The 72,089-nt window shown below is 41.8% G+C and overlaps 1 protein-coding gene across 1 annotated transcript; it reads right to left on the bottom strand.

The window, feature by feature from the left end:
• Nucleotides 1-41,378: 41,378 nt before the first annotated feature.
• Nucleotides 41,379-68,696, bottom strand: DPT (dermatopontin). The gene is made up of 4 exons (XM_065648439.1): nucleotides 68,385-68,696; nucleotides 58,958-59,083; nucleotides 48,075-48,182; nucleotides 41,379-42,782 (listed from the first exon to the last, which is right to left on the bottom strand). Exons 1-4 carry the CDS (start codon nucleotides 68,681-68,683, stop codon nucleotides 42,716-42,718), a joined length of 600 nt encoding a protein of 199 aa, XP_065504511.1. The 5' UTR covers nucleotides 68,684-68,696; the 3' UTR covers nucleotides 41,379-42,715.
• Between the last annotated feature and the right edge of the window lie 3,393 nt (nucleotides 68,697-72,089).

Here is a 72,089-nt window from a genome sequence, read left to right as displayed (position 1 = left end):
TTTCCCTCATGTTGAAACTAATTTAAGAGGTTTATTTATCGCCTGCCTGTACTTTAAACTACCAGAAGGTATTTAAATTCTATGCAGGAGATGGGCGTTTAACCGGTGTTGGATATACGCTTGTTCTGGCTGGGGACTTCACGTGGCAGCAGGTTCTCTCCTTCCTCGTGTGGCCTCGAGCGATGGGGCAGAGCCAGTGGCACCAGTGCCACCGTGGCTGGTGGCAAACCCACCTCTCCTTACCTTCTTGCAAGCAGCAAGTCCTATGAAGTTCAAAGTTATGCTTCGTGGATGTCGAGTCAGTTAGATATGTAAACATCCTAAAAACCGGAGAGCTGCAAGTCATAACTCTGATTTTTTTTTTTTTTTTAAAAAACCCTGTATTTAATAAGTTAGTCTATATTCTGCTACATTTTTGACACTGGAAGGTTGAACTGTCAAGCAGAAGTCTCGGGATATTGCTTTGTTTGCTTGATTTTATTCTTTCCCCTGCTGTTCCTAACACTGTCACTCTTTGCAGCTTTGATCAAAGCAAGCTTTGAAACCTTTCTTCATCTTCAGCTCTTAAGAAACTAAAACTTTAGATGAACTGACTTCATAAACGTAGAGCCCAACTCATCCTATTTAAAGAAAGTCAGCCCTTTTAAGTGTGGAAACATGTACCTCTTCAATGAGAAATCCAAACCAGAGAATTAAGAGGTCTAGTTCATCCAAAAGAATTCTGCAAAGTAACTTTGTAAAATTATGTAAACAAACGCATGTTTTTTAAAAAAAAATTTAATGTATGCTTAACAGAAATTAAACGAGACTTTCTTTGCCTGCTGTTATTAATGTAGACTTAGTGGAAATGTGAAGTTACATTGTGAAAGACAGGAGATAAATAGGAGGATAAAACTGGAAATATCTGCATTGACTGGGCCCATCTCAGACTGACTGAAGTGCAGAAAGTAGGCAAACAGATTCACTGATGGATCCATTTTACTGCCTTAGCTCTAGTAATTTATTCTCAATCAGGCTCTGCTATTTTACCAGTCGCCTTCATTTTATCCCTTGCAAGCAAAATCATGTACATCTAATACCTATGACAGTGATACGATCCAAACATGTTTGTTACAAGATGGTTGCATTTGTACTTTCTTTGCTTTCTTCTTTCCTTTTCCACATTATGGAATTTCTACTGTTTTCTTGTACTGTTGATGCTTAAGGTTGGAGTGATATGACAAACTGGACAAAACCATAGTTTCTATATGATGAAAAGAAAACTTGAATGTATGTGTGGAGTATTTGGTGGTATATCTTTTGCCTTTATTATTGTAATCATAACCTGTTTTAATAGAACTAGAATTGCATAGCGTACTCTGATCATTGACATGCTATACGAATTCACAATTTTACCTCAATCTTGGGCTCAACAAGATCATTGGGTCAGGATGCTGTCAGATTAAGTAAATTACCTTTAAAGGAAACAACTGAATACTGGCAGAAATCCTCAGGCTAGGTCATGTATTAAGTTCCTTCTTTTCCAGGTTGTTTCTAATGTTGGGAAGAATTTATTTTTGAAGATCGTTTACAATTGTTTTTTTAAATCTAGCAATTAATCACCTCATAGACAAGGAGTTACAGGGCATTTTATTAAGTATTTCTGAAGGTTTGATTTGCTAGCTGCTATCCAAGTAAAGTCAACTGATCACTTCTGATTTCAAAGGAGATGGTATTTGCTGCATAAACTTGAAGATGTATTGCAATTTTCTTTAAAATCAGTTTACGTCAACATAGGTGATCCTTTAATTGCATCACACATATTATGCCTGTCTGTGGTTTCATCAATTATTCGGAGTTATTGGCCTCATGTAAGCGCAACAATCACTTCAGCTGATAGCTTTGGGGATGATACTTTTGGCCTAAGGAAGAATTTTCTTTGTCATCACAATAAGATCCAGGAATTTCAGTCTTGCACCAAGAAGCAAGTTTGGCAGGTAATAAACAAACAAACATGTAACAGAAAAAGACTCTGTGAAGGACAAGCCTACAACCTAAGTAAATAAGTTGAAAGGTCTGTACCAAACAGGCACCCAAATCCATGTTTGAAGGAAGAGCCCTCAGTATGACAAGGAAGTTGCTGAATGATTTCATGATATGCTGTAGGTCTACCTAACCACATAAACTTTTATTTATATTTGTTACAGACATTATATATGTTTCACATCATATTTTTAGATAGGTATAGTAAGTCCTCTGTGTGTCTGTTTAGATATACAATATTAATAGCTCATTGTAATAGCACAAACTACATTGTTTATAGGCTGGAAGGCCTCCTAGTCCGTTTCTCCTTCACTCTGCCTGTCAGGTGCATAGGCAGGTGGTGAAATGTTTTCAGGGAATTTCTGTTACAGAAGCTTCTGTGGTCAATGCTGACCGAGTCAGAATTCACTGGACTTCCCCTGTGTTTCTTTCTGTGTGTCTTTACTTGCTTGCACGCACAGAGAAGGGAATAGGGAAATAGGAAAGTAACTCTGACTCCAGTAATACGGAATTAAAATTGAGAAGAACTCAAAATATGTCTCTTGGAAAAGGTAAAGCTCAGCTAAACAATCTGTTTTGCACAATAAAAGAACTGGAGGTTCTCAGTTACATTCATAAAACTTGTCTCCCAGCTGACATTGATGTAAAGATTAAATTAGTACTTTCATCTGCATGACAGGATAAAAGAGAGTACATAATCAAGTTGATAATGATGGAAAGTGTTAAACCAAAAAGAAGTGTTGTTATTAAGAAATAAATCCAGTAAGGTGAAAATTTAGAACAATTACCAGGAGTATGATTAATAATCAAATGTCTAAAAATGCATAGTAGCATAGAGTGCAAGGGCAATATTAGATTTTTTTTTTTTTTTTTTTTTTTTTTTACAGCTGCAATGCCAACAGATAAAACCCACTTGAAGGTTACCTACAGAATGTCTTGCAGGGCTGGGGGATGTGTTGTAGGTACTCCCAGCAGGCAGGTCAGGCCCACCCAGCCGCTCACCCACTCCTTCCCAGTCAGATAGAGGAGAGACTTGGAAGGGCAAAAGTGAGAGAACTTGTGGTTTGACATACAGACAGTGTAACTGGTAAAACAAAAGCTCCATGTGCAAACAAAGCAAATAAGGAATTCATTCACTATTTCCCATCAGCAGGCAGGTGTCCCTTGCTTTCCTCCTCCAGGAAGGCAGGTCTTCATCACGCATAATGTTTCCTTGGGAGGGCAAATGCCATAACTCTGAACATCCCCCCCTTCCTCCTTCTTCCCCCAGCTTTTATTGCTGAGCATGATGTCATATGGTGTGCGATATCTCTTTGATCAGGTGGGGTCAGCTGTCCCACCTGTGTCCCCTCTCAACTTCCACTTGCTGGTGGGGCAGGGTGAGAAATAACAAAGGCCTTGATGCTGTGTAGTCACTGCTCAGCAACAGCTGAAACATCCCTAAACTGTGAACACTGCTTTGGTCACAAATCCAAAACATAGCACCATACAAGCTATTGTATGGGAAATCAATAGCCCGAACCAGTACAGGATAAAATCCCTCACCGTTTGAAAGTACAGAGGACTGAGAATGATGGCCTGTAGTGTTGGGAGTGGCTGGAATTGTTACACAACACTAAAAAAAAAATTATTGATATGAGTCTATGAACAAGGGAACTCTTGGGCACCTGTCTCAACTTATTTAATTTTTATCTTTATTTCTCCTTATCTACATAACCATGTGGTCTCTTTGCTTTTTGGGGGTTTTGTTCATGTCGGTCTATGGTATAAAAAGTCTATATTGCATGCTTCATTAGGCTTATTTCCAGCTGTGCTGTCACTGTCCATGTAGTACAGCTTTGAATAATTAGTATCTGAAGTCTCCATCGGCACATGTGAGAAGCGTGGGAAAAGGATCTCAAAAAGCATGTTTTCTTTTTCAGGCCTTTTTACTCTTTGGGTTTGTACTCCTGCCCCCTTGGTATCAGAGAGGGCAGAAGTTTCGAAGGAAACAGTAACATCTTTTATTAGATGAGTTGAAATATTCAGAATTTAGGAAGAATATCAGGCTCATGAGAGGCTTAACTGAAGGAGGAATGGAGTTAACCTGCCTTCAGCCTCTCAAGGGACAGAAACGAAAACCACAGAAATACTCAAGTTAGAGACGCAGTCCTATATGGAGTCCCTTCCTTTCTACATGCTTTCTAATTTTGTTGCAAGGAATTTATATTTAGAAATGGTTTCTCTTTTCCTATCTGTCAATAGCTACTTCATGAACATGTGGTGATAAGGCATTTTTGTAAGGCCTTCTGAATGTCCAAGACCACCTGTGTGTGAGTCCAAGGGAGCATGGTTTGCACACCAAGAGGCAAAAGAAAGGGTGAACTGATGGGGAGAGGATGAATATCCTGAATTTAAAAATCCTGCCAATTATTGCATTTCTGAAAGGACTCATCTCCTCCAATGCCCCATGTGCCAGGTATGCTATCATTGGCTCCCGGGACCAAAGTTTGGAGTGACGGGGTATGAGTTAATTGCTGGCAAGAGGGCCGGTAGATGTGTGTAGGCTGTGAGTCAGACCAAAGACTGTTTGACATTATTTACTGGATGTATTGAGGGGAAAGACTGACAGTTTTGGTTTCTTCAGTTTAAGCTCAGTGACTATATCTTTGCTAATAAACTAAATGGTGCCAGAGGTTGTTCCTAGATACTGAGCATGACTTTGTTTATAATGCTCAGCTATCGTCACTGACCTGTTTTGGCTCCTGCCAGCTAACCCTCTCCCAGACAATTCACATGCACAGCTTGAAAGTTAGCAAGGACTAAAATGTTTTGGGCTACAAGAGAGCTGGGCTCTAAGAGTAGGTGAAAAAGGGCCCATCTGTAGTACAGAACAACTGTTGGGCACATTTACCTTCTGGTCTAGGTATTATGTAATTTTGTCAGCAGTCCACAGTAAAAAAGTTGTGCCGTTACTTGCCATGAACTAACCAGGGCTGAATTTAATGTGGACTTTGAAAAGGCTATTTTTGGTCGTTATATTTGGTTCTGACAGGAAAGTTTGGCGGATCCCAAAGTTATTTTCTTTTCAGAACAGGTCATCTTCTCTATCATGTAGTTTGCGTATCATCACCATCTGTGTGAAGATGAAATAATTAAGTCAGTGGTGTTTTGATTTGGTTTTCTATTACATAACAGTTCTCTACCTGGAAGGTGATCCTACTAATTACCTTGTTTCATATTGGAGAAGACTGCAGGTACATGAGAATGGTAGTGGAAAAATGGGACTCTGTGTAAAATTTTCAAAAGAACCTAACCATTGCACTTGTGAAACGCCATTGTAATTCCTGAAAAAGTTTTACATCAGCTGCTTCCAGTCCTCTGTTTGGCTGCCTGGTTTTGGGCCACCTCCTTGAACTACATCTTCCACAATGGACCCACAGCCTTGGCTGTCCCCTCTCTGCAGGCATAGGGTGGTGCCTCTGGGCAGGCACTTGCCTTTGCTGAATCAACTCTGATGATACCTGCAAGGAAACCTGTTTTCAAGCAGTCAGACAGTTTTCTGTATAGTGTTTTGGTCAAAATCATGCCTTGCCAATCTTTTCAGTCCTTTAGGTTTCTAAGGCGAAGCCAGGCAGCCCAGGTTAATGGCTTTAACTCTTCTCTTGGCTCTGAAAATGCTCTGCAGCACAGGAGAAATTCTGCTACCTGCAAGCTGATAGGTAGGGAAACGGTGGCACGTTCTCTAATCTGCAGTGAAGAGCACAACTTGGGAACAGAGTCCAGGTCGTGTGCCCCCCTGCCAAGTATGCTAGAATAGGTGACCTAGAGGTGACAGGCTGCAGCTGTGAGATGGCCAGTCCTCCTCCTTTAGCGGTGATTAACATTCCTGAAAAGCCTGCCCAGGCTTATGTCAGGTAGCCATTATTTACAGTGTGTGAGAGTCTTTATATAAGGCTTTACATGCCAGCTGTAGCAAGCTCAGATGCCTCCAACCCTGAATTTTTATTTGTATTATTTTAAGTATCTCCTTGATTTAAATAAGGAATAATCCTCAATGTTTTCACAGAAATAAAATGGGGCTATGTCATTTTGTCTGGAAGAAGTGAACTATTTTAAAACCTCACTAGGGCATTGAACAGATCTGTTTAAAGAGAAAAAAATTGAATTCAGGAATGAACTTTCTTGTTCAGTTCCTTCCCATGCTGACACAATAGAGCAGTGGCTGCTGCTGCATCACCCAAGTTTCCCTGCCTGCAGTAGTTTTGCCTCGCTGCCGCCAGTAACGAGGTACCTCCCCTTCCAACGCAGCAAAGCTAAATTTAGCCCCTGCAGAGTGCACGTTTCCTATATTTAGTGTCGTGAAACTGAGACTTCAGGAAGGAACTGGCTAAATTGTGAGGTGTTCTGCTGTCCGGGAGACAGAAATAGAAACAGAGCCAAGTGGCTCTGTGGGTTTTTCCCCTCTGGCCAGGCAGCAATGACAACGGAGGGGCCTGTGTGGGGCTGAGCTTTTTTTAAAAAAAATATATATCACGGCAGTTATCATGGGATTCCTGAACGTGAGCAGACAGAGAGCCATGGAGCCCAGTGCCGCTGGGGGGACACTGAGCAAAGCTGCTGGCTTGGTGATGGAGGGAGGTTGCGAGCAGCTCAGCCAGACCTGGCAGCCCCATGGGGACACGGCGGTGCGGGGGACACAGGGTGGTGGCTCTGGCAGACTGATGCAGCATCCCCAGGTGCCAGGCACACTGCAGGGGTGGTGTAGGCTGCGTTTTATTCCTCTGCCCTACAGTTGTGTATCTGCATATATATGATACGTGCAGAAATATACATGTGCTCAGATATACAGAAAGGGCTCAATTCTCATTTATGCAAAGCTTGCCTAGTATCAGCTTGGCAAGATTTGTAAGGCAACGTAATACCGGTTGTTAAGCCATGTGATGTAATTTGGAGAGAAATGTGAAATTTGTCGGCACTCTACCTTGCGTCTTGCATCAGAGCAGGTGATGCAGGCCACAGCTATGGCAGTGGGGGTGGAAATGTGTTGTGGTTTTTACTCACGTGGCACCTGCCCAGATGGATGAGTGGGGTGGTCATGGTGGCACCCCTATGGCGGCCGCACTCCCTTTGCGCACCTCGGCACCGGCCCCAGTCCCCAAGCATGGTGGCCACCACTGGAGGGCTCACAGACTGGGACTCAACACATCTGAAAGCAAACTCAATTCAAATTGTAAGATGTGCTGGCATTGAGCCCCTTTTGTGCTACCAGGAGAGGTTAACAGAGTTCATGTAAATGGATATTCAGTGATCACTTCAGACTACTGCTTGGGTACTGCAAACCAAGCAATTTAATTCCTGTGTGAATCAGAAAGCATCTTTTGGACAAACATCAGATTGATTTGGTTGAGAAAATCTCTGTTGTTTTTTCATTCAAGTCTGCGGAGTCTGCACCTTAAACAAGATTGGATTCAAATTCGATCAAAAAGGCTGGTACATTACAGAGACAAGCCTCTGTCAGGGTATTCTAAGAGCCTTGTGGGAGTCTGTTTTCAGAAGAAATGTAAATGCTCTAGAAAAAGAAGTATATAGGGCTAGAAGGGACCCTGAAATGATCCCTTGCTGGCATAGCCATCAGGCCATACAGTGGTAAAACTTTCCTAAGCTTATCTTGTTATTTCCTAAATATAGCCATGTTTCTTTGCTCCTTGTGGTCCTCCTGAGAGCTTCTTCCAGAACAGTACAGGTAAAATAGTTTTCTAATTTCCAGCCTAATTTTATTGTGGCGCATTTATTCCCATTTGTTCTTGTGCCATTTGTTTTTCATTAGCTCTTCTTCCTCCCTGGTGTATCTCCTCTATAAATATACCTGGGATAATCATATTTTGTGCCAGCCTTTGGTTGGCTGAGCTAAACAAGCAGAGCTCTTCAAATGGCAGGTTCTAAAATAGGCTATCAAGCTTCAGGACCGTTGCCACAAGGCATAAATACTTCCTTTTCCCCCCTTTTTTTACCTCTTTGTCTGTTAGAGAAGATTGCACAAGTGGGATTACTATGGCATGGGGAAAATTTGCTGTTATGTCTTATTATGAACTGTGGCATCAGAACAGTTTTCTGAGACAGAGCTTTGCGCTGAGAAAACTCTTTTCTGATGCAATTGCCAGGTACTGGTCCAGATGGGCTATTTGCCTTTTCTAACATCTTGATTTCTAACTTTTTATGCAGAGTAGCTTAGTTGCTATAGAGAAAATCATGCTCCTTGGCTTATAACAGTATGACCTCAGAAAAGGATTGAAAACAGCAGCAAGAGCTGGAGAAAAAAAGAGCAGAGCCTTCAAAAGATCTCATTTTCCTAAATTTTCTGTGAGATGCAGGAGTGTACTAAAAGCATCCAGGACAGCATTCACATCTCGGTTACTTCTCACATATGGGTTGGCCCCTGAAAGGGAGAAAATGTTTCTAGCCTTGTGACGGTATGTCAGACAGGAGTGAGCCCTCTGTTCCTTTTGTCTTCATCTCCTGGCTGAGTTTCCATGCATGTAATAAGTTGCCATTGATGGCTTTTGACCACTCCTTTCAGCTGGGCACCAGCAGTGCGGGGCTGGCAGGCGCTGAAGACTGAGTCTATGTAGGAATGAGAAGAGGGAAGCACCTCTGAAGAGCAAGGCTGAATCCATGCAGCACTGAGTCCCTTCAGCAAAGCAGAGCTGGTGGCTGAGAACAAACAGATAGTCAGTCACCGCCACTGTCTGTGGAATCATGAAACCTGGAGTGTCCTGGAGTGGGAAGTGTTTGCTGCATACTGCAGCCGTGAATGACAGTCATAAAGAAAATCCCACGCTACTCAAGTTCCGATATAACTTGTCTGGTACCCATAAAACACACTCTGAATTGAGCATTCATTCATTAACACAAGCATTAAGTGTATCTGCAAAAGTATATCTATCTTGACATCCTTTGGCCCCATGTTCAGAGCAATGCTTTGATTAAAAAAGGGAGTGAAGGGCCATTATTTTAGCTGGAGGCCAAAAGCTGCTAGAAAGGAATGTAAAGGGAAGGGGATTCCATGCTGAAGGTAATTAGAGAAGATGAAGTACTTGAATGAAGTGAATGCTTCACTGCGCTTAAAGTCAATGCTGAATTTCACCGGTCTGGGGAAAAAAGCTGAAATGTTGCTGCTCAGATTTATGTTAATAATTTTTTAATGTGCTACTAAATGACCCAGCTCACTTTGTCATGGGAACAGAATAGTAATGATCCAACCAGTGTCCTGAAGACTCCAGGAAAAAACTCAGTACAAAGAAAGCCAGCTCTGTGCCTTGTGACAAGACAGCATGTGAATGATTTAATATTATCTCACTGGTAGATCCAAGAGGCAGAGGAAATGGTGACTTTGTTAGGTAAACAGTGCCCAAGAGCTAGAGTCACAGATCCAGTAACATGTACTCTGAACAAAGGTAATGGAGAAACAAGGGAGGACATGGCATTGATCTAAACAGGAGGTGAGAAGTGATAGCAGCGTGGTATGATGTGAGAGCACGTGCTACTCTGGCAAGCACTAATGGTTCACAAGCAACCTTACCCCCTCCTCCCAGTCAATCTGCACTTAAGGAAAGGGGATTGAAATTAAGTGCAATATTGCTGCTTCTGCAGCAGGGAGTCCAGCAGCAGGGTGATTGCAGGCAGCTTCCTATGGCCTGGCTGTGTGGCAGTGGCCAAGGTGATGACTATAAGCTCAGCTCCTGGAGCCTGTATAGCCATGTCAGAGCGTTGCCTTGCCTCAGCTGCAGGGCCCAGGCACAGCCAGGGCTGGAGCCGCTCTGCCCAGTGCTGGGGCACCTTCAGAGCCGTGCCACCTGCCCAGGGCCAGCTGGGAGCTCGCTTTGGCACGGGGCAGAGGTGCTCAGGGAGATCTGACCAGGGTGCACCCACCTAGACAGCAACACAGCTCAGCTTTCGCCTGGGTCTGAAGCCTTTGCTGTATCTCGTGGCACTAAAGCTGTGGTGAAAACCAGCTCTGCTCAGGTCTGTTGCCAAATTCCCAGTGACTCTAATGAGGCCAGGATTTCAGCCTGGCAAGCTATTCAGTAGTGCCATCCTCACAGCCATAGCTCAATTAGCCAAGATGCAAAACCCTTGATGATTTTCCCCTTTATGTTCCTAGCTTACCTGCTAACTAGCTACTGAGTACCAGTTGCCCCTTTTCTGTCTCTCAGGTACTTACTTCTGTTGCCAAAACATCTCCCTTCCTAGCAGGCAACATGAGGGAGGATGGCACCCCTCTCTCCTACCCCAGATGGTCATTGCCATCTCCTCAGTCACCAACTGCTGAATGTGAAAAGATTCATGACATGAATGTTGACATAGCGAGAGGCTAAGAAATTCCCTGGCTTGTAGCACTGTCCTCAGCCCGACCTTCCTCTGCATCTATATTTTCATTTGCCGCTCGGAGGGTGGGGGGAAAGTGCGGCTGTGAGTCATCCTGGGGGCTGATGACTCATATTTGCAGCCAGAGCCTCAGCGTGCTGAGGGTTTCTTGAGTCTCTGCCCGAGCTTTCGCGGCTGGAAGCTCAGCAGAGGGAGGGGACTCTCTCCATCGGGGGCTTGCCTGCGGGTTTTCCTCACTGTGAGTTCTAGCCCCCAGTTGTCTTTTCTCTCTATTTCATTGTTTCCTCCCTTGCCAGCAGCTTTTCCCGCCCCCACCATCCACCTCTGCTTTTCAGTGCCAGACCACACCTGCCTGTTTTCCATATATGCTAAAATTTTCCTCTAACATCCCATACTCTTCTGCTACTCGGAGAGAGCCCACTAGTATTCACCGTCTATATGAGATGCTGCTTCATCCTGGCTTGAACAGTCTGTGTGCTTTACATTTTGCTAAGAAATACCACATTCTTTTGAGTGCTCAGTTGCTAAACTCTACATGCTGCTGTATGTCATTCCTCACAGCTGGCATCACCATGGGTTAAATGGGTGACTTTCCAACTGTGCATCTGTGGTTCTTAAAATACCCATCCAGTCCGCAACCGAAGCTTGCATATCATCCGTGGTGACTGGCTGAAGCAGCTGCTAGGCCCAAGAATTAACTTGTCTCCTTCTCTTGTTTGAGGTTCACCTTCACATCAGACTGCAGTATCAAGAAGCAGCACATGTGGGATCTCGGGGAGCAATGGCAGCTGGGAGGTTCTCCATAGCTGAGGGGGCTCTGCTCTGAAACGAGGTGATGAGAGACAACCTTGAGATGGTTGGTGAGAAGCTGCAGGAAGAATTCTGCTGGGTGTGTAAGCCAGTGGTGACATTGGAAGGGGATCTGAATGAAAAGGGCATATGAGAGGTACAATATGCTGGGGAAACTGGAAAAGAGAACAGCATTGAAAGGTAGCAGAAAAGTCTCTGCTCCTTTGAACTGAGGAACATTCTGACATTCAGAAACACCAAAACATAAACAAGCAAAAAAAAAAAGAACTTATTTTTGTTGTACAGTGTATGACAGATGTGTTGGCAACATTTCCTTGTCACTCTGCATAGCTTTTAATTGAGGTTACCTAGAAACAGTAAGGGACAAAAGTGTTTCACCATGACTGAGTTCTAACCATGGAGGCGTTCATAGGAGAACCAAAAAATATCATGGAGAAGAATGGAAAGCCAAATTATGTTTTCCTCAGTCTTTTCAGTTTCTCCTTCATTTGTAAACTTTTAAAGTAAAACATATAGAAGGAAGTGATGCAAGCAAGTTACAATTTAGTTCCATCATACTTTTGTCTGATTTCTTTCATTTTCCCAAACTGAAAAGAAAAAGAGAGAAAGGAGAGAGGGAAGTGAAAAATAATGCAGTTTGGGGCTCTTAATTGAAACAAAAGTTAAATTTTTAATCTCACTACGATTTTTTTTCGTAACTTTTGTTTTGGAAGAAAGCCAAAGTTTTTGTGTTTGTTGGAGAAGCAAATCAAATCAATATGAATTGAAACTTTATTGATGAGATGAGCAAATGGCTCCTGCTCTCTGCATACATCTTTGCTTTAGCAGATTTCAAGATGCAGTATACATAAAAAAGACAACTACATTTACCAAACTGCAATTCATCTCACATTTGGTGTGATAGGTTAAAAAACTTGTATTTCATCTGAACCAGCTCATGCATGGATAATAAATAAATGAGCTGCTAATAGGCTATCAAGGGTGTGAAGTCGTTCTGCACCTTTTGTCCAATTATGAAGTCTAAAAAAGAATATCAGGCTAGGAAGTGTATATGCATAGAAGTTGTCAGATCAAAGTGTCCCCAGAAAAAAAAAAAAGATTTGCTGGAATAAGGTAGCTTCCAAAATACTCTGGATAGTTGCAGCGCTAGTGGAGCCAAGCCCCCTGGAAGCTGCCAGCCGTGTTGTGTGTCTTTTGGCACCTCTGCAACATACGTAAATAGCTGGAGACCTTTCTGCAGCCAGGAACAAGTGAGATGAGAAAAGTCTCTGTTTCTAAATTGGAAAAGAAAGCTATAAAAAACAGGCATGCTGATTGTAAGTATGCCAGGGGACTTCAGGAGTCTGCCCTTTGGTCCTCTCTGCAGGCAAGGTCAACTTCCCCTCTGGGTTTTTTTGTATACATGGACAGTGCATGAGCACAGTCTGGGACTGCTCTTTCCTGAGGACCAAATCCCAAACCGGGAAGAGGAAACTTACCGTGGCGTGATCAGAAGCCCCACACTCACACCTTTGCTTTAATAAGGCGCTGCTTGCCAATTGTCCAGAATGCCTGCCTCAACAATATGTGGTCCTGCTGTGCTGTTCTTCTACTTAATCTAGCCTTTGAAGAGGTTAGGCAGGATTATTTTCAGGGGAAATCAAAACAATAAACAAAGATCTTAGGCCATGGGACGCAATGCTAAGTTAAGTAAACGGCAACTCACTACAAATATGAGTGTTGAAAGAGTCCACATCCTACACCTGTCCAGGACCATGTATTTGGCATCTGGCCACGTGAATTTGTAGCAGATATTAGATGTCTTTGCTGTTCTCTAGTCCTACTCAAATGCCATCCATATTTCCAGCTTCCATGAGCTCTGCACACTTCACACAGTGGGCCGCAGGTTCTGTTGATGGTACAGTTTTAACCTCTTCTGATCCTGTCAGGAGAGAACAACGTGGTCTACTCAGAGAAGCAAAGCCATAGGTTAAGGTATCTTTCCCTGATTTCCATTACTTATAGAGTTGGGGTCTCATTTTGAAGTGTTTTAGTTTGTTCTTAGCTGAAAATTTTGCTACATTGCTTTGCAGAGGTGTTTGTATAATTTTGTAGAATCATTTAGGTTGGAAAAGACCCTAAGAGCCACATCTAGTGAAGCATAATCCAACAAGATAACTGAGGACTTTTCTGGCCACAGTGTTATGTCAATGGCATTTAAGTTCTTTTAGAAAGAAGGGCTGTATAGTACCCTCAGAGCACAACTGGAGGCCATGGCTATCTAGGTGGTATTTCATGTCAGTGAAAACTGGAGCTGAGCAGGCAGCTGCACGTGGCGTATTTCACACATCACCAGCTCATAACCACTAGAGCAACTTTTCAGTTATTGCTTCCTGCAGGCAAGGTTATGAACTCTAGAGAAAGCATAAACCTGTGCCTAATCCCTCAAACTGCTCAAGGTCCTTCAGTTTATTAAGCCTTTTGGCTACTTTTTGCATGCTTTTCTAGTTCACTGAAGTGACCCTTCAAAGTTTTCAGCACTTTACAGGGGAGATCTGGCTACAGGCTTTTTTTTGTTAGCTTTTTTTTCTGATGTATTTCAAATACTGTTCCTTACAGTCATTGTTTCATCAATTTTCTACTTACATCTTTGTAAAGCTAAATAGCAAATGATCAATTTTTATACTTTTTGTTTGGTTGGTTTTTTTGTTTTGGGATTGGACTTGATGTAAGAGAGAAAGGTTAGTTCTATAGGCCACCAAAATATCTGCGGTGGCATTTTCTGTTCTTCTATTTAAAAGGATGCTCCTTCCTCCATCTGGTCAGTCACATTTACCCAACTGCTTTTTCCAGAATCCACAGCTCATTTATCACAAATAGTTCAGGGGTATTCAACTGTATGTGCAAAGCATGTTTTCCACAGAAATCTCTAGTCTGTTACAGGTTTTGCATTTTCTTACGTTTTCCATGGCATTCTTGGAAATGTCATGACTCCGTTCATTGATTGCACCTGTCGCCACAATAAACTCATCTTCATTAGTAGTATGTAATAATGCTTAATAGTATACACAGCAGAGTCTGGACACTACAAATGAAATCAGTTTCTCTGTTTCACAAGGGAGCACTGTTCTTCCTGTTTTATAGGCAGAGAACAGGACCTTCAAGAGACTAAAAAAGGCAACCATGACAAAACCTGGTTTGTTTTCTGAATACTTTTTTTTTTTTATCCTAGCAGAGGACAATCCTGCCTTGCTGGCATTCCTCTGGTGCTGTGAATTACAATGTGCTTAATTACCAAGTAGCGGTATTCGTCCATGCAAGAATATTTTGTTCCCAAATCTTCATCACTTCAAGACGCAAGAAATAACTGCGTGGATCAAAGAGCTGTTACTTTAGAACAGCTGTTCAAATGCACATAAACACCCTGCTGAAATTACTCTGGCTATTTTGCATATGACTTACATTAGTAAGAGGCCTTAATAACTGTTTCTAGTATGAAATTTCAGCTTGTGCTTATAGCAAATGCTGGTACAAGTTGCAGGAGATTAGAGCAGTGCCAGAATGCTGTTCTGCTGAGTTACCTTCTGAGAGTGGAGGCAGCTGGAAAGCTGCCTCAGGGACAGTTCTTCTCACCTGTTGCCTAATGATTTTTCTTCATTTTATTCCCAAAGTTCCTACTTTTAATAGCTTCCCAACATCCTCTATGCTGGGCATTAGGATGGCTTCAATTACATTCCTGGTGAAGTGTTTCTGTATTAGCATAGCTGATGCCTTTTTTTGTTTTCATTATTATAACAAGGGAAGTACCAAGTCAGTGGGGAGACAAAGCTGTTCCCTGAGTGCAGGGCTGGGCTAAAAGCTCATTGTGTTGTGATGGAAACATATGTGAGGTGTGGAAAAAGAGGGGGCTGTTGTCTCCACGACACTACTGCTCTTCTTAAAGAAGGATACTTTATTTTTTCTTCTCACGTAATGAGTTGCTAAGTGGCTGATATGAAAATACAGAAACATATCAAAATGAGATATAGTTGCACTTTGGACATTCGATACAACTGCAGGGAAAACTGTATGGGATGATGTGTTAGTGGTAGAAGCGTACCCATGTTGATCAGATCTTGAGCAAATATAAATTTGTTCAGTGTGTTGGCTTTTGTGGAGGTACACCAGTTAGCAGTAGGTGATGGTTTTGCAAGAGGTTCTTTAGTTTCTAACATAAAATGCTCAATTAAGTATATATTTGATATCTGCTGTTTGTTCCATGTTATCTTTTGTTTCTAAAGCAATTAAATTTTCTAGGTCTAGTAGTACAGCACAAAGCATTTTTCTATCAGTAGAAATCTAAAAATCTCCTAAGTAGTATTACTGTAGCAGCACAGCCCTGCAACTGTCAACCTGTGTCGCAGGTAGAGAGTGAAAATTTAAAAATGTCTCATTTGCTAATGGTAGGGTTTTTTGGTTGGTTGGTTTGGTTTTGTGTTTTTGTTTGTTTGTTTAGTTTATTTGCTTGTTTGTTTGTTTCTTCAAACGTGAAGGTTTTGGCAATGATTTGTGAAAAAATACTTCAGGCTGAAGACTGACCTCAACACCCAGGGAATATGATGGCGAGCAAAAGTGTAGTGATTTTGCTCCAAACATCCCGAAAGACCAGGATCAAACCATCTCTTGCTTTGCTGAACCAGAGGCTCATTGCCTTGCCTTGTCCCCGTGGGGTTTGAGTGGATGTACCCGTTTGGTGGTGATGAAGGCCAGCAGAGATGCAGCTGGTCGTTTCCCTTCCAATACACCAACTCGATGCTTTTTAGCTCTTGGTCATGGACCAGTTCCCAGTGAAAAGTATGTTACTGTCTGTAACAAGTGTGAGAAACAGCTCTGTGAGCCCTGAGGTGAGGGCGGGAGGAGGGGCAGGAGGAGGCCCAGCGGCCTGCAGGCCTCTGCACCCTGCCCAGCAGCGAGGGCCTTCCGTTGGGCAGGGTTTTCCATGATCCTAAGAGGCTGCGTTTTGAAATGCCATGTTACAGTCTGAAAGTGTAAACTGCCACCAGCCTATGTCTGGGGCTCATTATTCCACCCCAAAACTGCTGTTAGCTGAAATTGAAGAGCCTCCTACTTTAGAAACTTAGAGTTTGTAAGGCTGAAAGGGACATAAATGTAGGGGGTAATGAGTGGGAAACTGTCTTATGTGTTTCTCAGGTAGTGACACAGCTGTGTAAGTGAATACTCCCTTCTGATCGACCCAAAGTAATGAAATGATGGTCTTTTGGCCATCTCTGCAGTTATACTGCTTTTTTCTGCTTACAGACTGATAGGCAAGACTGTCTATTAGACAGAATGAGAAAGATATATTTTCAGTTTATCTTCTGAACGTGTAAATCAGCTTGGCAGCCTTCCCTCGGAGGAAGGACAGTCTAATGCCCTCTTGCTTAAGGACAGTACACCAATGTAAACACATATTTTTCTGTGTTATGGAACTTGCAGCTGTTGCTATACCAGAGGTGCCAAAGTTTTTTTCAGTGATTTGAATGACACTTAGTTTTTCCATGGCTTCTGGCTTTCTGGGAAAATGCAGGTTTCTGAGCAATCTAGATGGCTTCCTTCACAAGTCGCCTTGGAGAGTTAGTCACTAAGAAAACTTCACTTCTCAGGGTGCCGTGCTTTTCAAAGCACTAACAAGATTTGTGATAATGAGAGAAATGCAAGGAAGTGGAGAGTGAGGGGAATTATATTATCACCCTGCGGGGTCAGGCTGTCTGGCTGGGAATGTGTCCAACACAACAGAGGACAAGCAAGACACTGCAGGCCTCTTCCTGATTGCACTCTGAGCATTTTAAGACATGTAAAATCCTTGCTTTTTCAGTGAAGCCATTGCTGATGCTAAGACCCCACCCAGATCCACATAGAGCCCGTGGAGCAATTCTGTGGAGTCCTAAGAATTTTGAACGGGCATCCTACATTTTAGTCAGTCAAAAAAAGAAAACCAGAGTCACACCCAAAGGCAGGCTGAACATCATAAATGACAACATGGCAGAATCGGATAGAGCTTAAGAGAAACAAGCATTTGTGAAGAGAGGAGACAGGATATCATCTGGGTCAATTGGAGAAGGTGATGAGAGGATAAATTTGAAGGATGGATGACAAAGTTTTACCAGATAAAGATTGTCAAAAAAGCATATGCTTGTGCAATTTTGTTTTGATGAGCTCTTACCAGTTGGCACTAAGGTATCTATCTAGTTTACTTTAGCAATCTAGATGAGCTCAACAGTTAATCTTCGTCTAGCAATCAGCCACTGACACCGTGGTACACTACAGAGAGAGCCTGTGTTTTAAAAAAAGAAAGTGATTTATTGAGAGCAAAACATCACAAGTCTGTGTCAAGATAGAAGGGGAACAAAGAGACCGATACATTTGCAACTTCACAATCCCAGCAGCCTGATTACAGAACCTGCCTTTTTTAAGTGAAGGATGTCACATTTTTAAACACGATTAGATCCCTAAGGATGTGCAGAGGTGCCTTATGGTACCCTCAAAAGTCTCTACACATCCTACGTAAGGGCAATAAGTGAAGTAACTTTAATTCCTTACTTGAATTTTGGAAGCTTAAATGTTTTTAAGAAGCTGATGCTGAAAGGTCAAATGTGTCACAGCTTATGTTTATTTCCTGACTGATGTGTACCTGTGGTCAGGAGTATTTTTTAAATATTTTCAGCATATTTATAGCCATTATACAGCATGCACACCACACAATTATTTTAAAATTGACTATATGTTTTTTTAAGAAATGTATAAAGATTATTTTCTCCCTACTTTCCAGTTTTCATATAAAAGGCAAAACCAATATGGGCTAATGTAATAGTGATATATAAGGCGGTAGTTGATCTGAATCTGGAAGTACTTCTCCCATGGGGTCTGATGTTATTTCCTTGCTAAAGAATTATCCTTCTCTTCCAAAGAGATTTGATTTCCCTGTGATTGCTTAATCATGCTTCTTATTATAAATATTGGACTAGACTAGATATGGAAATGAAACTTCACCTTTAACAGAGGTGAGCAATCAAACAAACCAAGCACATGTTGCAGAATGCACAGATTGAAGTATGTATCAAATACAACAAAATTATTAACAGGTTGTTTTTCTTTTCTCATTGGGATTTCCTTTGTTTGTGTTTTTTGGTGTGTTTGGTTTTGTTTTTTCCTTTTTTTTTTTTTCCTTTCTCCTTGCTTCTCCTCCTTTATATTTTCTTTTCTTTCTCTTTGCCTTCTTCCACTCTGCTTTCTTTTCCTTTCTTTAGGCCTGACTGACCACAGATGGAGAACTACATTTTTAGACCTCGATTCAGCACAGAACTTAAACACAAAACTTACACCTATTTCTCCCCTTAAACTTGGAATTTAGTGAAAGAATGTGGGTTACATTGACACTAGGCCACCGTCAGAATTTCAGGATATTTTCTGTACATAAGCACACAATTAAATGCTGACAAAAATCACTGTTGACAATCTGTAGTACTGGATCAAAGAAGTAGGAACTATGAATGGTGCCACAATTGCAGATAGTAGTGTGAAGTTAATGATGAGAAAAATGAGTGGCTTAGGGTGCAGGCTAGTTTGGTTTGTCATGGAAGAAAATCTGTCAGTCTGAGTTTTCAAGCTGTGGTCCCATTTTTTTTTCAGCAAATTTAAACCAAAATATGGTATCATTGTGCTTGTTTAAAGGTTGTTCTTGCATTCCATGTTTTGTTCTGTGATTTGAGGGTTTCTCCTCCTGCCTCCAGCCAAGGTTTCTCATTTTGCCAGTCGGGATCATACTTAGACATGTATATTTAAGTTCTAGTTCTGTTGTAAGGTAAATTTAAATACTAATTGCTGTCCCTCTCTGGCAATGGTGAGATGTCTAATCATGAATGCAAAAATATAAATTCTATTGGCTAGAAGGAATATAATTGGGAAGACAGCCCTTAAGTTTGCTGGTTAGTTGTGGATGTCTTCCCATGATTTATAAGGTCCTCCAATACAAAACCATCTCATATTGAGCTGTGCAACCTCCACCAAGTCTCCAGAATGGATTACTCATGTTATAGTAACAGCTAAGCCATAAAAGCCTAACAGGGAACAAAACAAATGGAAAGGGCAGAATAGGTATATGAAGAGCTGTGGTGGCGGCTAAGTGGTCTGCAGCACTTGGTCACTAACAGCTGTGTACAGCTATCTCTCAAAAAGCAGAAAATAAGTTGCTGCCACAAGAAAATGCCGAGCTCACAAGCAGAAGTTTGATTTTCTCATTGGATGCATTTGGGTGTTAGTTTGAACTGTGTATTAGCCTACAGAATTAGCCCTCTCATCTGATCTTAAAAGCAGTGTTCAGACTTAATAATTTCAAAGAGAAACAAAGGAAAATTTCCAAGAAACCAAGCAGGCCACTTACTTTCCTTGTGGGACACAGGGTGGTAGGTCCTGCAGGTAACTCTGGTTCATCAGCATGCCTGCAGCCGGGAGACAAAACTCTGCAGCCACTTGTGCTGGAGCTGTGCCTGGCCTCACTTCGTCGTCCTCCATCCACAGAGTTGGTTCCAAGAGCACACCAAGGCAGCCAGGTTAGCAGCCATACTGGGAGCTGCATTCCTGCTACAAAACCCTAGAGATTGTCCTTTCTAAGTTGTCAGAGATACTAATAAAACCAATAGTTCTGACATGCCAACAGGCTTGAAAGACTGTCCTGCTGCTGGTATCCCAGTGTCTGTCAGATTACTACACGGCCTTCATGGTGAAGAAGAGTAGGAATTTGTGGTGAAGTGTGAGTCAGGTGCCAGTACAAGCCTGGGAGGAAGCAAATGAGCCTGAGAACAAGATTTGTATTGTTATTAATACTGTTGAATAGTGCTGGATAATACTTGTTCCTTCTGTGAAGTCACTGCGGGTGATGGCTTGAAAATGCAAATGCTGTCTGGCTAGCTGGCAAAAAGATGCAAGTTAAACCAGATGCCTTCCAGATAGGGCACAGCAGTACCTTCGTGTGTTACTGCTGCTTCAGCTCTTGGAGGAGAACCATGGAAAAACCAGGACACAGAAATCTGAGTGAAGGCAGAGAAGGGTAGGCACCCTGTGCTGAGCTCTGTATGGAGGCTATAGGCTTCTCCTTCCTGCCACTGGCATGGTGCTCACTGCTCTGACCAGCTTCCTCTCCAGTGGCACATGCAAATAGATGAGGGGCAACAGCCAACCTAAGAACGTGAGCTTACTGAGAAGTTTGGAAACCTATGATACACAAACAGTGCTCCTATGCTTATTCTATTCAAACTTTCTGAAGGTATGTTTTGATCAGAATTATATAAAATGGATCATAAGGAGGGATATCTGAACTAATGTGGCCAGCAGGACTGGGGAAGTGATCGTTCCCTTGTACTCAGCACTGGTGAGGCTGCACCTTGAATCCTGTGTTCAGTTTTGGGCCCCTCACCATAAGAAAGACATTGAGGTGCTGGAGAGAGTTCAGAGAAGGGCAGTGAAGCTGGTGAGGGGCCTGGAGCACAAGTCTGATGAGGAGCGGCTGAGTGAACTGGGGCTGTTTAGCCTGGAGAAAAGGAGGCTGAGGGGAGACCTGATCGCTGTCTGCAACTACCTGACAGGAGGTTGTAGCATGGAGGGTGTTGGTCTCTTCTCCCAAGTAGCAAGTGATAGGATGAGAGGAAATGGCCTCAAGTTGTACCAGGGGAGGTTTAAATTGCATATTAGGAAAAATTTATTCGCTGAAAGGTTGTCAGGCATTGAAACAGGCTGCCCAGGGAAGTGGTGGAGTCACTGTCCCTGGAGGTGTTTAAAAGACACGTAGATGAGGTTCTTAGGGACATGGTTTAATGGTGAACTTGACAGTGTTAGGTTAGTGGTTGGACTTGATCTTAAAGGTCTTTTCCAACCAAAATGATTCTATATGAAAGGTCCAAGAAGCAAAGAAGGTTGCTGAATGACATGGGGTGGGTTTACTTGCTGTTATTAGCAGGTTGAATTTTTTTACTCTACATTTCTGATGCAAATCAGTTACAGCAACAAGCTTTAAGATTAGTTTTTCAGTAGGAGATTGGTCTGAATGGGGGATGTTGGTGTTAAGTCAACAGGCTATAAGAACATTTGGGGCTTTCTTCCACCCTTGCTGCAAATTTACGCTTGGAAAGGTCTTTACTTTTATGCTGTGCTGCATCTGCTCTTACACTTTTCTTGACTGCTGGTTGTGTAGCTTCACAGTACTATAAGAAGAAAATCCCAGAAACAGGAGTCCACAGTAGTGGCTGTGGTTGACCTGCATCTTGTAGCACATTGTCAGTGCTTTGTTATCAGCTGCTTTTGTACGAATTCTGCTCTAAAATTCCAATATATAATTCTCCTGAATAGATATCTACAAAAGATTTTTTTTGCCATGCTTCCAGATTTCCATGGGCTGAGGTTTTCCTAAGTGATCTAGCATTGTATGCGAAGTATATGTTTCACTTCTTTGCTTCCTTGACACACTGATGTTTGAGGCAGGATGGGTACTAAAGTACAAAGTAAGAGACGTGGTCGCTTTTCATTTCAGTTTCATTGTGCAGGGAGATAAATCTATGAAACTGAACTGGCTGCCTGCACTTTGTTTATTAGTCAAGATGGGATAAATGAGAACATTGTTAAAAGGTCCTAGATGTGATTTTCAGGGCAGGTCATTTTCAAGTGAAGTTACTCACCTTCCTCAGGCCTGACACAACCTTTATTTGCCTACATTTGCTAGGTAGGACGGCTAGTTCTCTGACTGGCTGCTTCAACAGGTTTTGGCTGAGTGGACAAGAGGTGTGAAGGAGCTGTTGTTCTGTGGCAAGTGAATGTGGTGCTATTGTAATTCACAGACTGCTTCATATGATGCATTCTGAGTCCTGTGTGCGTTGTAGTTTTAACAAACATTATAAATATTTACAGATTGTGCTTTCTTCTAACTCTCTAGAAATGGACTTCTTCATGAGAGAGAGTGCTGGATATTATGTGTTTCCTATGCAATCAGCAGGATATGAACTGGTTTTTGACCCTGCGATGATTAAGCCCATCAGATTTAGAGATTTATGGACAGCTGTGACATGACCTTCATCTAAAGAGAGCACTGCAGAGCTATGACTGTGTCACACAATGCAGGACTGCAGACTGCACTGATCGATGCTGGTAGAGAGGCTTAATTTGCTAGTAAATGTGTGCCTGAGTTTGCAAAACCAGCATTTGGGGAATGAAGGGAACATTATTTTTGTTTTTAGAGAGTTGATGTTTCATCTGGAGTTAATGAAAGGCAATAAATGTTGAATGAGAAAATACCATATTTAGTGAATTTCTTCTCAGGGACAGAAAAAATGGCTTCTGAGTTGATTAGAAACATTGTATGTGTATTCTCTGTGGTTGTATTCTTGCTGCCTAACAGAGGGGTTTAGTACAGTTTCAGTATGTAGATATATAAGCAGATGTGACTGTGCAAGGTTCAGTAGTTTGGTCAGACTTCCTCTTAAGCTCAATGATGACCAGAAATGAGCAGGAAAGGTTTTGCTTGAGCAAGTAACCCTTGGTTTTCTGAGTTTCCTGGGCAGCATCCTTACTCTCCTGACTCCTAGCCTTTGAGAGGAGTTCGATTTAAATCATCAGCTGATTTCTACAGCCACCGAGCATCACATCAGCTTGTACCAGCTTCTGACCTCAGTGAAATTGGACCAGATTTAGATTGGGCACGTGGACCTGAAATGTTATCAGTCATATTACAACCACCATGGATTGTTCATTGCGCCAGATAGGTTTACCCAGTTCTCTCCTCATCTTTGCAAGTGCTTTCCCTCAGTTTAATTTTAGTTTGTGTACCAATAGTAGCTGTTAGTAATTTCTGTGTAATTTATTTTTCATGCCATCTTTGTTTTCTTTCTTCAACTCTACTCTAGTTCCCTGTTTGTCATTATAAAATGATGAAGCAGGTTGACATTTTCACAGTCGCAGTCAACTGAGAAGATACAAGGGAGAAAATGAGTGCCCAGGTACAAACAAATTTTTGACCCAAGGGTAATTTTGCTAACAGTTAGAAGTTTCCAATTTTATGAGCTCAGTTGTTAACCTGAAAATCATTCTGACCTAGCATTTTATACAAAGATTTATTATGAATAGGGAATAAACTTGGGTGACTCTTGCCTTGTGTATCCACACTCACCTACACATTTTTACAATTTATTTCTTCCTCCTTTTTTTAAAACCTATGATAATGAGAGAAAAACCCAAGTGAGAATTATGGCTTGGCAGAAATTTAGATTAGTTTATGTTGAAAGGATTTGAAGTTGTTATGATGTAGAAACAGTTCTTTGCTCCTGCGTCAGGAAGTGCCATATAAATCATCATCTTTTACCCAATTACTTCACTAATTTTCTTCCTCGATGAAAGGATGTGACTGATTGTCATAAGCTAGTTAAATTTATTTCCAGTGTGCTGAGAGAATGTAATAGGATGCATGGGCAAGTGACAAGGTTTAGTGCCTAAGCCATTAGCTATTTTTAATGACCTGCTTGGCATGTAATGGTACCTGAGGCAAGCGTAATTGCTTTTCCCCACAGCAGAAGGTGAGGGATGGCCTCCCCTGGCGAGACCCCATAGAACAAGGTGTTTTGAAAGTCCATATGATTTTGAGAGGCCATGTGATTGCGATGCAACTTTTCTAGACAGTGATTTTCCCAGTGCGATTAGGCTGAAGCCCGCCCTCCTCAGCAAGCCTTATGGGAAGGTGTCTTCACAAACTAGATTGTAGGTTTGGCTCCCAAAATGTGAGAGTGTCAAAATATGGGAGTTCATATGTAAAAATAAGAAAATATCAGAAAGCTATACATTATCTTCATTATCAACACCTGTAGCTAGATTTCTTTTTTGTCCACCCAAGAAAGGAAGAAGAGTGTATCTCAGTGAAAACCACTGCCAGGTGACTGACCTACTGCTATCTGGGAGATCCCTGCTGATGAAAAACCTATATAAATACCTCCTCTGTTGTCTGTTTTTTCCAACTTAAGTAAAAAATCTTGCCAGGTTCAGAGAAAAAGATAACAGATCAAAACTAGGTCGTCATTTCTGTATTCTAAGCACCTTGCTTTTCCTATTCTCTTTTTACTTTGAAGGGAAATGTTTCTGGTGGCAGCATGTGGAGTGTGTTTTTCATGCTGACACATATTCTTGAAAAGACTGCCTTGACATTGGCTCTGGTAACACTCCCCTCCCTTTAAAACCTAAATCCGCAGTTTATCTATTCCAGGTATTTATTCATATAAGAAAGTTATCTGAAACTGCTACTTTATGAAGTGTCGGCTTTGTTTGGTAAAGCTACTTTGGTCTGAAATAAGTAGGTAAACTGCTCTGTAGGTGATTATATTAAGAGGAGGATACACAATAAGAAGAAAATTATTCTTTCTGTTGCTAACTGCATGATCTGCTCTGACTGTTGATAACTAAACCAGATAGCTGTGGTGTCATTGTCAACCGATCTGCTGATCTGTGAGACTGGGTTCAGCTGTGAGCAAGATTTTGTCATTCAATGCTAATTAAACCAGGGAAATGCTAACAGCTTTTACCTGTATTGTGGGTTTCTTTTAAATTAATGTCATCTTGCTTATTTGTTTTATTCAGGCCTATGAAAATTAGGGAGCACTGATTTATTACTTCAAAAAGCCTCATGGGCTGGAAATGTGTAATGAGGTGAAGCAGTTGAGTTATATGAGTTAACACCAGGTTTATATATTACCTTCTGCACACTTTATTACTCTTGGAACCTTTCAAAAAACAAGTATCATCAATGTTAAAGGTTACATTTTGGAAATAAATCATCCTTGCAATTGAACATGATGTCACCAAATGTGCTAAGCAAAACTCTATGCTGGTCATTTCTAAAACGACTATGGTCACCCCTTGCAGACCCAAGAGAAATTAGTCATAGATTGCACTAGGTGGAAGTAAGTAAATGAAAGACAAGAATATGAAAAGCTAGTGCCTGTGTTGGAGAGCTTGTAGCATTCGCATGTGAACAAATGCAAAAAGATGGAGACTCTGGGACAGTTCAGACACCTGGGTCTATTAGATTCCGCAGAAGGAGAGCTGTTCTTTCCCAGAACTTTGCATTGGGTGCTAGATGGGCTTGTAACTTAAGTTTAAATTCAGGAGTTGTAGCCAACTTTCAGATCACCCATGTGCTGCCTTTCCCTAAATCCCAGACTTCCTGTAAACCAGAATAGAGTTAGCAGCAGTTTGACTGTTTGGTGTATCATTTATTTTTGATAGTGCAAGAGAGACCAGGCATTGAAACAGCTGCAAGTATCATGTCACATAGCTTCTCTAAGAGATCTTCACAGACAGTCCAATACCTGCCCTTCCCTTTTTGCCATGCCTTTTCTGGGAAGTAATACACGAGATCAGTTGGATCCAATATCTTGTGAGAAACTGGAACACATTGCAAATTGATGAGTAAAGAGATTTCTTTTCGTATAAACTGATCTTTAGTAGAGATGGGGAATAAATTGTAATTTCAGACCAGAGCGTTATAATCAATTGGGAGATACCAGGCTTTTTTTGAGAGCTTTTTTTAAAAATCCCCATAAAGATTTGTAACAGGTAACATTAGCTGTCATTTTGATCCACATTTGTTACAATTTCTTGGTTTGTTGAAAATGTCAAAAAAAAAAAAAGGATGAAAAGCTTCCTTATTTGGTGGACAAAATGTGGTTTTTTTGTTTCGTAGAAGATTGTATATTTTCTTTTTTTTTAATGTAAGAAAAAAGGCATCGATGTTTTTGAGGACATGAGAAGAGTCTTCTGTGCTGGCTAGCCAGAGAAGGTGTTTGAATGCTGGAGAGGAAGGTGTGACCCTTGTGTCGTGGATGAGCTTGTTCTGTAGCACTGCTGTGGAAGAAGAGGGAAGTTTTTTCAGGCCTCAGCCTATTGATCTGTGACAGAAAAGACTATCAGCAGCCCTGTTGTCCTGCTGTGGTGTGTGCTGGTGCCAATGGATGAGTGCTCCTCCGGAAGAGCTACCAGCCCAGGGGGCACAAGATCACGGGGCATCAGTTCGGGGAATATGTAATCTCTAGACAGGTGCAATTCCTGGTTGTGTGAATAGAGCACCAGTGCAGCTCTGTACTCTGGTTATAGCTACTATTATACATTTCCTTTTTTGTATGGGGATTGATGGACAATTGTGTTTGAAAGACCTATAGCTGGGAGGCAAGTGCCTCTTGAGGGATCAGCTGGTGTCTTGCTGGCATTACCATCAGGCTTGCCTGGGTGCTTTGCTTTTTCTGAAAACTGGACAGCATACTCTGGTACTGCATTAGAGGGCAACATGTGAGAACCACCTTCAGGGCTATGGCAGGAGAAACAGGGATGGTGTTCACTGCGTGTTTCCTTCACAGTCTTTTAAAACTCAATCCAGTAGGCGAATAGAGGAAATCTGCCTGAGGGGAGAGCAAATCGGATTCCTGTCACAGTCGTGGCACTAACTCAGTATGATCCTGGTTAAATTCTTTCCCCTCACTTAGACTCATTTTCAGGAACCATAGAATCAGCCATAGAACAATATTTGCTTCTGTTATCATGAGCTGTTAATGACTGGGAAATGCTTTGAGGTCTGTATGTGAGTGGCACCAGATTTATTGAATAGAATGTGATGCATAAAATGCTGGGCGTGTTTGAAAGGGATAGATGAAAAAGAGCTGATTATAGAACCCTTTGAAGTCTGTGTTAAAGTTTTCACAGATTTCTATGGGCTCTGGATCAGATAATCAGTGTGGAGGGCGGGGTGGGAGAGAAAAAACTTATTCAAGGTCATCATCTACTTATTTTTAAACAAGGAAGCAAGCTGGTGAACTTGTGATTGATTGCCCTTTATGCTGGTCCTCAGAAAAAAGTTTAGGGAAATGCTGCACATCAATGGGATCTCAACCAGTCTTGGAATGGATCATGGAAACTCTCTGCATCAACGCTGTCTGAATTTCCCTGTCTGAATTCCTCTGTCTGCAAATGATGATCCACTGATGAACACACCCATAAAAATGGGAAGGACACTCTATGCTGCAGCCCCACTCAACAAATCCTCTCACAAATAGACCCTCCAGCTGCTCAGAGCCACGTTGCCTGGATTATTTCATGGGTCAGTGCCCGGGTGAGGAATGTGACACCTTGGGCCATTTATGTAACCACCTAATCGTGTAACAGGTGAGCAGGGAGCCCATGTACAGTGTAAACAAATCCCTTTGCCATTTTCCCCTGCATTGTCAGACTAATTCTGATGAAGAAAACATGCGAAGCTGAAGCCAGGGAATTAAGGCTTGGAGCCTGCTCAGAGCTTCAAGAGGAAGTGCTTTTGTGAGGGCAATTTCCGGCATGTTTCAGGTGAAGACTAAAATATTTCCCCGCCTCTGCTCTCTCATTTGTTAGTTCACTTCTGTGCCACCCTGCCTGGGTGCCAGAGATGCTTGTGCTCTGAAGAGAGGAGAAGGGATGGTTGACTCTGCACCATGTAGCTTGGTGCCAGGAGCTGTGGTCTGTGCGCGAATTGTTGTTTGATCCGAATTTGATCGAATTATAGCATCTTGGTTTCTCATCTGTGAGTGATGCATCATAGAAAAAACCGTGATCATTTGGTGCTTCCTGATAGAGAAGCTGGATATCTTCCTCGTCTCTGCCACAAACTTCTCCTTAACTGGGAGTCAGTTAAGCACTGGCTGCAGGCAGGGGAAAGATGTCCCTGATGGCACTTTGTCCTTGATGAGTGTGCACAGCAACTGATAATCAACATCTTTTCTTCCTCAATGAATTTGTGCAAAAGGAGAGCTCCTGCATTTACTTCCCATCATCAGAAAGAACACTCATAATGGGCACCTCTTAATTGTTCAAGACCATCAATTTACTGAGCTGGGACACACCATAGATTCTGGCATGTGTTTTACATCTTTTGCAGCTTTCTGTCCATTTAAGTGCAGCATACTGTTATACCTAGAAAACTCAACCTGATCTTTAAGAGACATTTCTCCAGGTTTACCAGGGCTCTACTGTAGTTATCATCAATAAGAATATTTAACAACTAGTTGCGCTTTCTTGAGAGAAATATGTATGTGTATGGAGAGGCATTGCTTGATGCCAGCTGAATATTTTTCATCCAAGTTTCTAAAGCTGCTTGATTTTTTTTTTACCTATGCTTTCTCTGGCAAGCACACAGTTAAAGGCAGTATCGTACATATTTTATGGCACACAGTAAATATTTTAAAGGGAAACAATAGAAAAATAATAGCTTATGTTAAGCTGATCTCAGAAGGCACATAACTCTTCTAGCTAATATATTTGCCACATGTCCTATTTGTGACCGAATAGTCTTGTATCTGCACAGCACTTTGCCACTCTGCTGGGCTGTTTTCCTCTCTGCATGCAGTATTTATCGTTAATGTGTCCATTAAATCAGCAGCCTTTAATGGATCTTCATGTTGCTTGGGTTTTCCCTGTGCAATGAGTATCTCACGTCTGTCTGGGTGTTATTTTTATATTGGGGGAAGATGAAGAGCAAAAGAAGCAGCACTGCTCTGGTGCTGAGTCACAGTGAGCCTGAGGTCTTCCTCAGCGCGTGTGTCTGCGAGCGCGTCCTCACGCTGCCTCCCGGAGTCAGGCAGGAGCTCATCTCGCGCTCTATGCATGTGTACATCAGAATCATAGCAGCTCCCTTAAATTAACACAGCTTCGTATTCTGTCCCCATGTGGATGGTGATCTAAAGCCTGCTGAATTCCTGGGGAGGTGGTTTGTCAGCTGACATAGTCTTTACTGTAAAGGACAGAGGCAGGAGGAGAGTATCAGAAGCGAGTAGCTGTGTTGGAGGAGTTTCTCCTGGCTAGTCACAAACAGGCATTACTCCTGGGGCCCACCCGGAGCCAAGGCAGAGAGATAGAAGTGTTTTGGAGCTGTTTAGGAGATCCAGAGGTGAATCTTGTTTATGCAACACTTACTGAAAATGTCAATGGAAGTACAGAAATCTCAGAAGGAGAGAGATTCCACCGAGAATCAGTGACAAACGTAGAGAATTGTTTAAGTTTTCTTTTGACCGGTCCTGTTTAAAACACCCCAAGTACAGGCCTTCAGGACTCAGGCGCTCAAAGCATCCAGGCTGTTTGCAGAATCTGTCCATATGTTTTACTGCTGAGCAACTGAGATTTTCTTTTTTGCTTCCTTTAGTGTGTGCTAACCTGTCTTTACTGGAAACATAGTGATGAGAGAGTGGAAACAATTTAACAGGATTTGCAAAGAAGGGAATGATGCTGTGCTAAACTTGACTCACAGTAAACCCACTAAGCCCCGTGGAAAGCCTTAGTTATGACTTTGGGACCTTAGCTTTGGTGTTGAAAAGAATGCCCATAATAGCTCAAAAACGAGGCAATTTCTGCCTTACTGAGGATTTTCCGTTGAGAATTCCCAGGAAAGTTCTGCCAGTGTCTGATGTGTTTAGCCTACTGTATGAAGGCTGTCTGGATATGACTCTCTGTGCTGTGCTTTTCATTCGCTTGCTTCTGGACCCAGTCCAGTGTCGCTGACGTCCCTCCATTGATTTCAGCTTGCACTGGATTAAGCCCAGCAGTCGCCTAAGCATATTCATTTCATGGTTGTTTGTGAGTTATGTTTTGGAGGTTATAAGGGTCCTGACTGTTAAAAATATCTTTGTAGTTTGGCCTTATAAAAATGCAGTGCCTTTACCATGTTCTCATGCCTTTATTATTATCATTATCGAGTTACCCCTTTTAACCACTCTGTGGTTTAAAAGTGGAAAAACCTTCCATTACAAAAACATAGCAACCTCCTCCATAGAAGATTATGATTCAATGTCAAGTCATTAGCTGTGGAGCATTTTGACTTGAGTTGTGAGCATTTACCCTAATCCGCTAGCCAATGCCAGTTCCAGCAGGTGGGTCTTGGTTTACAATACTCCACACTCAAAGTTTCTTTAAGCTCTGTGAAGAGCTGTGCTAACTAGAACAGTGACTATGCCCATATGTCACCAGCTATCTATGGAGGCAAGTTTCGAGAACACGGAGCTAAAAAGGGTTCACATTTTCTTGGCTACTGTATCAAGCAGCTTTATGTCAACATCTTCAAGTTACATCTAGCCTTGACCTTCAGTGTCTGGCTTGGGACTTTCCAGAGTGAGATCCTTTAAACAAACAGTACCACGGTCTTCGAGCCCAGAGTCTGTTTTCTTTTGTATGGCCTACCACAGGAGATGCATGTGCAATTGCACTATGTTTTCAAAGAGCAAGTTCCACAAAGAAGTGTAAGTGCCCAGTCAAGTGCCTCGGCACTTCCTTTCAAGCCCCACCCTGCAGCTGTTTCAGTCAGAGGTGCCTGATTTCTGTGTGTGTATGAAATTTCCAGGAAAATCCTTACTGATTTATGCTGTTGGGCACAAACTCAGCTGCTCAGTTTCAGTTGGCTCCAGCCTTAAAACCTGACAGGGTTCTCGGGCAGCTTTCACTTGCAGGACCCAGTTTGGTAGGCATTCCGAGGGCTAGCGGTTTGTACACAAGACAGCAGTGATTATGCTTACCTAGGATGCAGAGCAACTAGTTTAAGGTCTCTCTTCTGCCTCATTTAGAGTAAGAATTTGCTGTCAGATTTTCCACTTGCTGGAAACTATTAGGTTGCCTTGTCTTCTGGCCTGAATAACTTGTTTTGCTGAAGCCCCTCTCCTCTGTATGAAAAAAGTAACATTTGTTAAAGGAGATTGCTTTTTACAGTTGAAAATGTGAGTTGATGAAGTTACTAACTTCTTTCCTTCTTTGGGGACTCAGTGAATGGTAACTGTATGTGACTTTGTGGGCTTGCACAAAAAGTTATTTTCTTCTGAGATGAGTAGAGGCAGTAGGCAAAACAGTCCTAGGTATGTGAGGAGGTTAAGGGGTGGTTAACCTTGCCAGGTATCATAACCATGGAAGTGTCCCGGGTTGAATGGGACAAAATCACATACATACACAAATGTGAAGTTTGCTACTTCCCGATAGCCTTCCCCACCTAGAAGAATTTTTTCCTTTATAGGAAGAGACACACCGTTTGAGGAACTATATATGTGTGTAAGAACAGTTTTTTCCTGCACCAAAGCAGCACCAGTAAGAAACTGTAATTGACCAACTGTATACCATACCAGCTATGGATGCATTGTAATGCTGGCTAGTGTGGTACAGGAGAAAGATTCCCCTTAAAATCCCCCCAATCCTATCTGTCCTTCTCTCCTAAAAAGTGGGTTTGCACTTAAACATGATCTCACTTTCCTACTCTCTCCTTCTCTCTCTGTACTCTTGCAGCTCCCTAAAGCAATCCGCTCCCCTCTTTCAGGCACCATCTGTGATGGAGCAGTGTTCCCAAAAGCTCTGTCTGACTTCCACCACACCTGGCCTGATGCTGCTTTTCAGCTTCAGCATCTTGTATAGCACTGTGCCACTTTTTAAAAAATCCTTGGGGAGAGAAAAAAGCATCCTTCACTGATGGAGGTACTTGCTTTTCTTTCTTCTTCTGACTAAAAACAATATACTGTTGACTGTTAAAACATGCCTATGCCAACCTCAGCCACTCTTATTCCTGGAATGAGAGATGCGGGGTAAGAGAAAATAGAAGAGCAAAGGAAAATAACAATGATTTGTTATAGTGTTTCTGAGTTAGAGAAATCTATTCTTATACCCTGTGAAGAGTCACCTGCATAGAATGAAGTACATGAAATTACTTGACTTGGTAATTACACAGCAATACAAGTGGATCACAGCTTGAAGTCTTCCTAAAGACAAAGTATATGTCTTATACTCTAATATAACACAGATAGATCTGGTCAGGAAGGATATGCCTGGCAGCTCCTTAGATCAGTGTCAGTAAAACTTTGAATCCTTGAGAACCTTTTCCCTCATTGCCACAGTAGAAGTACATGGTGATGACTGGGGAAGGTGTCCTTTGTACTCTCTGTATTGCTTGCAGCACTTTAATAGTGGGTACCCCGTGGATGAGAAGTGCAGCCCTAGTAACTTAGGGGCAGCAGCGTAGCTCCACAGCTCTGTCTTGAAAGACCTTAGCCCAGAAAATAGGAAGCTGGCATGGCTGAAAAAGATGACACCTGCCTAGACCTCTGATCAACCTTATCTCTTCAGCAGAGTGATACCTGAAGGGTGCGGGAGCCAAGTCCAATTCATGACTACCTTGTTGACACCGTCCACACCAGAAGAACCAGCCATGATGGGTTAGCAATGGTCACCTGATTGCGGAACTCAGCATTGTTTGTTGCATCATAATGGTGTTGACTGGCAACCTGCCACGCTGCTGTGTTAGCTCTGGAGCGACCCGCGGGGCAGCAGAGCCCCGAGGAGCTGGGAATGATGCTTTTGGCATCAGCCTGCTAGGCAAGCACAAAATGCCGGTGCATTGGAACCAGCATTATCACACTGTGATTCACCTGATCAGTCATGTTTAGAGGTATGTTCCTGCTTTCTTCTCGTCACTGTATCTTAAAGCCTCACTATTGTCATTGCATTTATTTTTGCATGATGCCAGTGATGATTGCTGTCTCTGGTGTACAGAAAGAGAGATGAGATGCAAAGAGACACAGGACATGTTTCATGTGTCTAAGTTACATATGAAACAAATAATAGTCTTAGTGTTAACTGAGCTATCCTTGAATCAGACAAGCTGTGTTAGCTGAAGTATGTGCTTGGATTAATTAACAGCCTGGGCACAATGGAAGTATTGCTTTGAAAATGTGTGTTAGCATCTCTGTGTGAGGTTTTAGGAGTACCATCCTGCACAAAGCTCACAGAATGAACTCTAGCCTTGTTCTGCAGTGTGGCGTGGGAGCATAACCCAAGTGACCTACTCCACTCACATGGAGGGTGGATGGCCAAGCGGGAGAGCTGGACTTGAGCCTCTCAAGAACCTGGCTAGCACTTTAACCACTGGGCACTCTTTCCATGGAGACACTTCACAGTGGAACTGTTTACAGTGACTTGTAAGAGGGTTTTTCATGGGAGTAATCACATCTCAGTCCTGCTGTGGATGTTTATTGCCCAGGACTCCCTTATTTTGTGGAGGTTTCTTTCTTACATCCATTCCTTCACCTCTTTCTTTTCACTGTGAAAGAGTCTCTGGCATGACTCAGACATCTTTTTCCCTTGCACAGCATTCAAGACACAAATTGCAGCTTGAACAGTTTATTGGAGCATGGTACTCTACACAGAATGATGCATTTGTTCCCTCAGTTGAAGGGCTTTGCATGAAACATTTCAGGGCCTTTGCCCAGGTGAAGTCTGGAAGATGATACAGGTGTTTCTGCATTGTGCTTTCAACCTGAAAGCCCCCTAAGAAAGAGTCAGTTGTAATTATTTTTGCTGCAGTTATCTTCAGATTTATTATCCTGCACCCACACAAGCACTGCTGTTTTTAAGATTTCAGACAGTTGACTGCTTTGCTAGGAAAGCCTCATGATGAATATTCCTTCTTATTTTGTTTTTAATTGGAGTTCTCACACTTCTTCAGTGTAACATTTAAAGAAAACATTAGCTGTCTTCCTAGTGTCAGGTTGACTGCACATGGTTTTACAGTGTGTATTTCTTCCGTCCTTCTCCTTGTCAGAGCTTATAGTATTTTAGGCACGTGCCTGTCTCTGGCATTCAAATTAATGGCCGAGCTTGGTGTGGGGTAAGGGAGACTACGTCCATTGTCCCAAGCTGATGCTGATAATGAGGCAGATGACACCTTCTTATCCTTTCTCATCCCCTATGAATCTCAGTTTCTAACAGAGTTTTTTTCATTGTCCATGCAGAAATTGGGAAAATACAGTATCTCTTTACAGGTGAGGAGTGAAGAACACTGGGGGTTTGTCTTCATTCTACACTGCACAGAGTACCACCTAGCAACACCCAAGCAAATGCTAAGCAAACAAACTGGGATACAGAAATATATCTAATCATGACAGAATGGGCCACAGTGCTCTTATTTACCTTCCTCTTCTGGAAGCGTGTCAAACAGCATTAGGTTTTTTTTAATCAGGAAGAAACAGATCTTCATAGAAAGGAAGACCCTACAGTAGAAAATAGTCTGTTTTCTGATGACAGCTATCTCTGAAGCACTAGCCATTTTTGATAGTTTTTAATTAACTCAACAGGAGAAGCATGATAAAATACTGAATGCCAGGCTTTGGGCAACCGGAATTAGGCTGCTCCAGCAAGTTCATTGCAAAATAACTCTGGTGTATCAGCACCACGCTACAGTCTGCTCTCTGCCATGGGTTTCAGTTTCAAATGGAGACAAAGGAAAATTCAGAACCAGCATGGGAATTGAGGCATGTCTTCCACAGCACATCCTTCTCACTCAAGGTGTTTGGCTCTGAAAACATTTATATCATGATTTTCTTTAGTTCTGCTCATCCCACACTACATCATTACCCTCTTTGCTTATTTGGCATAGACCTTCAAACAACAGACTGAAGGCTGAGTCCATGTTTCGATAGAGCAGGCAGGAGAATAATATATGTTAGTCACTTGCTTTTTATTTCTTTTTACATGATCAAAAGAGTTCATTCATTGCTCCTGTAAACTTTCAACTCACAAAGATGCAACAACAGCTCATTATCTTTGCAGGTATTCATACATTACATTATGGAAATACTTTATTAGCTTTATTGAATACGTATATAGAATTTGAGTGTTGTGGTACAAGTGAATGTATCTGACTTTGCAGAAGCAGTGTTGTTTAAATCAAACTCAAGTAATGAGATCAACAAGCACAGCAAATGGAGAACAAGTGCACACATATACTATTTGATTAATTTGATATCCTTCTATAAGATCACCCACCTAGTGGATGAAGGGAAGGTGGTAGACGTAGTTTTTGTGGATTTCAGTAATGCTTTTAATACTGTCCCTCACAGCATCTTTCTGGACAAGTTGTCCAACCGTGAGATGAGCAGGTTCACGGTGCACTGGCTGAAGGGCAGAGCTCAAAGGGTTGTAGTGAATGGGGCTACATCTGGCTGGTGACTGGTCACCAGTGGTGTTCCTCAGGGCTCAATTCTAGGGCCAGTTCTGTTCAACATATCTGGTGATGATCTGGATGCAGGAGTTGAATACGTACTGAGCAGGAGAAGTTCCACTATTGCTGAGGAGTCGTGCCCATTTGTACTAGCCAGGGGACGAGGAGACAAATTCAGTTTAACAGAGGAAAGTCATGACCTGAAGTCATGAGGTACATTTCTTGGTGAATCTGCTGTATCTGTATGAAGTGAGTACAGAGCACTGATGCTCTCAGTCAGCATTTCAGATTAATGCCATGATGATATGTGGATTTACTGTATCTGCTGAAGAGCACTTAATTACTCAAAGCCCTTTTTCTGTTGCCTGCTTTGTTGACTTATGCAGAGAGTAACTGCAAATGATAGCTCAGCTTGTTGGCCTGTGAATTCAGTGTTTGCTGTTCTGCAATGTTAAGTGCAGTCTCTGTGCACAGTTCCCCTTTGCAGCAAAGGCAGACATCAGACAAAGGCGTCTGGAAAGCAGGTAATGTTGAACCAGCAAAAGAGCAAACCACAGACTGTGCTGCTACAGAGGTTCAGATTTAGCATTTCTAAGTGGTATAGAAGGATGTTTGCATCAGTCTTGTCTCATCTAGTTCTCTCCCTGGACTGTAAATTGGAGTAGATGACTTTTTCCAACCCAGTGCAGCACATTCAGCAAATCCTTGGAAAAAAATCTCTTCTTGATGCTATAGTCCAGCCTGTGAGCTGTAACACAAACAAGCACGATACAATTTAATAACTTTTATCGCTGATCTTGATTTAAGTTTATGGTCATGAGTCAGTTTGTAGCAGAGAAGCGACAGCAACTCGCATTGCTAATGCCCTTTGTTGCTCACCTCAGCAGTACAGCTGTGGCTGGGTAAGCCACAGACACTCAGCTATTCTCCTAGACCCCACCCAGGGCAGGTCAAAAATATGTGGCAGAAAAGTGCTCTGTCTGTTACGTGGGTAAGAGTTTCTCCCAGCCCACCTCAGATTTTCAACCAGTGCCAAATTTACTCTGAACAGGTAAAATCAAGATAAGGGAAGAAAGGAACTTTCCTGGTGAGATCATGATCAGCATTTATTTATTTATTATAACAGTGCTGCTTCACTTCATGCTAAAACCTCCTCCCGTGCCTGGTGCCAACTTAGGACTGGGAAAGAAGCATGAGCTTTCTCCATGTGAGATGGTTCTATTTCCTTACACAAGGAATAGTGCAAGGTTTATAAAGTTTTATAAGGTTTATAAAAATTGGTGGAGAGACTTTCTAACATTATCAGTGGGATTTGGACCAAGACTTTGAGCAGTGGGGATGTGTAGCTGAAATTACACTATGATACACTGTTTTAAGCTGTTGTCTTTTATAATTTTCATGGTGTTGCATGCAGTCAGTTTGCATGTGACTTGACAGGCCAGGCAGAGAGAGGAGATTGCTGCTCCAAAATATTTCAGTAGCTGCAAGAATAACATGAACACAGGAGAAAGATAGTGAAAGCATGGGAACAGACAGCTTCGGTGAAAAATCACGTGAGGACTTTTCTAGAGGAAAAGAAGCTTGATCACAGAAATGACAGAGAATCAGCTAGTTGCTTGCCTCTCAGGTTATAGTACACTGGCTTGAGGCTACCAAGGTGAGACCTACGAAAGACCATCTTAGATGCTTTACAAGACCATGCTCCCTGCCTCCCCAATGGAAACAGAAGTGTGGAGGAGGGAAAAATCTTGTGAGCTTGCCTGGATGGAAACCAGTGGACGGGAATCACATTCACCCCTAGACATAGCTGTGGTATCTGATAGATTTCAGTAGAAGGTAAAAGCACTTAATTTTGGATGACTTATCTAATTATGGCAGCATTTTTACTGATGAATATATCAATTTCCATTCAAAAATTGTTCACTTTAAGATGGGTTTGAACTCAAACCAGAGTCTTAAGCAACTTCAAACTTTTAAGTATCTTGAGCAGTGTGTTTATGAAACAAAGCCTTGTATGCAGCCTCACACAACCATGAAAATCTAAAAGTTCGGTTCTGGGGCCAGTCGTTGTGCAAAATGTCCATTTTATTTAGTATGTTGAGAATGTATTTGCTTTTGCCTTTTTTTTTTTTTTTGCCTTTTTCTTCATTCGTGATCACATCCCCTCCTTCTACTCACACTTCAATATTAGCTTATTCCTTCTGTTTTCATCTCTGTTTTCTTTGGTCAAGGGTTAAGAGCTCCCAACAGAGATTTAAAGAATTATATCAACATTATCAGTTGATTCTGCTTCACTTGGCAAATCCTCTACTTTTCAAGGACTGTATTTGATATACTGTTCTGGCCTTTTTCCTGGCAAAGTTATTTGGAGACCCTTCTCCAAATTTTTTAATTTTTGCTGGTATCGAGTTATCCTAGTCATCTCATCTCCAAAGACTGAGGATTATGCATTTATTTTAAGAAATTACATAATGGCACATTCTTCAGGTGGCTTCATGTCTCTTACTGTTTTTGCTTCAGTTCTTGTAATTCCCCCCAGTTTTCTCTCAGATAGAACCATCTCTTGTGCATTTCTGTCGTCTTCTGTGTTCTCCACAACTCGGGCTGATCTTTTTAGGCTCAGGTTCTGCAGTGTGGCGACTTTTCTGGCACAGGTGAGGCCCAGAGAATCTGATCCTGCATGTAAACTAAAGATCACATCCTGCAAAAATGTAGCTGTGCCTTTTTTTACATACTGGGATTTATCCCACTGACATAGCTTTAATGCTAAGCTCAGACTTGTAAATATGGGGCATAACAGAGCACAAGAGAAAAGCTCTCATTGAAGTCAGTAAGATAACGGCTATTGTGAAGCTGATATACAGGTAGGAAATCTAGGATTTATCCCTACAGCAAAACTTCTCTTTATTATTCTTAAAGGATTTGAAGATAACCTAAGGCAGAGTGTGTCCTGGTCTTCATGAGAGTAAGTCAGATTTTTACATCTGAGAAAATATGAACCGAATATGCAGTGCTTTGTCCATTCCAGGATATCTTTGCAGACTCTTCAATTGATTCCCTTTAACTCAAGGTCCAGCTTTTTCCTGTCTTCCTTGTAGAGCTGCACAAGCCAAGCTAACATCCTGTAAAGTATTTAGATGCCAAACTCTTGCTTAAGACTGAACTCCATTGATTTTGGCCAAAGTTCACAAGCAGGCCCATTGATTCCAGTGCATAAGACTGAGATCAATGCTGTTCAGGCCTGGAGCTCAGAAAGACAAAACCAAGCCTGCTGACTCTGACCTGCAGGCACTTGTGCATGTCTTTCATCTTCAGCATGTGGGCAGCCCTGCTGCCTTTTCTGAACTTCTCGATACATAGGTCCAGATTACTACACAGGGCATCAGCTACACACATTCCAGTACCCTGAAATAGTGAGGTATAAGGTCACAGTCCTCTGTAACAACTGTGTCTTGCAAAGTAAATCTAGGCACAAGCAATGTTTTATGTTTGCTAATATGTTATTAGCAGAGTTCCTCCTGCCTATGGTTCACACCAACAACTCTGGCACAAAGTTCCACTTGCCGGTGATGTTCATACTCTCCGCTTGCAAACAGTGCTGTGGCCTTAAAGAAGCAGGCCAGTACAGTAACATGTCGCTGGTGTGATAAACATGGGCTCAAGATAAAGTTTATAACCAGAAAAGGGTTCAATGTCTGTGAGTCAAGGTTGAAGTCTAAGTAAGTTTTCCTAAGTGCCAGCTGGTCTTCTGCCAGGTCTTCTGCCAGGTCTTCTGCTTTATCCACAGACTGGTTCCCCTTCAGCTATGTTGGCATCTCTGCTTAGGTGATGCCATGACTCTGCGCCAGGCTTATCTTATATTACAACATCCTGAACACTGGAATGGAAGAGGTTGAAAGGTCTCTCTTGCTTTTACAGGAAATATACCTTATTGCAACATGGCTGTGGGTTTGCTATTTCTTTTTTTAATCAGTGCTGTGTTGCTAACTCTGATATATTCATCATTAGTCTCATGGTATTTGATGTCCTGTAAAACTAATTCCAGCTCTCATTGTTAAGTGATTAAACAAGAATCTCAGCCTTCACTTTAAAAACTCATTTCTAGGCTCAGAGTTATTGAGAAGTAGTTGAAAAATATTCTGTTTGAAGCACTTGAAAAATACTCAAAGTGAAAAATGTTAAAAAAATGTTGAAGTGCTTATGTATTGTGCTAATGGAGAAATCAGAATATATGAAAAAAATGGAGTTGTGGGGTTTTATTTTGTTTTCAGAAGTCCTGTAATTTTTAATTTAATCTTGTGATTTGGGAGAAAAAGCAGTCAAGTGCTCCTCTTTGACTGTTTGGAGTTGGTAGAATTGTCTGTGTTTTCCCCAGTTGCTTATACTGTTCTGCTACTCAAACCTCTATTCAAAAGAAGTGGGTTGAATGGAAGATGTGGATTTGTCTTAGCATCAGCCTTCACTGAGTTGCAGATTAAAGGATACCCGCAAAGGGACTCAGTGTTGGTATTTCTCCTCCCCAGCCAACCCACCTCACTTTTTCTTCTTCACCTTTTTATTTAGAGTTAAAAAAGCTCAAAAGGTTCTCCTTCTTTTTTGAAGTTTGCTGCATTTTGCTTTGTGAATGCAAAGATTACTCTGCCCTAGTTTATCTAAAAAATAAATCACTGACGATGCTGACAGTATGCCATATGCAGCCCTTTATGGGGGCAATGCTCAGAGTTTACGGAAAAAGTGCTTTTGTCTCATACTTTTCTCTTCCATACTGTCATTTATTAAATAAATATGACTTTATTTCCTGTTGTTTTATTTATTTAAAAAATAAGGGATTATTTGAAATTTTAGGCCTATATGGGTCTTCAGTAATGCATAGGCTCTGTGTTGGCTCTCAGATCAGGGGTCAGCTTTTACTCCGTACAGTAAAAGTGTAGAAGGGATGCTTCTGTGCCACAGAAGACATGAAGAAATGCTGTGGGGTCCCCATACCAGGCATCTGCGCACAGTTGCACATGGTTTGAATAGGCACAACTCTGTTCATTTCCCTGCAGTGGCACCTGGTTTATGTTGGCACAAGTGAAAGGTGGTTTGGATTCAGTAAAGGTGTTCTAAGCAGGTTGAAAGGCCCTCTTTTTTGGAATGGCTTTGGGAAAGTCAAACCAGGCTTGATCAGGTTTTGAAGCCAGTGAACTTTTGCAAGGCAAGCTTGTCATCGCCTTGCTCTGTGCTGAGGAATTTGGGCCGGACCCTTATCGGCTTTGGAGAAATGTCTTCCCACGCGCAAAGATTACCTAAACATTAGAAGTGGATGCTGCAATTTAGATAAAAACTTAGATAAAAACGAAGTTCAGTTCCTAACTTTGCTAACTATCTGTCCTAGGACTTCACAGGAACCATTCTTCCTCTGTCTCAGTTCTGCTTTTTGGATTTTTTTTGGTCCACATCCCATTTCTGCATTCCCCCAAGCTACATGCTGTTTCCTACCCATGCCTCTCCTCATCTGAGAATGACTTGACTTTCTGAAAGGAGTCCTGTGAAGTGTATCTTACACAGATGCACTGCTGGAGTGGAGCTGGGAATAGAGCATGAGGGGAAGGAAGTGACTGGGACAGGGAGAGGCAGAAAGGTGACATATGGGACAACATGACACTGCATCTCCAGTGGACAAGAGAGTAGAGCTGCTTCTTTTCTTGGCACTGTGGATCTAAATCAGCCTGAGCTGATCTTGCACTGTCCCCTCGGAGGCCTCCATGAGCCCATGATGTGCACACAGAATTAAGAGCAGCCTAAGTAGTCGAGATAAAGTTGTGTGTGTCCATCTAGAGCAGGTGTTCCCAGAGATAACCCTTTTATGCCTAATTATAGTGCCTGTCCTTTTCCATCAGCTCCCTGACGTTAGTGCCTTCTCCTGTGGTGCTCTCCTGTTTGGAGCTCCCTTGGCTTCCTTTGCTTGTCTACCACTATCAGCTAACAAGCTTCTCCAGCTTCCCCAGGCCTCTTGATTTCTCTTTCCCACTGTTACTCAAATGTCTCAGCAACTGGCTGTCACAGAAACTCCCTAATCACCATCACGGTCTCTGAGAATGACGGAGGGTTTCTTTGTGTGCAAATTAATAAGCTGGTGTAAGTAAAATTAAGAAAGAACAAGGCTACAGCAATGCAAAACCTATTATTCTTTTATTGGACAAGTGTAGTTTTAATGCTCACGCTTGAGGGTATGCTAGTAAATATGTTAAAAATGCTTGGAACATGGAAACTGACTGGCTGACACCACTGTTTCCTATGAAGCTTTACAATGTTAAGTTGGTACACAGGGCCATCATGGCCCTTGAGCCAGCACTGCTGAAGCCACTGCCAAGTTTGCCGTTGACTTCATCAGGTAAGAAACCGAGCCCTAAATTCCTGTTTGTTCAAGAGCAAATATCAGATCTTCCTGGAAGAGATCAATAGTCTTTCTTGTTGGATTACAGCTGCACAACTGCTGCGCGGTCTTGAGACATGGACAGTTTATCCTTTACAGGGAACGAGATCTGCAAGTTGGAGGAACTGAGGCCACCTAAGTCATTAGCTTTGTTTGTCTGTTCTAAGCCAAGAATATATTACCAAGGGCAGATGGATGTTGTACAGGCACACATAGTGGAAACCAAATCCATCTGAAAAGCAGACTCCTTTCAAGAGTAGTATATATATTTACTGAAAGTGTGAGTGGCCTGACCTCCTGGGCTTGCCCAGAGTAGAGCTCCTGGCTTGTCGTGTCATTGGAGACTTTAAAGACAATATAAAAGAGACTCTCAGTAGGACTGGGTTAGGCTTCTGTTTTTATTGTTGGATCTACTCTCATTTTAATCAGATATTGACGTCTTCCAGTGTTGTAAATACTTGGAATTCTCCTGTGCAGGTGGACCTTTGTAGCAATGGAGTTACACTGAGGGCTGTAACAGGTAACTCCAGATGCTGTATGTCAGAGACCTGATGCTGCTTTCAGCACATTTTCAGCTACTAAATGCTGAGAAGCTGGCAGGGATCACGGTGTTGGTTCCAAGTACACAGTAAAAGACAGTAAGGTCTAGTGGATATTGGAAAGCTTATAGTGTGTTTTCACCTCATTTGGAGTGACTGTGCTGGGAAGCAATTTATACAAAGTTGCTATGGAAAGTTGTATGTGTTCAGAATGGCTATATGTATATATAAAAAAAGGTAACTGTGCATATGCCATAGACTTGTGTATCATAAACGTGTATGTCATAAGCGATTTTTGTTGGGGGATACAACTGCCAGTGCAGACTGAAGGAATCCTCCAAAACTGCTATTGCAAGCACATGGGCCGGCATTTTATTTATTAGCTCCAGAGTGAAAGAATTATATCTTCAGCAGACAGCTGATGAGTCTTGGTACTTTTTTTTGGTGACCCTAATTGCCCTTCTCCTGTAATCACTGACCCTCATCTCACCCTGTCCTTCCCCAAGCTTTCCAAGTGAGGTACACTTAATCTTTTTAAACATTTTGAAATGGGCAGTCATACTCTGTCATCCTGCAGACAATGAATTTCCACTGACGATCCCTGCATGAAAGAGAGACAAGAGAGAGATGTTAGTGAGCCAGAACTGCAGAGGATAAGACTATACAAGTAAGAATAACTTTACACCAGGTATTGTGGCAATAAAAACATCTGTTGGCCATTAGTTAACTTTCCTCTGAGTGCTTTGTGTTTTTATGGGCTGGAAGGAGATTAAATATGTCTGATAATTATAATTCCTTCACATGGTAAGAAAATGAGCTCTCTGATTAATTAGATCTCTGAGTATCCTTCAGAAGGCAATGACCCTTGATCAGTCCTAAATCACCTTTAAATCAGTGACCAAGAGGAAAAAGATGGTTCTGTCAAAAGTTATTGTCATGTGATACATTGCTCAGGAATGTGTACAAAGTAAAATACATGGGTGATTTCCAAGGTATTTCTAAGTGTGGAGTTATCCACACAGCAAAATTAACCCTTTTTTTTTTTTTTTTTCCCCTTTCCACGACAAGGTCTTCTAGGTAGTGTCCTTTATTAAAGGACTATTGAATGAATCAATAGAGAGAGAAATTAAATTCACTTCTCATCCTTGATCTCCACAAGTCACATATAAGTCAGAAAATGTTTATGAGTGTAAGGAGAGTAGGAAGCGTGGCTGGAGAAGCAGGATTCAACAGTGGAGGCCAGTGATTTAGTGTCCAATAGCTGTAACAGGTTGCAAATTTCCACCTTAGCTTATTGGGTGCTAATTTTTCCCTTGACAAAAAGGCATGGGTTCAGAGGACCAAATACTGCCCTGTTGTGGAGCAAATGTTTGATTTCGGCTGCTTGGTGCTGGCTAACAGGAGTTTGGATCTGATGTACAGTCCTTGCAGATGGCAGCTGTCATTTAAATCAGTAATGGATAGTACTCCAAGAGGTCTCCGAAAGTTTGGATTCTGCTAATAGTGGTCTCCTAAACCTGAGGTGTGGGACAGATAGTGCTGCCAGAGTGGTTCAATAGGAACTTGCTTTACAAGACCGCTGCACAGTCCTGGTTTTCTTGTGGCTGGTCCAAACAGTGAGGAACCTGGTGCAGAACCTGCTGCCACTCAGGCATGTGCTGAGACACCTGAGCCTAGATTCTGGCATTAACTGCTTTTATATGGTTTCATTAACTGGGTGACTCTCTCCTGGAATAAGATTAATTTGACTCTTAAGCTCTTTGTGAATATAAAGCGTCTCAGCTTTCATTAGCTGAGATTTTTAAATACTTTAAATACTTCACCAATTTATGCTGAGTGTTGTTTGGAACTGGGTCTGTCTCATACTCATCAGCAAGTCCGCGTTTAGTTATATAGTGCTTATTTTTGGTTTTCTTTAGGCCTTTCCTAGGTGTTTTTTAATCATAATTGCCTCATAAAATGGTTATCAAAGGTTAATGGAATGCAACATTCGTTTCTATTTTAGAAAGTCCTCATTTGGACTATATGCATGCTCTTCAAAGGCAGTTATTACTCTTTTGGTCACTGACCTACCCAGAGAGACCAAAAAAATAAAAAAGACTCTCATGTGGATTAACAGGATTATATGGGTCAAAATTAAGGTCTGGTAAACTAGCACTCGTTGTCAGAGAGACTTTTAGCTCAAAAGCTGAGGTTAAGTCATTTTCCTAAAAAAGGATACTGTAAAGTTTAATGTCAAGTTCTTTAAAATAAATGTATTTTAGTTACCTGAATTAACAGCATACTTCAGAAATAATTCTGTTCTAATATTTTAAAGTTATAATTTAAGCTTGATCTTGCAGACACTTTAGCATATATGCACATTTGATGGCCAATAGGTTTTTGCATTTAATGCTTTAATTTATCTCTGTTTGCATTACTTGTGTTTGAAGTTAAGCATATATGTCCAGCTTTTCAGGATGCAGGCTATTACTTTGTACCATTGGTGCTATGTGTTTAATTCAATAGTTATCAGCCTGTTTCAATTGTAGATTCCTTACAAGTTTCCAAGTGGGAGTGCAGATCCTGTGTGGCATCCTTTAGAATATATATGGATTTGCCTTTGCATACCCTTAACACTAGTTTATAGGTCTGCCACAAATTGCTGATTTCATGCATTTTCCTTGGCTTGGGGAGTCAATATTGAATTGTCACTGTTACTCTGCAGCTGTCACATGCTGTCAGATTTGAATTTTTAATGCTGTAGGGAAAATATCTTTTATCTCCAAATATTGTCAAATAATCTGGTTTTGATTCAGTTAAAAAATTCTATGAATTCCTATTCATATTGAGTTTGACAAAATCCTCTTTCTTTGGTCATATGAAACTTATTAGGGACACGAAATACCCTATAATTTAGCTCAGCCAAGCTCGGTAGATATCCAGCTTGTCCAGGCATTTCAAATGTACTTACTGTTGGGGTATCTGAGTGTTGATCTTTCTTTCAGTGATGATGTCTGAGCAGTTGAGAAATTATTGGCTATTCACATCACCCAAATAAATGGAACAGAGAACAGTTTTGTAAAAGAAATGAGCTTATGACAGAATGCATGTGCTGTTTTTATAATATACTGCACAGCGAAGGGCAAGCTGTGGCACCCACCAAATGTGTCCGGCGGCCCCCACCAGATTTTGTGTATACAATTGTATATACCCCCACCAGATTGTATATATACAATGTGCATGTCTATGTGGGCAGTTTCAGTTGTTTACAGCCGTTCACATGCCCTGTTTCCATCTCTGAAATTTGACTCTATCAGTCTGTCTGACAGAAAGATATTAACTTTTCCTGCAAATGCTCTCTTACTTATGTCCATAGGTCACCCTGTCTACATCAGTGTTACACCACGCTCCCAAATGTGCTCCCAGAGGTACTTCAGGCCCCTGTTAATTCTTTCCAGCTGCTTTTGTCCTGCTTTATAGACAATTGTTTTCTGGTTTTGACCCATTTGACTGAAAAATATAAATATTAACCACTTCTAAAGTCTGTGCTCTACAGACAAGCACTTAAAACCTCTGATGATGAACAGCAACTCCTTCATTCATTCATTCCTGATACACATGCATGGAAACTCACAAAGAGTGATTACAGAAGGGGAGGTGGGGATACAATGTTTCTAAACTTCCTACAGCTTTTGCCAGGGCATCATGTGCTCTCAAATACCTGTACATCAGCAATGGTTGCAGTGATGCAACGTCTTATGGAGTAGGAAGGGAGGATATGATTTCTGCAAGTTTATTCAAAAAGTCCAAAAATGCAGAACTGTTTGACGTGGTTAGGAAAGCTTACACTAAAATATCTTCAAAGGCTTTTTTTTGTGCCTCGTTAGCTCAAGAACATTGCCTGTCATGGACTAAATAGTATGGACACAAGTTTAACGTGCTTGAAAATGAAAAGCAGTCTCAAAATCTACAGCATATTTACACAGAAAAGTTGCATGTGTGTATGCCGCTGGCAGACTGGGACTGAGAATAGCTTTTTTTGCTCTTATTCTTCCTCAACCAGCTGCAAAGAACCATTTTGGATGACAAAGTTTGCCAGCTTTTGCAAGTGTACCACTCAGGAGAGTTACTGCATGAATCTGAATTATGAACTGGTGTAGCAGGAATTTTTTTCGCTTCCATGCTAGGCAACACAAGTTGTTTTTAGGTGCTCTGGAAGCTGGAGCCCAGGAAGTTCCTTAGCACAGAAAAGTTTCCTAGATTGCAATTCTTAAAATGTTTTCTCTATAGTTTTCCCCTGCTAGTGTTGCAGGTTCATCTGTGTTGTCACAGCTGTGATAGGACAAAGCTGTTGGTGGCTTCTTTCCTTTCCAGGTGCTGTGATCCCATAACCTGTGAGGACCATTACTCCTGATGTACACCCTCAGTCCTTTGCTGCAACCCTGTTCTGGAGACTGTGTTAAGCCTTCAGCAGCCACAGACAGACTCTCTGCCATGGCTATGAGGAACAGAGATTAAGAATAGTGCTGGGGAATATCTAAGAGAAAAAAAACAGGACAGGAATGTCCCTTGCAGGCTTGTAAATTCTTTATCCAAAGGGATGAAGAGATACCCTTGAGTCAATTAACTGTGAAAGTTACTCTTCTACTTGTAGGGATAATTTGCAGACACGGCTTCTATTTTTTAATAAACAGGCTAATGAATTTTAGCCAGAAAATTACAGTTATGGACCTGTGGCAGTGTGTTATCATTTTTTGAAAGGGGGTCTTATTTTAGGTAGTTTTGATTGAGGGAATCCCTAGTGAACCTTGGCAAACTGAGCGTGTCATTGACAAAAGCATCTCAACTCCTTTGAGTGTTATTAGAGACAGCTTGAAATGTTGGTGTGTTTGAAATCCTCCTTCTCTCTTCTCTCCCCACTTCTCCTGTAGCCCACCAATGACAGGCCAGTGCAGTGCACCTTGCCTGGCTGGCTGTGTTGTGTTTGATAACAAATGCTTTAATATACTGGACTGAAGTGTCTGATAAAAAACATCAGCAAAGAAATAGCTCACAGTTGACAAATTAGAGGCCAGCTTGAGAAGAAAGAATGAAGATCTCTCTCCCACAGTCAGGTTTCAGTGATTGCTCACACTCTCCTTTGACCTGCTCTGTTAGGATCTCTGTAGTCCCAGAGACGGCACCGTGGGGTTTATGTTAAGTCTAAATTTTAAAACTGCGCTGTTCTGCATAGTGAAGAGGGAGAGATACTTCTTTTTAGCTGAGCAGAGCAATTATGAATCCATTTGCATGACTACAACTTCACTAGCCATAGGGCCTCGCTCAAGAGGATTAGCAAAGGTCAAGTAATAACTAGGACTGATTAAGGAAAAAAAGTGAACTCGTTTTCCAGAAAGGAATCAATGCACACTGCATTGCCTTAATTCCTGGTGTGGCCTCAAATCTGTTAGGATTGTGTTGCAATGGATTAGGCAGTTTACAGCATTCACATTGCAGTTTGTATGGTCTTATCTTTGCATGCTGGCAGATTCCCCACTTGTCTGCAAAGGAAAGTGAGCCAAAATGAGTCCCTCATCCCTTGAAAGGACAAGGTGTTCCAGGCTGAGTTTTTACTAAGATGAAAGATGCTCTGACGAGAGGTAGGTGAGAAACAACACTGAAGATCTATTACACTTTCCAGAGCTCAGGTTTAGACAAGCCTACCATTGCTGTATTTTTCACTACTTAGATGGACATGGCAAATGACCCCCTTGGGCATGAAAAATAATGCACTGTGGTCTTTGGTCCTCAGAAGTACTAGCCTGATGTTGAGTACCACAGCAGGTGATGTGTAGCCGTGCACTGTTTGAAGGAAACAGAAAAGGAAGACTTTTTTTTCTTAAATTTCCAGTGACACAGATGAAAAGCAAACCTGTCCACAGCAGAGAAAGTTGTGGTTGCCCCACGGATGTAATGGTCATAACTGTACATCATCATGTCCATATCTTCTCCATAGTGTCCTGGATATTCTGTTGTTAACCTTTACATCAAAGAAAAAGAAGATAAGATAATTTACCATCTTATAGAAATAAGTCCAGTTGACTGAATGCAACTCAAATAGCTTTTTCCTGATTCTTTAAAATTTTTTGTTTCTTTACAGTACCACAAGATGCAGTCTCACCTATGAGACTGCCTCTGTCTTCTACTCAACTAATGTAGCTATTTGAATAAATTTCAGCAAGTGTAGAACTGTAAAGAGCAAGTTGGAGTATTATATGTATATACATCTGTAGCTCTGGGATAAAAGCAGCCTGAGCAAGAATGTAAAGCTTGTCTACTACTTATGTCTTTATTGCAGGGATTTGCTCTCGCCTCTTGTGAATCTGTTTGGTTTGCTGCTGTAGAGAGCTGTAAATGTTACAAGTAAAATAACTACAAACATTTATCCATTTATTAATTCTATTAAATGAATGTAGCAATTAATCCCTTCCTCTTTGTTGTTTCCTTTTGCTGCCTAGTTTATAATGTAAAAATATGGGCCTGGACAATATTTGTGCAGTGTATTTTATCTAAGAAGCTCAAAATGCTTCTGTACTTATTAATCAAATTACAGTTAGTGCTTCCCTGGGAAATAGGCAAGTAATACTGTATTTGGTTTTACAGATAATGAACAGATGGGGGAAGTGGCTGGGACTTGACCAGTACTCTATGTCAACATTATGTTAGAGGTCAGGAATGGAAACCTGGCACCCAGTCTTTCCCTGTATTACAGCATTTTAAGTGGGACTTGCTGGTGGAGTCTTGTCAGCTTCACTCCAAAAATGCACAGGGTAGAATCAGGTTCCCTATGAGGGAGACACTGTCCATGTGGAAACAAACAGCTTAACTTCTGTTGAGACTAAAAGGGTTGAGATGCCTTTACAGAAATCCTGACAACCATTTTTCTGCCTAAATTCAGCCCAGCAGCAGTACTTGAATGGTGCTTGAAGGTGATCCCAGCACAGCCCAGCTAAGCACTCATGTGCATGTTTACCTTTTGTTAAATCAGTAAGGTTTGAGTGCAAGCTGAAATATTTTACTCACTAGGAATATAATTATTGGAATGGTTTTAAGTTTTTAAAATGATATGCTTTGGGGGTATTTGGAGCCTAACCTAGTAACTGTTGGAGTGCTATTGGAAACTGAAAGTCTACCTGAAAATGGAGGGACTCTGGAATATTAGGCTGCTTTCTCCTAGAGCCATTTATTATAACAAAAAAATCCACTGAAGTTGCCAGCACTCTATTTTAAATGTATTTTTGATCACTTTGTTTACCCTTATGCTGTTTACATCTGCTTTGTAAAGCAGATGTGACTTAATTCAAGGTCATTTTCAGCTTTTGAAAATGAAACAAAACCATCATTCAGTTGGAACATCATTCCTAATAAATAATTATTCCTTGACAAATGAAAAACAGGAATGAGCGTGAAACTCAAGCGCAGCCTTATGACATCCCTAAGCCTCAACCGTCGACTTCTTTGAACATATCTTTTTCTTGTGCCTCCTGTCCTTTGGCCATAGCAATCATCAAACAAATTACTAGTTGCAGCACAAGAACACCCGTGCCCAAGTGGTTTTAGGAGGCAGAAGAGCAGGCCTGGTCACAGCATCTCTTGTCAGAGCTCTGACCAAGAGCCCATGGATTCGCAGAGCCTTTGCAGTGCTGTGGTGTTGGTACAAAATGAACAGCAATATTTCATAGGTCATGCAGACAGCTGCTGCTGGCTGGGAGAAATAGAAGAAACCATGTACACTGGCAGTTGTTAGGATGGATAGGTAGGTAGAGTCATCAGTATGCTCTGCAAGTATGAAAACTAAAGCCACAGTCTAGCCCCCATGAAAGTCCAAAATGAGACCACTATCGAATTTTAAGGGAACTGGCTCTGACCCAGACAAAGAGAATAAATGCAAATACTACACAAATCTGTCTCTTGTGGCTTCTCACCGGTTACCTGGTGGGTTTTTCTAGACCAAAGATCATCACCTGAATGTGTTTCTGTCAAACCATAGCAAACCTAATTGATCTATTACTTTGATTGAAAGCTGATGTTATCATTTTTGTTTTCAGGACACCTCCCCCTGTGCTCCCAAATACATATTTATTTGTCAGTGCCAAACAGCTAACAGCTCAGATTTGAATACTTTTTTACCTAGACAGCCTATGACTTGAATCTCTAGCACACCTTTATGACCCATAAAAGAACCTTAATCTGAGCATAAAATGGTTCTTCGGTATAGCTAACTTGCTGAAAGCACTTTAGTTTGCAAAGAGATGCTTTTGAGGCCCTCCACTCCATCCCCAGAGCTGTAATGAGGGCTAGATTATAATTCAGAAAGCCTGACCTCTGCTACTTGGTCTGTATTTTATCCATTTTCCTTACACAGAAGTCAAGGCCTTGAAGAGGACTTTCTTGCATACCTGCATCTCCCCTCAGTGAAGCCGTGGATCTAAATCTGGGAACTTGAGAGTATTTCTGGATCCATAGCCAGAGGTCAAGAGAAACTGGGGCTGTATCTATGCTAATAGAATAAACAACACCAGAGAATGTTTCTGGGCACTATAACTCAATTGCCTAGGTGTGCAAATTATTGGAACAATCCCTGGGACAGTTTTAGCCCTGACCAACTAGCACAGTCTCAGCAGATACCTCAAAGAAAGTTTGTGAGTTATCACATGGTAGGTACCATTCCTAACAGGGAGAATGTGGACACACTGTTTTGGAGGGTGAGAAAAGTTTAATAGTGTGGCTGCTTCCTCTGCTAGAGGAGGGTCCCCATATTTAGTTTACTAATGTGTAGCCCGCCTGTCTGATAGCACATCTTTGAAGATTCCTGGGTTACAGCAGGTTTTAAAAGCATGTGGCATGAACACCAGCTATGGACCAGGATTTCATTTTGCATTCCTCTGTCAACTCCAGGTTTTGGGGCTTTTTCAGGCTATTATTATGACAAAACACTAAGGCGTATGTTTATATATGTTCTACCAAATGTGTTTCATAACATCTGTTTGGCATTCAGCAAGGAAAATGTTCTGTAATCTTGACCAGCACTATGTGCTGGGCAGACGAGACTTGAGCAAAACACAAAGTTAAAAAGCTGCTTTCAGCTCTACTCAGACAGAACCGAGAGTCAGTTCTTTGAACTTGCTTCATGACCCTTTCAATTGAAAAGTAAATCTGATTACAAGCTCCTGAATACTATGAAGGGTCCACAGACCTCTTGCAGAAGCAGGCAGTGTTATTCTGAAGTGAATGGATGCAGCATGGAGCCTTCATTTAGCTTCTCTCTCTTTTCTTTCTGCCTACTGTCGTCTCCCCCTCCCCCTCTGCTAACTTCTTCAAATTACCATTCAGCCTCTTAAGGCTCCTCTGCTAAGAAATGTTCAAAAAGCAAATATATGCAATTACCGAAAGTAAATGATACGGGGGTATGAGCTGCTCTGAAGTTTGTCTTGTTACACAGACAGATGCCTACTGACTCCTTTTGTTCTGGAGAGAAAAATTATAAATAGTGCTATGACAGCAATGTTCAGATTCACTTGGGTCTGTGTGGTCTGTCTGTGTAATTCAGCTCTCTTTGATGTTTGCTGTACTCATTTATGAAACTGTTCCCTTAAGCCCATGCAGCTCAAGGTCGTCTGGATTGCTCTGTATCCTTTAGAAGGAAATGCAATTGGTTTTCCATATAGCAGTGTTCCGTGGGGTTACCCAGCCCTTCTCTGTTATCCTGGGGATAAGTCACACAAAATGTATCTGCACCGAGAGATTTTCTAGTGTTTAATGCATAGGGATATCCAGTACTTGGTTTTCTCATCATGGAGCCGTTAAGGCTCTTCTCGAAGTGGTCTGCCTGGCACAGAACAGTGGTTCCCTCATCATTTGTTGTAGTTTGGTGTGTAACCGTATTATCAAGTGTTTAACTGAAAATATTGTGTTTTACACTTTAGTGCGTATCAACTGTCAACCACGTGCCAGGGCCCTACAGATAGGTAATTTATTCACAAATGTGGTAGCATTTGTGAACTAAATGTGGCGGTATATGGTTTATAGCTGAGAGGAGCCATGAAAAAAGTGAAATACAATTTTTTGCCCTAATTGGTGAGGGTTTACCTGCCCATGGGCGTCTGCACTCCCAAGGGCAAGACCATTTGGGAAGAGGCATCCACAGTAACCTGCATGAGGGCCCTGTGAGCACTTCTGGCATTGACCTCTTAGCAAAGAAAACTGGGCTAAGGGAACAGTGAGGAGCTTGGGAATTGCCAAGTGCTGAGACAAAGTTGCTGCTGCTGTTTGGGGTGACCTAAGGCCTCTAGGACCAAGCTGTAGCGCTTGTGGTGCCTGAGAGGATACCTGAGAGAAAGGCCTAGAGAAGAGGCTTGCAAAGCAGTGGTGAGAAGACCTGTGTTATACTGATGGTGGGACCCAGGTACTCAGTAATTTGGTGCCAAATGAACCCTGAGGAGGCAGAGGATCTGTGCAAGGGCTAGTAGGGTGCATGTAGTGGAATTGTTTACTAAACCCAGATATGCACAGAGGTGTTAAGTTTGGGGAAGAACTCATAGAGGAGAAAACAGTGACACCTGTAGCAAGTGGTAGTCTTTTCAATCTGTATGATCTATTTGCAATAATTAATACAGAAAACAGAGGAATTCTGCTTCAGCTTTGCAAATACACTTCAGGTTAGCAGGTTAGTATCGAGTGTATGATGTTTGGACACAAGAGTCATGGACCACTAGTGGCATTATCGACAGAGGAGAAAACAGATAATTCTACGTTAAAGACTGGGAAAGAGAAACTTGTGAGAAGGGGTGTAAGTGGTTTGGCATGTGTGGAGGAGAGCAGGAAAACCTGACAGAAAAGAGTATTTTCATAGTGGGGTTTTTAGCTGAAATAGAGTTGATGTGGGATGGTTTATCTTCTGACTGGTTTGTATCGCCCCACAGATGCCCACATTTTTCTAATGCACTTTACTATAATCCTGCAAATCTTGCTCAGGGTAAGAAACCTATTGAAAAAAGACATTAAACCTTTAACAAGATTACTGTTGTTATTATTCTTGTCTGAGAGTAGTAATGTTTATTTTCCATGGTGAAGAATTACTATGCTAGAGATTAACAGAAAACACAGAGTTACTCATTTAGCACTGAGAATAATGTTTTGTACTGATCTACAATGATCGCTAGCACTCTTTTAATGATTGACTTCAGAAATAGCTATCATGAGTCTATTTTTTGCCAATAAGAAGATCGAGTCACAGTAATGGCCTTATAAGTATTGTACAGCCCACCCCTTAGAGAAATAAATGGGACCTATGGGTATGCCTTGCTTTCAGATACCAAGCAGACAAAAGAAATGAATCTTTTAAAATATCAAAGACAGTCAGTGGTAGAGCTCACAGTTTCCTGTGTGAACTGTTGAATATACTTATTTCCTGCTAGTAAGCACGTGTTTCGGAGTGCCTTACATTTTTCACTTCTCTTTCAACTACAGTGTTAACAAGATGAATTGCTTCTCTTTAACCTTAATTTCTCTCTTCGCTGCTGAAGTCTTCCTCTAACAATGCCACAAACAAAAGAAGGAGCTGTTCCATTTCATGAGGAAAACATGAGCTTTGACATTAACTTCCTGACCTTTAAGTAAGAGTGTCCCTTGAATGACCTTACTGTTTCAGACGTTATTTATAAGTGCTTCAAGAATATTGCTCTCCTAAAGAAGGATTTTTGTTCAAGAGCCATAAGCATGCATGCTACATTCAGTGGACATGGGAGTTATATGGTCTTTAATCAATTTCAATTCTTCCTCCAGCTGGAGGACAGCAGCCATCCCCTTTTAAAAAATATACTATGCTGAAAAGCCAAAGAAGGTCTTAAGCTGTCTGTAGAAATTCCTGCCAATGCTCCCAGTATAATTCCAGATTGCTGGGTTGCCGGGGAACTAGAGGTGTCCTGGAGCTGCTCTAGACATGAGCAGTTCTCTCATGTGACCACTTCACATGTGTTTTGGGATTGAGTTCAGGCTCCAGGCTATGAGATCATAGATTCACCTAAACACATCACTGCCCTTCTGTTTCCCCTCTGTGCGAAAACTACAATCTCTCACAGGGTGGAGGAGCCAGGAGGCCAAAACAGTGGGACCGCAGTTCTTCTTGGAGGTCTACATGAGCTAGTGCAATACAGATACAAGCGGCAGAGAGCCCAGGGTACCTTATGTGCGTTTATCAAGACATATCTGAAATAACATTAACCAGCTTTCCGATGTTAAGCAAATGTGTTTCCCAGAAGAGCCTGTTTCCACCACATCTGAGTTTACCTCCTGGATTTGTATCTCTGCTGTTGGTAATCTCTGAGAAGCCTGCACAGGATCTCATCAGTTTCAATATGGCTTTGGTGGCAGGTTGAGTCCAGAAAACTAATAAGTTCTTTAAGCCTCATAACTCTTGGAAAATGTAATTGTTGCCTGGACAATGTCACCAAGACAGAGAGCAGCCACAGCTCCAGACAGACCTTCTGACACTTGAACTGCTGGTTGTTTGGAGAGGAGAAACAGTCATAAACAGTCTGTGCAGACTTGGGGCTGCTCTGTGACATGTGTTTGTTTTTGGGAGTATGGAGTCAAGCTTTCAATTTCCTTGCAAAGAGAAAAATCTGAGCTCTAATGGGACGACTTAATAATGCTGTGTCTGCATCTGGGATGGATTTGCTTCCTTTATGGTTTGAATCAGCACACAGTTTATTTTACTGTGGTAGCATTCCCTAGCCAGGTAAAATAATGGGAGGTTTTCTGCCTCCTGTGGGGAATGTTAATTATTTTCAGTATGGTAAAAATGTGCAGAATCCATGACAAAACTTGGCATGGTAAGCAAGGAGCAAAGTACTTGTAAAAAAAATTTAAAATAGCAAGTGCAAAACTATGAGGCTGGAGAAGATGAGTATATTTATTTGCAGTACGGGCTTACTCTACAGGTAAACTGGGAATTAATGGTGAGAAGATGAGCTGTGAAACAGAACTGCTGGGCTCTAAAGAGAAAGGATATAGATGCGACCAAGCAAAGTCCTTAAGCATGTATTTGGCTTTAACCATGTTCTTAAATTAAGCAAAGTGTTTAAGCGTGGGTTTCAGTCAGCATGGTGGTGTTACAAATTAGTATTCCAATATATATTAGCAGGACTCAAAAAGCAAGAATGTTCCACCTGTAAAAACCAGGTCAAATTCTAACGAACCATTTGCATGGCTCATATACATGGGGAAAACCTGTCTTTATTCATTGTAGGGAAGACCAGCTTACTTCAGGAGCAATGTAGTACCGAAGAAGGAGAGCCAAGAGAAACCATGCATAAGGATCAGCTGCCTTACTGCTTTTATATTTGCCAGAGAGCCCTGGAAGAGGAAGAGATCAAATACTCAAGGTGAGAGCTAATTTAAAACAAAGCTTTGTTACACCTCAGTATTGTCAGTTTTCTTAAAAATGCCTTTCTGCCCATATTTGGTTTAATAATCAAGGATTCATTGCACATTAAAATTTAAGGCTGCTGAGAAATTCTGCAGTGAGGATTGTCTTTGAACATGGATTTTCCTGTGTGTCATGCATGATCCATGAGGCACCGCAGTTGTTACATATTTTCCTGGTATTACTTTACCACATAGTCATATACTAATAGATGCCTTTGCATGAAATCAAGCTGCTTCTACCAAGAAACAGGAGTCAGCAGCATGTTAATAGCTATTTCTCCACATATAGTTTGTTGACAGCTAGTTTCTGGAACAGAATAAATACCATCATAGGTTGGGGCAGAAACTAATAAATAATGATACTGCATATGCGCATGCATTTTTATTGTGTCTTATATGCATATACATTTTGAGGTCCTACCCTTGGTAGCCCAGAACTGCTTTGCAGATTGTTTGGTAAACACAGTCTCTCTGTCAAATGCATCTTAAACAGAGCGCAAGATACAGACCAGAAGCATGATGTCTGAACAAGATTTTGTGACAATAACTTGGAAATGCCGATGGAAATGAAGTTGTGAGTGAGACCTCCTGGGCTTAGGGAGTGGGAAGTTTAGTGGCTGTACACTGAAGTTTCACAATTCAAACAAGTCACATCTGTAATAGTAAAATTGAGTCCAAGGTATGGGGTTTCATACTACCACATTGCAATTCATGTTATTTATATCTTAGCATAACAACTAGCTCTCTCCCAGACACTGTCTAGGCAAGGTGAAAGGAATAAAACAGAAAATAAACCATTCCCAAAGACAATAGGCAGGAGACCACTGTTTTGGAGAGGGAAGTTTAGCTGCATGCTGTGGGCCCTGCAGCAGTAGGAGTCCTCCTATTTGGGATTGCACGACAAGTCTTGTGGAAAGGGACCTCAAGAGGTCTCCGGTACAGCCCTCTGCTTAAACTAGGGTCACACCAGCTGTTCAGGGCTTTATTCAGCCAAGTCTTGAAAACCTCCAAGAACGGAGCCTGCACAGCCTCACCAGACAACCTGCTCTACTGCCTCACTGTCCTCATAGCAGAAAAGGCCTTTTATTTATAACCTTCTGAACAGCAGTCCTGCCCTCAAGCGTATAGGCTGTTGCCCCCAGTTAGGTGTCATACGCAGACTTGGTGAGAAAGTGCTCTGTTGCCTCCTCAAAGTCATTGATAAAGATGTAAAACAGGATGGGTCCCAGGGTAGACCATTATTTGCAGTGTTCTGCTCGTAGTGGACACTCGGGCAGGGTATCGCCCTCTAACCACTACCTTCCGAGCCTGTTAAACCACCAGTTTTTTACTCATCTAGTTGTCTGTCCGTCCAGACCATAACATCCTGATTTGGATAGCTGTATGTACAAAGAGCTTGTATCTTCCTTGCAAACTCCAACGGCAGAATGAGAGCTTGAAAGAAATTGGAAGAAATATATTGTAAGGAGGCACTTCAAAGAGCAAGGTCAAACAAGGCTCTCAAGTAGAAGAAACTGTATGAAAGACTGTCCAGGATGAGAGCAGGCATGGAAGTGTCAAGACAGGCCAGTAGCTTAAACAGAACAAACTGGGCTCCAGATGGAGTGACTGAGCCTGGTAATACGGGGTACAAAATGGTTTTATAATGAACTCATAATCACAACCTATGTACCAGAAGCTTTTCACAAACCAGGTGACAGGTCTTCCCAGAGGTTTCACAGCTCTACCCTCCCAGAACATGAGCACATGGGATTTCTGCCCTGCTTAGAGGGAGAAATGCTTCGCTTGCCTTTGAAATACTGCCTTTTCTGCATGGAAAGACAGTAGCTGCTGAACTGCATAAGGCATTCGTTTCCAAGCACAAGAAATGGAGTGTTGTCACTTTTGGAAATAGAAGGGTAGAATAGGAGTCAGTGTGCAGCTGGGATGGAAGCACAAGACATCAGTAACCCCAAACATTTACATTAGGATTTGCATTTCTCTGAATGCCAATTTGCAAGGCAGAGACAAAGTTGTTGCCAGTTGTCAAGACAACGTCTGAGGGAAGTAGAACTGTCAACAACAAAAGAGGTCAGAGAAAATTTCTGTTGCCTCTCTGAAAATACATGCAATATTTAAGGAGTAAGAAGATTGGAAGAACTCTGTAAAAGTTAGAATGATTTTCCCTCAGAGGGAAGAGCCTGGGCAGGTATGTAAATAAACCCCCAGGCAGAGCACATCCGTAGGCAGTGTGAGCTGAAAAGGGGGCAGAACAATGTTCAAAGACTTTGTTACAGAGTTCCTATCATTGAAAATATTTAAAAATAATAATAATAAAACTCCATTTCTTTTCCTCCTGGCTGTAAGGAGACTGAAGGATGCAAAGCAAGGCATTGCTGTTGTGTTTGGCTAGTAGCCAGCCAGACAAGTAAGACCAAAGGGCACGAAACAGTTTGGATGTGTCTCAATGGAAAGTTTACTTCAAAGCACAGATTTTCACCTCCCCCCCCGCCCCCCCGCTTTTTTTTTTTTGGCTGCAGGCAGGTTATTCTTTTTATCAGTGAGAATAGCTGGATTAATAGCCCTGATGTGTAAAATCCTGAGTTCTCTTACACAGAGTGGGCAGGAGCAATATGAGCTTTCTCTGTAGTCTCCTACTGTACTTCTATCTCAATTTTGAGAAACCACACTTGGGGACACAGGGAAGCTTGGGATGTGTAGCTCATTTTTCCATAGCCTCTGTGAGGTTGCCAGCACCAGTTGTGATGCTGTGTTAAGGTGAGGCCACATTTTTTTTTAGGTTTGGACTATAAGCAGTAGCTCATTTTGACTTAGGTTTTCAAACAGCCTTGAGGGAAGGAGCAAGTTGTATCCACTACAAATACAAAAATACCAAGTTGTCAGCCAGAGGATATTTTTTCTGAGGTAACTGGCAGTAAATTCACTCTCGTAAGTCATGGTGGCACGATTACATAGCGCAGAGATGGTCCTACTCCTGTAAGTGTGCTAGATTTATAGTGGGAGCTGTATCACCACCTTTGAAATGCCATTCCACTTTGGAGACTCCTGTCATGGTTTCCAGCATAGCGAGGCTGCTGCTGGTACCCAGACCTGTTCATTTACAGCTAGCTACTGCCTTGTGCTGTTCGGCCTAACCGTGCCCTCATTCTCTTCCCTTAACCATAGATCCTCAAGAATCCTGTTGCTAGACCAGAAATAACTTGCTTAAGCCCATAAAACACATTTAACTTTTCCTCAGACAAGGTTTTTGATGGGTCAAGCAGCCAAAGACATTTATAAGGACTGCTGGAGAAGAGGGTCACAGGTCTGGTGTCTGCTTGAACTCACCAGCATGAGTACGGGCATCTTCGGCTATAGCGGCAGCAGTAAAATTGCCATTCGCGGTCAAGCACAGATGGAAAATACTGACTCTGGAAACCAGCCACCAGGCCATTGTTTGAGCAGGTTTGATACCTAAGAAAGAGGAGAAAGAAGAGAACACATAAGGAAAACATGATATTAGATTCCCTGATATTTTCAAGAATTTATGAAAACATGATTAAAAATATTGATTCAAGGTGGAAGCTAAGAGTTTGGCTTTGTATTGAGAAGCACTGTGTGCACTTGCTGTGTATTAAGTAACAATTTTGTGTTAGAAAGCAACAGTAGTTACCTAATAATGTGTTAACATTTGTGTTGCATTTAAAACTATTTAAGCTGGTTTTAAGTATTTAATCATTCCAGTATGCAGGCAAGAAGACTGTTCTGATGTTGACATTCTCAACTGTTTACAAATCATGAGACTGACTTCAAAATAGTCCATTATTACTTTTATCTTTGACCATTGGTATTTGAGCATTTGGGGCTCACTGGAGTAATTTTTTCAACTGCTTCTCTACAAAAAAGAAGCTTTAGAAAATTTTATATGAGAAGTTCAGCAATTTATATTTTATTTTATTTTATTTTATTTATTATTTTCCTTCTCAATTACATATCTCAAGGAGAAGTCATCCTTAATTCAAAACACTATAGGCTTGTGACAAAATCGTGATTTGATAAAAATCACATGAGGAAAACTGAGACTCAGATATCGTGAAATTATAAGACTCACATAAACTTTGACTGGGTTTTCAAAATCATGCTTTCTGTGTACTCAGGAATTCTGTCTTACACGTAAATCAGTGCCTTCAAGTAGAATAGACATGGTCTCTAAGCATGCAGATAGATGGATATACACAAAATTTTCCCCTAGATTCATTCAATGACCTCATGGTTTATTTTAATGAGCCTGGAGTTCTGGGAAGGGAAAACACATCGTCTACCAGAGTTTGTGTTTGGAAAGTCATTCACTTGTGCGTACAGATGTTAGTGCTCGCAAAGGTTGAGGCTCAAGTGTTTGTAGGCAAAAGCTGAAAAACTGACCAATTTTGACCAGTGCAGGGTTGAATTCCTGTGCCTAACTTTCAGCTTCCTCCTTTGAAGCAGGGGTCTTTTCCATATGTCCCCTCCACCGTGCTCTGTTGTTCAGACAAGATTATTTATGTTTGTTTGCATCCCTGCGTCCGCCACGTTGCTGGGGCCACACAAACTTTCTGTGCTTTGTGAGGCTCTTCCAAGGCCCTTCAGAGTGAAGCGATGATGGGGACTCTTGAGTTGCTATGGTATCACACCCAGTAAGACAGTCTGTCTGGCACTCTGAGGATTTCAGCAGGACTTTGATAGGAAGTTGCTCTGTTTTTTGGCACATAGGCCGTGGGAACATATGGCTAAGACTCTGTGTAAACATATTGGATAGCTGCAGATGATTGGTGTTATCCTGATGAAAGAAAGGTTGATAAACAGAAATATAGGGAATGGTTGTACCTGTTGCAAGATGAGCGCTTTTCTGTATTAACCTGTGTAAAGCAGAACAAATCCTGTATGTCTTCATCTTCTGCCTCTCCCCCTTCACCAGTCATATGCATTTCTACTACTCAAGTCCTTGTGCCCCTGGGAGACTTTCTAGCTCTTTTGCATAGGTGCAATAGTGGGAGCATTTAGTTCTTCCTTTTCCTTTGCAGTTCCTCTCAGAGGCCCAGCATTTCCCTGCTATTTCCCATCCTCACTGATCAACATCTGATATTCTGGCCCATACTTGTCTTTGAGGGAAGTTCTTTCTTCTCCTTTCTCTCTCTCAAATTCAGTCTGGGAAGTCCTGCCCTATTTCTTGCTGTCTTTCCCCTACAACACTTCCTTTTTTTTTGACACCTCTATTATAATAATATGCTCCAGTTTTGATGAAAGGATTCATCTTGAAGGAGATGTCACTGATGCACCCTTCTCACTATAGTGGATTGAAAAATTCTAGCTAACAAAACACACTCATGTACACATACTTGGGCACTAAACATTGGGAAGGTATGGGGTTTTTGATCCTGATTCTTTCTTCTCATGAAAAGTTTATTTAAAATAAATATTTGGAGTTGCCTTAAAAACTTATTAGATGGAGACTATAACTGGCCATCGGTCATGTCTTATAATTAAATTGCCATTTTATTTCAAATTTTACTTTGAATGTTTTAAAATATACCTTTAAGCTCATGTTCACTTCTCCCTCTCTATTTGTCTCATACAAAGTCCTGCAGTCTGTTATTCAAGTTCAATATTGGGTTCAGCCAAAAAAAGATAATAGTGACATTGAAGTACTTTTCTTTAGCTTTGAGAAAACACAAGATTTTTTTCCTTGATCTTTCTAATTTTCAAGTCAAATCCAGATATTCCTCAAAAAATGAAGAGATGTTCTCAGAAAGTACTTATTCGTGAGCTTAAATAAAATATTTTCTTCTCTTTCCTTTTTGCGGTTGACCTCTTTCCTACAAGCGGAAAGTTATTCTTCCAGGGAAACAAACAACTCCTCCCCACATACCTTTTTAGTAAGATGCTCTATGCACTAATCTGAAAGCAACACTTAATATGTGAGGATTTCTTTCTTCTCTGTTAAATTCACTGCTCCTGTCACAGCAAATCCTGCAAATGAGTATGGTGAATAAAAAATTTGATTTACGGCCAAGTAAAAAAAATGGTGTTTTCACTAGGCCCATTCTGTAGCACTTTTGTTATATGGATAATTTGGTATTCAGAATTCATGTTGTTGGGTTCTCCTCACTCATGATATCCTGACATTGCTAGGAAGACAGGAAGATACCTTTTAGATTAATGCAGAAGAGCATGAGAAACCAGCTGGGACTGTGTGGGATTAAACTTGGTGATGGATATGTTGTTTTGTTTTTTCTAGTTGGCTCAAGATGCGATGCATGAGGAGTTGCCTTTTGGATCTGGTACTGAGAGAAGAGGAGGTGAGCTGGCTGGTAGATGGAGGAGTGGGAAGATTGGTGGTGGTGAGGGTCAGGTGCTGTTGAATGGGAAGTTGCCCTTCTCTTCCCTCATTTACATCTGTTGGAAGTGACTGCAGCATTTCACAGAAGGTAAGTAAACTATGCAGCCTTATTTTGGGTAGAGTTTTGTGTAGTAATAGGGATATGCTGGCTCAGACTTTTCAGGTCCTGTTGCAGTTGCTGTGGAAAGCCTCTCCTTTGCCAAACCTTCTTCTGATTTGGTTGATGAGTGTTCTACAGCTGAGTTCTGTCATGACAAGCAACCAAAGTGTGCATCCATGTTATCAGTTTAGTTCAGGTCAGGACCACTTTTCTTGTTCACCAGTGAATGTTTATCTGTGAGACCAAACTAGCGCTGGTTTAAAACAAACTTTCTCAAAATGCATATGTGAATTTTGGGCCCATACATGAACTGTTTCACCCTACAGATCCACATAAATTGTACCACATTATTTGCAAACATTGATATAGCCTCGATGACCAAGTGTGTACCTTGTTGACACAACAGTTGCCTGCCAGGCTGAAAGCAAATATTGCTTGCAACAGTATAGTTGTTTTGAACAATGGCACCAGTTTTGGTGCCACTTCATAATTACGCCTACATCTTACGTTTGCTCTTTACTAAACAAAGCCCAAGAGTGTTGTGTACCACCTAATGCTGGAGCTCTGTTGTAGACCTGTCCCCAAGGCTCTCCATCCCTCACATCTGTCAGGAATTATCTGGGTAACACTCCCTGAAGCTCTCTGGAAACATACAGAGTCTGACACACAGCTTGGTAGTCACTGGGTCATGCTGCATTAAGGGCTAGTTGTTCCTTATAACAGGGTAACCTGAGAGTGCCATTCTAGGTACTTCAAAAAAATCCCACTGTTTTGCTGTGGAGAAGATAGCTCCTGTAAAACTTGCATCATTAATTACTTTAAAGCTCTCTCTCTGGAGCTTGTCACAGCAGAATGGTTCTATATATTACAGTGATATGTCAGACATGGCAAACTGACCCGATAGAAATAACGCTGCGTGTTTTCATCCACAGTCCTCCCTGCAGTGCTTAGGGAGAGGTGGCCTCACCTCACACGGCCAGTAAGAACATGGTTAGAGTGTGGGAGGCATTTCTTAATGAGACATTAGAGACACTGTTTTAATAGAGCGTTGTTTCACCAAAATCTGTTACTTTCAATATCCAAAACTTAATTTCCTTTTGGTACAGCTGGGGAGAGGAGGCCCTATCCTGCTCTCCTGAGTTATGTTGTGGAGTGTCCTCCTCTGTGTAGTTTCATTAGTCGCATGGTGAAAGCTAATTTAACGGTCAGTCTGTTACAGATGTGCAAGGAGAGATAAGTGACTGAGGGCAGACTCAGGACACTTGAAACACTGGCACTCAGAAGAAGGGAACGACTTTTTGTGTTTGATTAGGCCATGCCAGTCCCCAATGGCCACTTCTACGAGGAGTCTCCACTATCTGTTGTGGAGTGTTGAGATGTGTTGTCGTGACTTCCACATGCCAAAGGCAACCTCACTGTCATCTTCATCTATCTTTTCCTTTCATTTAGGGGTCAGTGATGGCTTTCTTTCTCTTCTCTGCCCAAAGGGAAGGCAAGGCCCTAATCACCCTGTTGATTTCTTCCTGACAGACGCTGATGAGACCCGCCTATCTACAGAAACACCCCTTGTCTGCTCAGATGCTCCCACTGGACTCAGTCCATTGCAGCTGCGCTAAGAGCTTGTAGCACTATCCCTTTAACATAAACCTAGGCCTTTGAAGAGAATTAACTTGTCTGTGTAGATAACACAAATGGGAGCATTTTGAAAGGGCAGCTTGATTATTTGGTTTCAGTAATACAGCCTCAGATTTGAGACTTGGGATTGGTCAGAGATTGAGAACCAAAACAGTTCCTTGCAGATGTACCGGGGTGTGCTGCCAGCGCCTGAACAGGAGGCTCCTGCAGACATTTCCTTTGCTGATGAGTCTGTCTGTGCACTCAGTTTGTGAGAAACAGGGTTGTGTCCCTACTGCATGTGTGTGCTTGTGCACTTAAAGAGAAGGCAAAGGAGAGTGAGAATGGGAGTGGGGAGGGAGAATCTAGATATGTTTTTTCCAAGTCCCATCCAAACACTTTCTCAGAAGTCTAAACAAAGTGAAGAGACAATAAACATGTGTTAAATACCACTTGGCTGGAAATATTTCTGCCTTGTGCCTTATGTGTAATTGGGAGTGTACTGGGGATATGGCATGGTTCCATCTGTATTATGTGGTGTAAACCAAACATTTTATTCTGGAAAGAAGAACTGATTGTCTTTCACTTGCAAACTTTTGTTCAGTTGTTTGACCCCTGTCCTTCAGTACTTTCAGACAAGACAAACATTTTTTCTTAAGTACCTTGTTCAAAGACCAGTCCATAGAGACAACTCTGTAGTATTCAGTGAAGCAACAAAGAACAGTCTCAACGGCAGTCACTCAGACCTTCCCTTTTCTTAGGTGGTGAAGTATTTATCCAAGGTCAACCTTCCTCCAATACAAATGGAGCTAAAAACACAAGGTTTATTCTGTCTTAAAAGGCAGGATTCCTTAAGATGTTGCAGCATATAAATAATGAAGGGTGTGTAGAATCGGAGGATGTCCTGAAGACTTATCCGTGCTCCAGACGTTCTCCTCCCAGTATTGAATAGTACCTTGGTTAGCAGATAGCCTTTGCAGAGTCATTAGGGACAGGAGTAAGGTGTTGGGACAGATTCAATAAAGCCTTTGTTCATGTAGCTAACTTTAAATATATACATAGATTAATGAAGCTGAGAAGGCATCACTGGTCATTTCATCCAATCTATTGCAGAAATTTTCTCTGTGGGTCTTATAACACATTCACAGGTTTCTCATGTCCATTCAAAACATAAAAGAACATGCTTTCTTCAGAAGTGCATGTACAAATATGCTTCACTTCAGGGATGTGTTTATCAAGTGAAGCACTTATAGTTAGATGTATTCTGAAATGTCAGTAGGTAATTCTAGGCAGCTGTCAGAGGTGATTGGTCTTCACGAGTCTGCTTCTGGAGAGAGATGGGGTGCCCCAGAGGGCAGTTTTTAGAGTACCTGTTTCTCTCCATTGACTCTGGAAGGAGACAGTTCATAAATTAGGCATTGTGATTAGATGCCTAATGTGGATCTGTGTCATTATCCTCTTTCTCTTGAATATTTTTTTTCGTATCTGTAAGGTGCAAAGTCTTAAAGGTTTAATCTTAGAAGCCCATCTAACACCTAGTGTTAGTGTAGGAAGCAAGTTTACCTAGAACAGCTTTGCCAGTGATTCTCTCCTGCCCTCCAGTCCCCTCAACTCTCCCATTCATGTGCTCCCCCTATCCATTTCTGCCATTTCCCCTCCAGTGCTAATGGCCTGAGAAAATGAATTGCAGACTCTTTCTTCTCTGTGCTTTATACTCCTACTTCATTTTCTCTCTAAAGCATTTCTTGGTTTGTTGTCTGTTCTACAGAAACCCCTCTTGGGCTTGTCTCTGTTGTGCAGCTGCACAACAGTCAGGAATGGTGTTTTGTGAAATGCCCTAGACAATTTGTCAGAGGTCATTTTTTGGTGTTTCTGCCAGACTAGAGTTTCTGGGACATGGCTGAGAAACTGGAGGGAATTCAGAGGAGAGCTGTACATATGGTCAGTGCTTGCTTAGGAATTTTGGAATAGAAAACTTCCAAAGGAGAACTAGAAGAATGGAGATGTGTTTAGCCTGAGAGCAAAAGCATGAGTGAAGGTGTGTGGGTGAGGGAAAGGCATATCTTCTACCTATTAATAAGTTAAAGAGATTTTATGAAGGATGCAGTGTGCTTGTTCTCATTATTCAGTGAAGGTCAGGCAAGGAATTAAAAAGCCTCAATTACAGCAGAGGAGATGTAGCTTAAATTTTAGGAGAAAAACTTGGCAGTTTTGTAGTTATTGGTGGTACAAGCTGTTAAGTCTACCTGGATGTCATATACAAGGCAAAACAAAACACCTTGTAAGGCAGAGCTGAAGAAAGAATATTAGAGTCCATCCTACCAGGATGGGGAATGGACTAGTGAATCCAGCAGAGTGCTGTGCCAGCTGACATGAGGATGGCGTGTTGCTCGTGAGCACATTGGTTTGTCAGGAGCTCAGCGGGGAAACAGAGGTGGCCAAACAGGAACTAGTGGTACAGATTGTGACTCGTATTTGTGGTCCCACTTGATTACTGAGTGAATCTCTTTAGAATTTGGGGTGGCTCCAAGTAGCAATGAGCTGAGCATGGAAGAGAGTGAGAAAAGAGAGGCAGCTATGAGAAGTAAGGCTGCCAAGAGAGAACGTGTGGGATTGTCAAAGGCCTCGCAGGCTACATCTGTGCCGTCACATTAATATGAGGTTTGAGTTTGCACTCAGACGCTCCAGGCTGTCTGCTGCTGGCCCACACTTCCACTCCAGTCTGGGATGAGCCTGCTGGGTTCTGGTGCAGCAGTGTCTGGGCACAGCGAAGGATGTGCTGGATTGCAGCAAGCTTCTGTCCATGAAGATGCAACCAGCTCAGCCCTGGGTGCTGGAAACTGCAGAACACAAGCAGGCAGAGCTAGCTAAGATGTATGGAAATAGCCCAAGTAATTAGGAGCACAAGTTCACCTTTGCAAAGGAGTATGTGTTCCTAATCACTCTGGTGTATTTCCCTCTCCCCCCAGAATGGATGGATGGAAAGAAAGGAGAAAGGAAGGACGGAAAGAAAGGAGAAAGGAAGGACAGAAAGAAGGGAGGGAGGGAGAGAGAGACGTCTATGCAGAGAACACATATGGATGTAAGGATGTTAGAAAGGTGAGCTGGGGAAGAAATAACTAAACTCCAAAAGCTAGGAAAGAGAGTGAAACAGAGTTAAACCCATTGAAGAGGGATTGGGAAAGAAAATAATTTGGAGAAAAGATAGGGTTGGCAATAGGAAAAATGTAGGCAAGTAAAAGGATGAAGTAGAAAGATTTTTTAAGAGGTGAAGGAAATGAGAGTCAGATAATATACTGTGAATGTAGTCATTCTAAGCACACAGAGCATGGTAATGAATGTGGCCCCATGGCTAGACAGCAAAAGAAAGCATTCTATATAGAATGTTTTCTGTTTGTGAGAATTGAACTTGAGCAATTGCTTCCAGTGATTTTTAGAAAGAGAATAATAATTTTATTTTGAACAATAGAAATGTCTAATTCAAAATTACTGTGCAGTAAGTAGAAATTGCATCAATGTATGAAAAATGAAGAAGTCATCCAGTATTATCACAGTGTCTTCTTTCTGCCTGTATTGCAGTCCTCCCTCTTTCTTTTCAGCTCTTATTCCAACAATTAAGTATAGGGTCAATCTTTTTTTCTTTAGTAATTGCATCAGCCATAGGAATGTATCACGTGGTAAATGAAAGAGTATGAATAATTCAGAACAAATTTTTGAATCATTTAAAAAGCAGAAGCTTCACATTTCATTATTAACCTGTTCCCATAGAACATGATATCTACAAAAATCACATTGTAATCTCTGGAGCAAAACCATTTGAAGTATTTGAAAATATTCTTGAGTTCATTCTACCAAAAAAATATTTCAAACTCAGTTTTCCAAAACTGTCTTTCATGAAAGAATCAGAAGATCATTAAATACTGGATATGTGCTACCTAAATGTGAAACACCACACATTTCCAAAAATTATTTTCGCCATAAAATGTGATTACCTTTGCCTCTAAGGCTGATGTAAAACGTAGCATTTAGTTAACCAAAACTGACTGTATTAGGGATTTAACATGATCTTCTACTATCATTATCATGCATATATGTGCCACCATCATCACTTGTTAGTGTGGATTTTTGGCTCCTCTAATACCAGCATGACTGAAAAACAGCCTTTGACTGGGCCTAAGCCAAAAAGCTTAGCAACAAAAACACAAAGAGAAAAGCCAGTGCAATATAGAGAATATTTTTTTTCTAGTGATAAGAGCAGGAGGTCAGAGTGAGAAGTTTTACAGTTTGTAACCAGGTTTAGTCACTGATACAATGTGTAGCCTTTCAAGAGGGACTTTATCCTCTCCTCGCTAAAGGTTCATGGCCCTTTTTCTTCATCTGTGAAACAGCAATAGCAAGATTGAACCACTTTGCAACTGAGATTGGGAGCGACCAAACGACACAGCATTTCTAAAGCACAGAGACCCTCCAGCAAGAAACTGCTACAGAGGAGGCAAATGTGATGCTGATCACCCCACACGCATGCATTGTGATTAATGAGTCTCAGGCAGCCTTTCAGAGCAGTGAAGCTCCTGGTTATGACAGCATTAATACCCGTTTGCATTCCCCTGACTGCAGTATTAGCACCCACATTCCACGGGGGGTATCAGGGCTGCGCCCTCCAGGGATGGTTGGGGTTTTCCTACCATTCGGTTCCCGCCCTGTTGATCTCTTCCCACCAGCACTCTGTCGGCTCACCGAGGCTCTGGGCCGCCGGCATGCAGGCGTAGTTCCACAGTCTGTCAGAGCCTTCCTTCTTGCTGAAAACGCTCCTGACGGCCACAATCACCTGCCCGTGTGGGCACTGGAAGTTGAAACCCTGGCGGTACACGTTGGCCCATTCATCATTATCTCCATAGTTATAGGGGCCGTAGTTGTAGTCACCATACTGGCCCCATGCCACGGTCACCAGAGGCAGGAATACACTGAGAAGGACAAGGTCCATCCTGAGGATGTTCCTGGCTTAGAAATGCCCCACTGGTCTGTTGGGCTGGCCCTTTTATATCGCCTCTAACATTTGGCTTCCAGATGTTAAGCTTTCAGATCCAAGTGCAATGTGTCATTGCTTAGTAAATCTTCTCTGAGTTACAGACATGTCCAATTACTTTTAAGGTGGAATTCTGCAAGTACAGTAAGTCTGCAGGCCCTAAGAGCAGGGTCTTCCCACCACCACAAACCATCTGTGATCCCTTGCTGCAGAGCTACTGTATAGAGCAAGATGCACATTGTAGTACAGCTGCAACAGACATCCTGCTTTTATCCTCAAGACGGCAGTTAAGTTCAAAAACTACTTTATTTGAAATCAAAGCTCTCTTTGAAGTTGCCATTTTCCATTATTAGTAACATGCAATAAAATGCGGTCATGTGTGTGTTTCCCCACCCTTTTTTCCCTGGTTGTGTGTGACATGATTCTGCCAGTCCCTGGAAAGGAGGGAATTGGGCAAGGTGGGGGAATGCTTTTAGGCATTTTGGTTTGGTTTGGTTAGGTTAGGTTAGAGGGGAGGTGGAGCCCAAATGACTGAGGCTCTGGCTTGGCATGGAAGCAGCTCACCCTGAGAAGCAGGGCATCAGCTTTTTGCATGCAGAGCTGATTTTGCTACGACTGTGTGTGACACTGTAGAACTGTGGACTCGGCAGATGTTTTAATGTGAAGATAAAGCATATAAGCAAATTATTGTGAGATAAGCTTCATGTGTCACCATAGCCTATTGAAATATTTGAACAAGGGCCTTTAAACCTAGCTTGCATTTATCTTGGGCTAGAAGCCTGGGGCTACTGCTGAGGAACTGCTGTGCTGCAAATTCAAAACACGGTTTGCCACTTGGAAATGTGTTGATATGCCACATCCTTGGATAATTTCTTTATAAGGAAACCACCCTGTTCAGGAGAGCATGAAGCAGCGTGCTTTACTTAACTGTGTACTTGACCCACAGAAAACTGTGGGACTTAAACTTGTTTTAGTAAGTGAGACAAGTCCAAAGTCAATCTAACATAGTCTATGTATGCATATGTTGCCTATGCTGTGTTACTAGTGAAATGTGTGACCCTTGGAGTGGCTCCAGATTCAGACCCTGTCTCTTCCAGTGAAATCACTGCAAAGGATCCAGAGACTGTTTCTCGCTGCTCTTTTCATCGCCCTTCTTCCCCATCTGGGCCATGCACAAAAAATAAACACAAACAAACAAACAAAAACCCCACAACTGACCAACCAAACATAAAAAACCAGTATGGGCTTTTATTCAGTTGCTGATACTATCAGAAAGAAGATATGTTATGGATAACAGTGGATTTGTTCTTCTCTAGTGATCTCCAAACCAGTCATGCTTGGTCATTGCTTTGCAGGATTATAAGCATATCAGGAGGTTGGTGCCTTTACTAACCAGACCCAGATCTCAAAAGCTGCTACAGCCTCATCAATCAACCAGGGACTTTTGTACCTTTAGCTAATGGCTTTTTTTTGTAGCAGAGCCTTGTTTGACAAAACTGTAAGTGGGGATTGAGCTCTTTGTCAAGAGCACAGTGCAGCAATATCTCAGTTGTCTGTGCTCACAGCCAGTGCAAACCCACATGAACCTGGCAGCTGAGAATTCTGATCTAGTTCTGTGCCTCACCTCCAGTTGTGGCAGCTCCAGGTGCCTGGGGAAGAGGGTTAAGGAGACAGCACAGAACAGTCCTTTCCTTGGAGCTGCACTCCTCTAGATCTTAGGTGACAGTAGGGGACACAGGTAGCCAGCGTCTAAAGAGAGAGGAAACTTAAGGTTAAAAACCCCATAGTTAGCTGGGCACCAGAGTGTAAACTTGAACTGCACAATCTTCTGTGAGTTTTTCAGCTGACTCAGAAGTGTGGGTTTTTTCCATCTTACTTCCTTAGACACGTAGTCAACATCTGGGAGCAGTGCACAGTGCTGTGTATGCCTGAGAGGCATTCTGGAAAACGTTATAGCAGGAAGCACCACATTATCCTATATATATGATCCTCACCTCACATAACCCTTTGTAAATGCCATTCCTTGGAAGGAAGTCCTCACATAACCCACACAAAATCAGGGCAATAGGGGATGAGAAGGGGGATGGGAGCTCTATGGAGATCAGGGCACAGTCTTCCTTTGCCTACCTTTGACATGTGCGTGAAGCTTCAGGTTTTCTGTTGTCACGTCCTGCATGCAGTCTACCTTGCTTGATTCCAGTTAGTGGATAGGGTGGCACTTCCATACTAGACTGTGATCAAGAAGTGGTTTGGCTGGGTGAAAAAGCTGTGCAGGGAATTTAGTGAATGTGAGGGATGAGGAACTACAGCTCCCTGTAGCAGTCGTGGCAGTGCATACATGTCCTGGCCAGGGACTGCCTGAAAGTCTACAGTTCTGTGTTGTTGTATCCAGTGCTTTCTGGGAACTTTTAATATTAAATTTCATGCTTCATTCTGATACCAAACAAAACCAGAAGAGAATGGAATTTCTTACCAAGTAGACATGATGGTTTTTAGTCACCTTGGAGAAGGGTGGTATTTGTGAGTGGGAGAAATTGTGATTTGAAAATTCCCATAGAGGTTAAAAAAAGAGAGAAGTGTGTATACATGAATTTTGTTTCTGAGTAATGCTCATTCAGCTCTGCAGTTCACAGCTGCTTGGTTCATGGAGCAAAGCTGAGGCTTCTTATGACTTGTTTCACTAACATTTCATACCATTGCTCCAACCCAGATAATTCCACTGGTGTTGCTAGTACTGAGAGTTGCAATTTTAGCTGTGTTTCCATTGAATCACCGGCATGTTAACCACTATGTCTTATTCTGTTCTGGCCAGTGAATCAAACAGAACGGTTCAAAAAACAGTGTCTAGAAGAGCTGCAAACTAGTCTGGAGCTTGGTGACTTTGGTTGGTTTCAGCTATAATTTGCACTAGGAGAAAACTCAATGATATTTAAAAATCGGTCCCTCTCTGAAATTACTTAACCTTTAATTTGACTTTAAAAACATCAGCTGCGTGCCTTGCACATCCAATCTTTGGAAAAGCAGAAACTCACAATGAATTAGCAAATATTAGGTGCTGGGGCCAACCTTTCATTTTAAGTTCCTTGCTGTGGAATCTGTTACATTGGCTGGTAATTTTATTCCCTATCAGTTCTTAGAAATGCTTCATGTAATCAACAAAAACAAATATTTAATTTCTGTCTTGTCCAATGATGGCAGATGAAAATGATTATTTGTTGAGGCACAATGGATTTTTTGCCTCAGTCTTCACTGGTAAGTGCTCTAGCCATGCCACCCAAGTCGCAGAAAACAAAGGCAGGGACTGGGAGAATGAAAAACCACCCACTGTAGGAGAAGATCAGGCTTTAGACCATCTAAGGAACCT

This window comes from Caloenas nicobarica, chromosome 1, assembly GCF_036013445.1.
Source record: "Caloenas nicobarica isolate bCalNic1 chromosome 1, bCalNic1.hap1, whole genome shotgun sequence".
In the NCBI taxonomy this organism is placed as follows: Eukaryota; Metazoa; Chordata; class Aves; order Columbiformes; family Columbidae; genus Caloenas; species Caloenas nicobarica.
The sequence above is the reverse complement of the archived record's forward strand: the minus strand, read 5'-3'. Positions and strand labels throughout refer to the sequence as shown.

What these genes read in the sequence shown, in the direction of transcription:
- DPT (XM_065648439.1), bottom strand. Translation starts at nt 68,683, where the DNA reads ATGGACCTTGTCCTTCTCAGTGTATTCCTGCCTCTGGTGACCGTGGCA. An exon ending in AACAGGGCGGGAACCGAATG is followed by an intron (nt 59,084 to 68,384) that starts GTAGGAAAACCC and finishes CCTCTTTCTTAG; the next exon opens with GTATCAAACCTGCTCAAACA. An exon ending in AGATGCCCGTACTCATGCTG is followed by an intron (nt 48,183 to 58,957) that starts GTGAGTTCAAGC and finishes TTTGATGTAAAG; the next exon opens with GTTAACAACAGAATATCCAG.